The sequence below is a fragment of the Nicotiana tomentosiformis genome, chromosome 1 (genome assembly GCF_000390325.3).
Source record: "Nicotiana tomentosiformis chromosome 1, ASM39032v3, whole genome shotgun sequence".
In the NCBI taxonomy this organism is placed as follows: domain Eukaryota; kingdom Viridiplantae; phylum Streptophyta; class Magnoliopsida; order Solanales; family Solanaceae; genus Nicotiana; species Nicotiana tomentosiformis.
The window spans coordinates 98,501,833-98,573,921 of NC_090812.1; the positions used below are offsets into that span (position 1 = coordinate 98,501,833).

General features: G+C 36.8%; 3 protein-coding genes, 1 long non-coding RNA gene and 1 pseudogene across 4 annotated transcripts; 3 read left to right on the forward strand and 2 right to left on the reverse strand.

Moving 5' to 3' along the window:
- The first annotated feature begins 2,579 nt into the window (after positions 1-2,579).
- On the forward strand, positions 2,580-4,792 carry LOC104121546 (probable indole-3-pyruvate monooxygenase YUCCA10). The gene is made up of 4 exons (XM_009633560.4): positions 2,580-3,296; positions 3,586-3,828; positions 3,972-4,097; positions 4,404-4,792. The coding sequence occupies exons 1-4, from the start codon at positions 2,673-2,675 to the stop codon at positions 4,566-4,568; spliced, it is 1,158 nt and encodes a 385-aa protein (XP_009631855.1). The 5' UTR covers positions 2,580-2,672; the 3' UTR covers positions 4,569-4,792.
- A 16,334-nt stretch (positions 4,793-21,126) lies between these two features.
- Positions 21,127-45,835, reverse strand: LOC104121548 (protease Do-like 2, chloroplastic). Its single transcript, XM_009633561.4, has 21 exons — positions 45,523-45,835; positions 42,639-42,818; positions 42,022-42,072; positions 41,227-41,300; positions 40,888-40,951; positions 39,631-39,675; positions 38,081-38,188; positions 37,427-37,504; positions 31,782-31,848; positions 31,157-31,215; positions 30,469-30,568; positions 26,793-26,872; positions 25,327-25,383; positions 23,422-23,525; positions 22,925-23,012; positions 22,753-22,838; positions 22,606-22,630; positions 22,449-22,520; positions 22,107-22,157; positions 21,923-21,983; positions 21,127-21,837 (listed from the first exon to the last, which is right to left on the reverse strand). The coding sequence occupies exons 1-21, from the start codon at positions 45,712-45,714 to the stop codon at positions 21,590-21,592; spliced, it is 1,890 nt and encodes a 629-aa protein (XP_009631856.1). The 5' UTR covers positions 45,715-45,835; the 3' UTR covers positions 21,127-21,589.
- Positions 26,841-30,384, reverse strand: LOC104121547 (large ribosomal subunit protein eL42-like; annotated as a pseudogene).
- Positions 45,836-49,642: 3,807 nt separating the features above from the next.
- LOC138907412 (uncharacterized) lies at positions 49,643-50,232 on the forward strand. Its single transcript, XM_070198011.1, has 2 exons — positions 49,643-49,849; positions 49,993-50,232. Exons 1-2 carry the CDS (start codon positions 49,643-49,645, stop codon positions 50,230-50,232), a joined length of 447 nt encoding a protein of 148 aa, XP_070054112.1.
- A 9,908-nt stretch (positions 50,233-60,140) lies between these two features.
- Positions 60,141-62,536, forward strand: LOC138900781 (uncharacterized). Its single transcript, XR_011412049.1, has 2 exons — positions 60,141-60,960; positions 62,300-62,536. It is a non-coding gene; the product is annotated as an uncharacterized lncRNA (long non-coding RNA).
- The last annotated feature ends 9,553 nt before the right edge of the window (positions 62,537-72,089 follow it).

Genomic DNA, 72,089 nt, shown 5'->3' on the forward strand with positions numbered 1-72,089 from the left:
ACTATACATATCGATATACATAGAGATTCACTGATTACGTTTCAGCCATCCATTGATTCTAAAATTATTGGAATTATCCATACATATTTCTGCCGGGATAAGAGTTTTTTCCTTTATGTTTGGTGAAAATCATATGTTATACTATATTCCAATAATAGATATATGTGTTATGATACAAGTCCACGTATACCTGATTTGACTGTGATTTCACATCAAGAGTATTTTGTTCTAAGTTCTTATTTTGAACTTGCAAGCAATGACAGACAACTAGCAAGTTGAATATGCTACAACTTAGGAGTATTATTTAAAGTATCAACAACTACTTGAATATGCTACAGTTATATTATTTAAAGTATCAAATCAACTTTCTGCCTCAAGAAAAGAACCCAAAAAAGTAAGGAAAAAATATTTTAAAAGAGGTATTTATATGGGATCGACTTGTTTTGTCGATTGCAAACTGATTTGGAATGTAACTTTCTATTTTATACTTTGCCCTTCACGAAAATAACTAATCGTCCTTTATAAAAAAAACTTCTGTTCACGATCTTAGGTTATTTTCTTCATTTTTTAATGTTTGATATTCAAGTAATGTTGGATAAATTTGAAGTATTCCTATCTAATCCAGTCAAACGCAACTCATACAAAGGCAAATTACAAACAAATTAAGATTTAGACATTTTTATCACACATTTTTTGTCTTTTAATTAGACTTGCATCCACTAAAATAATAATTTCCCCGAAAAGTTTGATATAAAATCTTTTCAAGTTAAAAGATTTTGAGGGGAAAAAAAACAACGTAATTAAAAAGGGGAGAAAATAGGAGTGCAACAGAAAACATATCAAACAAGCAAAAGTAATTACCAAACGTAAAAAATAAAAATAAAAAATGTTATCTTGATTATTTCTGCTAACCCAGAGCCAGAAACCGAAAGGTTGAAAGTGTACCAGACATTGGATAAATTTTATCCTACGTAATCCAAAGGATCCTTCTATTATAGTTAACTTGTCCTAACTTTGGCACAACTAGCTCTAATTATGCAGCCTAAAATCATTAGGAGAGAGATGTGTTTGGTATTGAAAATGTTTTCGTACTTATGCTTCCTTTTTATGATTCAATTTTGATGAATTCTTATGGTAAATTGAACATGAATAAATACAACTGTCTGATAATAAACTCTACAAATATATTTTCATCAAGATAGAGTCGAGAGAAAAACATAGTATTATTATACACTTCAATTAAAATTAAATATAGAGTAAAAGATTGAGGTGATTGAGTTATGTATTAGAATCAAATAGGCATAAATGTAAATTTGGAAAACAAAATTTTAAATTCCAAAACCAAAAGACACTTGAAAATATAAGCGCTCTTTTTTCTCTAACATGAAAAGAAGAATCGAAGTAGAAATTTTAGAATTTCTTGCCATTGTTGCAATAAAACCTGGCAAGAAATTGTTTAATAATGGTGCAGATAGTTTAATGCATAATATATATATATATATATATATATATATATATATATATATATATATATATGAACTGTTTGACTAAACTCATACTAGTAATTTAATTGAAAATTGCAACCTTAAAAAAAAGAATCAATGGACTTTTGTCAACTTCCTATGATATAGAGAACCAGAACAACTAGTAAAAGTCCGAGGTTAAGGCTTTTTTTTTTTTAACAACCATACTATATGATTTAATCTGAATATTATGGTCAAAGCTCAATATGGTAGGCAATCAAAATCTTAAAGGTAATTTTTATGCTTTAATTACTTTTTAATGGAGAAAGTAAATAATTATAAATCACTATAGCAAACATTTTCTATAATAACATTTACTATAAGTGATATTATCTTAGGTGAGTGGTTATGCCATAAATCTTTGCAAAATTAGTTGATATTTCAGATTACGGGTATATATCATTCATGAGCATAAAAAACATTTATTAACATTCTTTCTATAGTAAATCAACTTAAACTAAGCAATAACAAAAAGAAGAGAATTTAACTTCTTTGGATATTGATAACGTAACGACTTAAGTTATATGTATTGACAGTTAAAAATTTTATTTCATACCATTAATTCGGTTTACCATGTAATAGCATATTGTTACTCCATTTTTCAGATTTCCATATAAGATTTACTATGAATACGCACCTATTATTTGAATCAATTTAATAGTATAGTGTAAAAAATCTACTATAATTACAGTGCATAAAATTTAAGTTTATTTTTATGCTAACTGTTCATAAAAAAAAAAGTAAGATTAATAATCGGAAAATAAAACTACTATGTTATCTAGTGTTATAAATATAATATGTTAAAATGATAGTGCAAAAGTATATCATACTATGAAAAATGTTTACTACTATAAGTTTTTTGAGAATACAAAAAGACAAAAGAACAGTCATGGTCAAACAATACAATTACAATTAACCCGTAATCTACCAAATTACGTAAGAAAACAAATAAAGGGAAAGAAAAATAAAAGAAGGATTGAAGTCACCATAAATGAGTTAATTACTCAAAAATAGCAAAAATGACTCCTATTGAAAAGTTTGTCAGCTAGTTAACTTCCTTGTATATAAATCCATCATCTTTTCTCTCTAAATCAATCTCAACAACAACCCAACAAATTTTTCTTTCATTTCTGTGTGAATTATTCAGCCATGGCTACAATTCAAGAACCTAAAGTGATTATTGTTGGTGCTGGCCCTGCTGGTTTAGCCACAGCTGCATGTCTTAAAAAAAATTCTATCCCTTACCTTCTTCTTGAAAAAGATGATTGTTATGCTTCTATGTGGAAAAAATATTCCTATGATAGACTTCACCTTCATTTGGATAAACAATTCTGTCAACTTCCTCACATTCCATTTCCCTCTTCTTCTCCTAGTTATATACCCAAAAAAGAGTTCATTCAATACTTGGATGACTATGTTTCCTTTTTTAATATCTCTCCTTTGTACAAAAGAACAGTTGAGTCTGCAGTTTTTGATGAAAAATCCACAAGAAAATGGAATGTTAAGGTTAGAAATGGAAATTCTGGTGATGTGGAGGAGTATTTTAGTAGGTTTCTTGTGGTGGCAACTGGAGAAGCTAGTTATCCTTTTATTCCTCAGGTCCCTGGTTTGGAAAATTTTGCAGGAGAGGCCATTCATACTACTAAATACAAAAATGGAGAGAAGTTTAAGGGTAAAAGTGTTTTGGTTGTTGGTTGTGGGAATTCTGGCATGGAAATTGCACTTGATCTTGCTAACCATGGAGCAAAGACTTCCATTATCGTTCGAAGCCCGGTAAATTAAGACTTCCATTTACTCTTTAATTCTGATAGTTAAGTTTACGCGATCTAATAGTGTTAAAACTCTTTAATTACATTTTATCATTCGTTTATAGAAGTAATAATGGGGTAAAAAAAATATATCCAATCAGTGCTTTTGTAAGATAAATGTTTATGATTGCATTAGCAAGAAGCTATTAATTATGATATGTTAAATTAGGCCAATACAGAAATTAAATCTCTATACTATCAGGTATATAATTTGAAATGTCTCATCTTTTGAATGTCTTGATTCTTTTGAACAGATACACTTAATATCAAGAGAGATGGCATATTTGGGGCTAGTCATGTTATCGAAGTATAGCGTTCCATATAAGTTGGTGGACTTAATAATAGTGATGTTAAGCAAGGTAAAGTATGGAGAAATAAGCAAGTATTATGGGGTGAAAAGGCCAAAAGAGGGACCCTTTGCTTCTAAACTAAAGTATGGTAAGTACCCAGTCTTTGACGTGGGGACACATCAAAAAATCAAGTCTGGTGAAATCCAGGTAATTAATAAGAACAGAACTCTGATGCAAGTAATCGATATGTTTCATGCATATATTTATATAGTTTTCTTTAATTTTTGAAAGCTTTAAAGAAAAGTAAACTTTGACATAATGCAGAAAGTGATAAAATATGATGGTGACAGGTGTTACCTGCAATGACAAGCATAACAGGAGGAAATGATGTTGTGCTTGAGAATGGTAAATCTCTTCCCTTTGATGTTATCGTTTTTGCTACTGGCTTCAAGAGAACTACTCACAACTGGCTTCAGGTATATTTTTTTTTTGTTATATACAGTATTTTGTTTTGAAAACTTTTGTCTTGTCTCAGTTGTCTGTTGTCCTTTTCATCTATTTTCTAGTCTTGCTTTGAAAAATGACAAACGAGTTCAGATGAACTAAGCAGTACAGATTGACTCCACTTCAAATCCCACTTTTAAGATTAATAGTTTAATGTGACAAATAAATAGTTTTATATCTTTTACTGTTATAATGGATAAAGTTTAGTAATCATTTAGATCTGAAATTAATTTGATTGTAAAATGACAAGCATCGAATTGGTATGTTAATTTGTGTAGGGAGATGATTATCTTTTGAATGAAGATGGACTTCCAAAACCAGCATTTCCAGATCACTGGAAGGGGAAGAATGGACTCTACTGTGTGGGGCTATCTAGGAGAGGACTTTATGGGATTGCATTCGATGCCCAAAACATAGCCACAGATATCAACTCTAGCCTCTGAAATTCTTCATTATTTGTTGCCTACTGGGGTTGGTTTTAGAGCCTCTGAAATAATTAATTGGCTTTAATTCCATGTATTAGTATACTAGTATTATGAAGGGGTCGATCGGATGTGATTGTTGGTTAGTTAAATTAAATAAAATATGAGATGTAATCTCTATATGTAATGTGATCAGGAAGATATATTTTTGTCTCTATACATAGAATTTCTTGGTCAGAGGTCAATATGTCAAGTCTTTTAATTTCTTTGTTTATCTCCCGTGCTTCACGTTTACTACTGATGATCCCACAGCAACTTTAGTCGATGAATCAAAACTGAAAATAGATATGCAGTGCTTTCTTGGAAAAACAATCTTAGGGAGCAGCAAATGACAGCTTGACTATTGTGTCCAGCATTCACTTTAAACCCAAGGCTACCCACATAGTGCCACCCTGAGCCAGCTTCATAGGGGAGATAAATTAAGTTCAAATAATAACGTGAAACTAATGTTGAATACATGTGTGAATATTAAGATCTTATTAAGATTAAAATATTTAAATTAAAATATACATTTGAATATTAAGATATATTAAAATATGAATACTAAATAATTTAGACCATTTGTTTTCTCGACATTTGCATGTACAAAGTATGTTTTATTGAAAATTAATAAATATTAAATTTAAATAAAATACTAATTTTGTCTTTTTTGTCAACAAGATATTATATTAAAAATTAGTTAAGGTTGGTTAGACGAGACTGCGGTGTGACTATGTCATTACCCAAAAATAAGAAGTAGTCTATTGCTACATTAGTACTATTACATTCCCCTATTTTCTTTCAAAAATAATTCCTACGATATCTGCTCATAGTATTTCATTGACAAACATCGGAGGAGCTACCAAAAAGTTGTTGCATGTCCCTAGCTGCTTTCCTCCTTCCTTTGCTAACTTGTCAGCCACCCTATTTGTCTCTTTGTAGACATATTTTATTGGTGGATGCCACAATGCTGTTAGCAGTGACCATCATTCATAAACGAAAGCATCATAAATCAAGTGGTCTTTGTTAATGATATGGATTACCTCTGCTAAGTCTAGGTTAATTTCCAAAGGAATGAGACTGTTTGATGTTGTCATCCTCAGACCCTGCATAAAAGTTGTTAGTTCTGTGTGGGTTCTATTAGTGCTAGTAATTTTTCCCATAAACCCCATTACCCAGTCCCCATTGTTGTTCCTTACTACCCATCCCATGCCTCATATTTGTTCTTTTTGGAGGCTTGCACCATCTGTATTCAGCTTATAAGATCTTCTCCTTAGTGGTTGACATTTGAAAACTAATCACATGTTCTGGGCTTTTAGTTGGGCATCCACCAGATAACCTTTCTCCTGTTGTTAAAACAGTTGTTCTTCTTAGTTAGCCAGATTTGCTAAAGGCAGAAGGGAAGCAGTTGCCCCTATTTTAGGTGATTGTTGAATTTCTGTTGGTTTATCTTTTTGAGGATGTAATTCTACTAATTTTGGGCAGTAATAATACTATAAATACAAAAACTATTGTTACTTTGCAATGAGAGGGCCTCCCAGAAGAGTTTGGCATTGTCACAAGTAAGGAAGATGTGGCATATGGTCTCCTCCTCTTTATTACAATAAGAATAAAGAGGGCTTAAGTTAATGCCCCTGGAGTGAAGGTGTTGGCTAGTAGTGAGTCTACCATGGACCACAAGCCATAAGAAGAACTTGATTTTATTAAGTAGTTTCTAGCTCCAGATCCATATGAATTGTTTCCCTGAGTTATTCACATGTTTATGCTTTTGGCCTTCAATAAAGGTGTAGGCAGATTTGGTAGAGAAGGTTCCATTTCAAGTTAGGTTCCAGACCATTTTGTCCATTCTACCGGATTTGGCATGGATGATAGTAGCATGTATGGTGTTCACATCATGATCATGTAATGTGAAGGACGGGTTATTGAGGTTCCATTGACCATTTGGGAGGCGACACCCTTAGATTTTCATTTCCTCTGTTTAGGGGGCCACAGACAAGAGTCCTAAGGGGTTTCATGTTTGGTATCAATCTATCATTATAGAGGTTGATTCTATCCCCTGTATGGACTATCCACATAGTAGCTTTACTGCAAACCATCCACCCATTTCTGACACTCTTCTAGATCCTATAAGCTATGTGTCTAGTAGGATGTCTACTAGTATAGTGTTTATGGAACAGTACTCTAGCCCACAGTGCATTTAGGTTGTTGTACATCCTTCATGCTAGGCCTGCATAGATAGCAAAGTTCCTAAAGTCAGTTCTGTGCACATCAAGGCCCCCTTCCTATTTAAGCGTAGGGATAGTCCTCTACCCTACTAGGTGCAACTTTCTCTTGATGGCAGTGGTGCCCCAGATGAAATTTCTCGGTATCCTATCAATATGGTTGCACACATGGATTGAGAGTTTCATATACTGGATGACATGGCTGGAAATGCTTCCCAAGGAAGACTTAGCTAAAGTGATTCTCCCAGCCATGTTCAGAAATTGAGTTTTCCAGCCTGCTAGCTTAGTTTGTATAATGTCAATGATGAATTGGAAGTCTCTATTGGTAGGACTTTATGAAAAATGGGAAAACTTAGGTTCTTACCAAAGAATTTGCTAGCCTTAATAGATAGGCAACTGGAGAGGCTATCTACTTTATCCTGGTGGCAGTTTGGAGTAAGGCTATCCAATGGGACGGGACGGGACGTCCCGTCCCACTTAATTCTAAACGGGATGGGCCCATGTTAAACGGGACACGGGATGGGACGGGATGGCCATTTCATCCCGTTTGTCCCGTCTCATTTCGTCTCGTCCTGTCCCGTCCAACCTGTCCCGCATCTTTCTTTTTTTTTTGAATTCTAGTCGTTGGGCAACGGCTCCAATTGCTTACTAAATTTTAGAAAACTTTTATTATGCTACAAAATAATTTTTTGGTATATATTATCCTACTGTTACACAAATATTATGGTATATTTGTGGAATTTCTGTTGTATTTAGTAAGTATAAAACTAATCCAACTAATGCACCGGCCATTAATGAAATAATTGAAAATTTTAAAAAGTATTTTTTTTCCTATTCCCCAAGTTTATTTAATTTTTACTATACTCAACCCATCTTTAAAATTAAGAGGTGCAAAGGGACTTGTTCGTAAAATTTATGAGAATTTAGCAATTCAAGAAAATGAACAACCATCTCTCAAAGACTGCCAAGCTAACATATATTCTTATGTTAGAATTTAGATCAATGTTTGATAAATATAAATCTATGGAAACAACAGGTGGTAAAACTGCTCCTTCTACTTCTAAGTCTAGAGTAGAAGTTCTATGGGAAGATATGGATGATATAACAGGTTTTGATTCCTCTATTGATGATGAACTTGATTCTTATCTTAATCAAGGATTGGAAAATATTAATGACGAAGAAGGCAACGAACAACTTTTGGCATGGTGGAGGGAGCGTGGCAAGACTTTTCCAACACTTTCAATAATGGCCCGAGATATCCTTGCTATTCAAGCATCATCAGTAGCATCGGAGAGTGCTTTTAGTGCGGTAAGATTTTAAATCGAAGATCATAGACATTCATTAGCGGAGGACAGCCTAGAGATTTCCATATTATTCAGAGAATGGATTAATTCAGAAAGAAGAAATCTTGGTTTTGAAAAATTAACCACTAGGGAAGAAGAAGAATACAATGAGATACTTAGCACTAGGAGCGATAACGGCATGGAACTCATGGAACATCAATCAACATTGCCAATTCCAGAACAATGTCCGAGAGAAATTATAGATAAGTTACAACGAAGTTATATAGGAGTTTACAAATATTAGTATGATAATTTTTAATTGGCTACTAAGAGGCCTAGTTCAAATAGAACCCTTCCTAGAAGGTGGCTGCGTAGAGCCGTAGATTAGGTGCTCTTCAAAAGAATTATATTTGTATGTGAAATTTAAAAGTTCTATTAATAAAATAAAAGGCTATAAGCGTTGAATTGTTTTATGAATTGTCTTACACTCTTACTTAGTTACTTAATGGCTTGAAATTATATTAAATAAATTATAACTCTATTATAAATTTATAATTACTAGAATATTTCATTACAAGTCTTTTGTTTTAATATTTTATAATTTTTTACTTAGTTTCCTAATTTTTGTTTAATTTTTAAGTTTATTAAATAAGTCAAAAAACTAGTTGTTGCAAACTTTAAAAACTTAGTCATAGTCAAAAGAATAGTCGTTGCCAAACTCAATGCTTAAATTTTTTTTTTTTTAAAACGGCACTTAAGGCCTGCGAACCCGTCCCGTCCTGTCCCATCCCATTTGTTAGCGGGACGGGATGGGCCTACCATCCGTCCCATTTGTTAGCGGGATGGGATGGGCCTACCGTTTTGTCCCATTTGTCTCGTCCCGTCCCGTCCCGCCACCGTCCCGGCTAAATGTCATCCCGTCCCGTCCCGTCCCGTTAATTTTGTCCCGTCCCGTTGGACAGTCATAGTTTGGAGAGAATATAACTTTGGATTTGAGGGTGTTGACCTTTTGCTCTGAGTTACAACTGAACTCATTCAGAGTGTCCATTATAGTTGCACAGTTTTTAGTGTTGGGTCTTGCAAACAGAGTCAAGTCATCAGCAAAGAAGAGGTGGGAGATTTTGGGCCCTGAGTTGCTGATTTTGATGGGGAACTGACGAGCTAAAAATACAACACAAAATTGACTTACTTGCATTGTTAGGTTGTTCATGGCTTCATCATCTTGTGTAAATCTCTCTAACGGCTTATTTATGAACTTATACATAAGCTCTTCCAAACTATCATTCTCCCCTTGAGGTGGTTGTCTCACTTCACTTCCATTCAAGTTATAATAAGGGTATTCATCCCAACCAGAGTCAAGATTGTGCCCATATGAATCCACATACCTTTACGGACTAGAAACAGAGTATGAACCATAGGAAGAATACATATCTGCTTGACAGTCAACCCATAGATAATTTTCACCGCATTTAAAATACATAGCAGACCGCTGATAATATTCAGCTGCTAACTCTTCAACTGTTTTGTTAGGCTGGTTGTACTACATCTTCACAGCATTTAGAGTTTAATATCTATGGTATCTTCTCCAACCTTTTAGGTACTACAAAATAAATCTTGAAAAGAAGTTAACTAATAAAGAAAATAAAATAGAAAAGAAAAGAGAAAAGAAAAACTAAAACATAATTCCTGAATTAGCACTACAAACTATTTCAAAAACTTTTGATTGCCAATCCCCGGCGTATAAACTTAGGCTCGCTAGTCGAATATAGTATAGAAAATATCGTATCCACAAGGATTGGATTTAAATAGTGTTTTCATAGCTTCTAGTTTAATTGCTATCCAAGATGATCGCCAATTTAGATTTGTGTGATTAAAACTAAAATTAATTAAAAGTCTAAACTATTGGCTAATGACAATCGCAACAAAAGTAAGAAAAGACGATATCAATAGGAGAAAATAGGGGTTCATTGGATAGGTGTAAGATACTTGTTCGGGAATTAACTCTAGTCGATTCACTCCTAAGTTTCAAGTGATGCTCTCGATTTCACTCTATTATGTTCAAACGTTCAGTAGAAACTCCTCTCTCGATTAAGTCTCAACCTTACGATATTAACTACGTTAAACTTGGTGAAGATATGCAAGAATTCGTAGTAGATTGATCCTTAGGAGAACCTTTTTCAATTATCCTCCTAACTAAGTCTAAACATTAATTCAACTAGCCTATTTCGATTACTAACAAGAATCAATGAATTCAACCAATAAGATAATACAAAATATCATAAATTATGCCTCTTTCTATTACATAAACATGTGAATATATATGCAACAATAAAAATTTCCAAAACGATTCAATACATAAAAACTAGAATTAATATCCACAAACAATTCTCAAAAACACCAAATCCATCAATCCCTAAGGAAGAATTACTCCATAGATATATAGAAATTCATCACAATTAAGTTTAAGTCAAAGAAAAACATAAAACATTCAAACCCTTTTCTTGAGTGAGGATGAATAGTGAAATTCTTGTGCTCTTGCTTCTCTCTCTTCTCTTTAGCTTCCTTATGTCTAAATTATGTCAAAAGTTCTCAAAATACCATTTTTCTATGTATATATACCAAGTAGGGTCGGGCCCAAATAAATACATCTTCTCCTATGCAAAAAAAGATACTTATCTGGAGTTGGACGTGCGCGGCCGCGCACCTGGAAGTGTACCCGCGCACTTGGTCACGCACTTTTCACATTGTTTTGCCCTATATGCGCGGCCAGTACGCGGCTGCGCACTTTTCTCCCTATTTTGTTGGAAATTCGAAAACACATAGAACATGAACGTCGTAGCCCATTGAATTAGCTTTCCAACAATATATTGTGTAGCCCAAACGGAGTTCCGAGCGAAAGGTTATGTGTATTTTACTAGACATTGTGCAATATGCCTGCTCGATTCTTCGTTTCGTTCCACTATCATCCGTTGATCCCCGAACACGATCCCGGCTTAATTACTTGGGATTTTACTCATACTTCAAAGCTCCAAATTACTTGAATTCATTTCATAACATCTACATAGCTCGGAACCACTTCTACAAGGCTTAAAAGACACAATTTGTGCAAAACACTAGCGATTAAAGCTCAAACTCAACTAAAGTGCAGTAAATTGGAATGTAATAATCGACTAAAACATGAGATTATAGCCTACCATCAACACCCCACACTTAAACCATTGCTCGTCCTCGAGCAATCAAACCACACTTTATATAGCCACAACCTTACTAAACAACTCTCCTAACTCACCACACCAAAAATATTTAAAATAGACTAAGCACAATAGTGTAACATCTTTACCTCAAGATTTGACTCACAATTACCACGCATTATTCACAACTCACTCACTTACTCTAACATAGAGGTCAATAACATTACCTTTCCTTCATGAATCATGTGCCCTCATACAACAATAGAGAGTAGTTCCACACACAATCAAAATTAAGAACAATCAGGAACTCAAGATAGAAAGAATTCACTCACTCTCAGAAACAACATTCATATGGCACAAAAGATGAACCATAGGCTTGTCCGTAGTGTACTACTCTACTAATTGAGCTCATTCAATCAAGGATCAAGTAGGGCTTTTAGCTGGTTGTAATGTAGGTTGCGGGACGGGTAGGATATATTTAGATATAAGAGTTACTACACCTCCCTAAGCACTTTAATACATACATTTCATTGTTCAAACCCCATACTTATGTCAAACCATACTCCACCTTGACATCAACATGCATTAACTCTCCAAATTATTTAAGCACTATTACATCAAGAGTTATCACTTATCAATGAATCTCGTTCACAACAATACAACTACTTTTTTATTTTTTATTTTCAATTCAAGTAGCTCTTATTTTTTTCAATTCATTGCACCTTTTTCCGTATTTCAATAGTTCCACTCAAAAGCCAAACCAACCACTCCACACTTCAACTTTTACAAAGTTCATAACAATTTCAAGTGCTCACGAGAGGTAATTGGTTCAACTAGATGATCAATTCAGATAACTGGGTAAGGCTTGTAATGTGGTTGCCAAAGAAATAGGATTATAGGCTCAATGGGGTTAACTACGATTACATAACAATTTGGTGGGTAAACCCATATATCTGGCTCAATAAAGAAACGCATATATCACTTCCAAGACTGAATAAAACTACTATGTCGCTTCGCAAACACACGAGGCAAGTTCTAGACAACAAATTCAATGCACATAATCATACAAACCTCACACACACATGGCACATAACTCACTCAGGGTTGGACTCATCAAGGCACTCTAGTCAAAGCAGTTAAGCAAAGTTAAGATCATACAGTTTAAGGTACTTATACAAGAGTCAAAAACAGAGCCTAAGCGTCACAACTAAAGCACTTACTATTCTCAAGTCATGATCAAGTCAAGATATATTGCTTCCATTTCAAATCATAGCACAAGGTTATCCTACTTCTAAAAACAAAAATCTAACTACACCCGGTTCAAACAAAACCCTTGGAAAAGAACCGCGGCACAAAGAAAACCCAAGGGATAATTAATACACTAACTACAAAAGAAAATCTTTTTGCATTTTTCTTTCGACTTAATTCACTCAAGAAAACCGTCGAATGATATCCATCGTCGGGAAAAATCAAAAAATTTAAAAAATTTATGGTTTTTTTTTTTACTTTTTCTCACTCTAACTACTTAAAAGCACAAAACTAAAACTAGCACATATACATACAACATACAAATATCCCCACCCCACACTTTAAGTTGTGGCATGTACCCATGACACACAATTAAAAAGCATAAGGTAAAAGAGGAAACTTCCCTGAACTTTCTTCTTTTCCGAGAACTTATGAACTCCACCCCTAATTCTGAGTTCATTCCTCATTTTCGCTCCTTGGGATTCTTTATGGAGATCATTAAACCCAATTCTTCTAAGGATGCCTGCAAGACCCGCTCTTTTCTTTCTTTCTTGTCCTCATCTTGAGCGGTGAATTGCCCGTTCATGATGATCTTTCACTTGTTTCTGCATTCTTTCACATGATCAATCTATACATATTCCTGTAAATCCCCAAAAACAAAATCTATATGATCAAGGTTAGAATAAGAAAACAAAGAAGAAAGGTCAAGTGAATATTCCTCTGGTATGTCCAACATTATTTGTTTCTCATTCTCTTCTACCAAATTTTGCAAATGTGGAAAGATGGATGGGGGTTTGAACTCTTCTTCCATTTCTTCACACTCAACCACGGCCTTATTTTCAATCATCTCAGTTGAATCAGAGTCATCTTAAATAGTGAAAACCTCTCTTTGTGGATGCTCGTCCTCTTGGGTAGGCTCATTCTCACATGGTATCTCCTCCATATATTCACCATCACAACGCAAAGAGCTTTCTGAAAGTGTACTTATTATTTGACTTACTTGCATTGTTAGGTTGTTCATGGCTTCATCATCTTGTGTAAATATCTTTACCGGCTTATTTATGAACTTATACACAAGCTCTTCCAAACTATCATTCTCCACTTGATGTGGTTGTCTCACTTCACTTCCATTCAAGTTATAATAAGGGTATTCATCCCAACCAGAGTCAATATTGTTCCCATATGAATATTCATACCTGTACGGACTAGAAACAGAGTGAGACTGTTCAAAATACGAACCATAAGAAGAATACATATCTGCTTGACAGTCAACCCATAGATAATTTTCACCGCATTTAAAACACATAGCAAACCGCTGATAATATTCAGCTGCTAACTCTTCAACTATTTTCTTAGGCTGGTTGTACTCCATCTTCACAGTATTTAGAGTTCAATATCTACAGTATCTTCTCCAACTTTTTAGGTACTACAAAACAAATCTTGAAAAGAAGTTAACTAATAAAGAAAATAAAATAGAAAAAAAAGAGAAAAAAAACTAAAACCTAATTCCTGAATTAGCACTACAAACTATATCAAAAACTGTTGATTGCTAATCCCCGGCAACGGCGCCAAAATTTGACGAGCGCAAAACCGGCGTATAAACTTAGGCTTGCAAGTCGAATATAGTATAGGAAATATCGTATCCACAAGGATTGGGTTTAAACAGTGTTTTCGTAGCTTCTAGTTTAATTGCTATCCAAGATGATCGCTAATTTATATTTGTGTGATTAAAACTAAAAGTCTAAAGTATTGACTAATGACAATCGCAACAAAAGTAAGAAAAGACGATATCAAACGGAGAAAATAGGGTTTGATTGGATAGGTGTAAGATACTTGTTCGTTAATTAACTCTAGTCGATTCACTCCTAAGGTTCAAGTGATTCTCTCGAATTCACTCTATTATGTTCAAACATTCAGTAGAAACTCCTCTCTCGATTAAGTCTCAACCTTACGATATGAACTAAGTTAATCTTGGTGAAGATATGCAAGAATTCAAAGTTGATTGATTCTTAGGAGAACCTCTTTCGATTATCTTCCTAACTAGGTTTAAACATTAATTCAGCTAGCCTCTTTCGATTACTAACAAGAATCAATGAATTCAACCAATAAGATAATACAAAATATCATAAATTATGCCTCTTTCGATTACATAAATATGTGAATATATATGCAACAATAAAAATACCCAAAACGATTCAATACATAAAAACTAGAGTTAATATCTACAAATAATTCTCAAAACACCAAATCCATCAATCCCTAAGGAAGAATTACTCCATGGATATGGAGAAATTCATCACAATTAATTTTAAGTCAAAGGAAAACATAAAACATCCAAACCCTTGTCTTGAGTGAGGATGAATGGTGAAATCCTTGTGCTCTTGCTTTTCCCCCTTCTCTTTAGCTTCCTTAGGTCTAAATTATGTCAAAAGTTCTCAAAATACCATTTTTCTATGTATATATACCAAGTAGGGTCGGTCTCAAACAAATACACCTTCTCTTATGCGAAAAAGGACACTTTTCCGGAGTTGAACGTGCGTGGCCGCGCACCTGGAAGTGTGGTCGCGCACTTTTCACACTGTTCTGCCCCATATGCGTGGTCAGTACGCGGCCGTGCACTTGTCGCGCACTTTTCAACCTGTTCTGTTGGGAATTTGAAAACACGTAGAACATGAACGTCGTAGCCCTTTGGATTAGATTTCTAGCAATATATTGTGGAGTCCAAACGGAGTTTCGAGCTAAAGGTTATGTGCATATTACTAGACACTGCACAATATGTCTGCTCGATTCTTCGTTTCGTTCCATTATCATCCGTTGATCCCCGAACACGATCCCGGCTTAATTCCTTGGGCTTTTACTCAGACTTTAAAGCTCCAAATCACTTGAATTCATTCCATAATATCTACATAACTCGGAATCACTCCTACAAGGCATAAAAGACACAATTAGTGCAAAATAATAGCAAGCTCAAACTCAACTAAAGTGCAGTAAATTAGAATGTAATAATCGACTAAAATATGAGATTATAGACTACCATCAGGAACCAGTTACTAGATTGGACTTGTGCCTCAATGCTCCTAGAGAGCCTTTCCATACACATGATGAAGATGTATGGAGACATTGGGTCTCCCTGCCTGATGCCCCTACTTGGGAAAAAAGTCAGTCTTTCCCCCATTAACCAAGACAGAGATAGAGCTGGAGTCTACATAAGAAAGGATCAGCTTGTTCATGTTATCTGAGAAGCCAAAAGAGACTACAGTATCCCTAATGAAAGACCATTCCAATCTATCAAAGGCCTTTTTCAGATCAATTTTGAGGATCATGTTGGCATTTTTTCCTTTCATTTTCTTGAAATGGCTGATATATTTCTGCACTATGATGGCATTGTCACTGGCCCTCCTATTGGATAGGAAGCTAGCTTGGCTTGGACCAATAATGGATGGCAGAATAGGCTTGATTCTATTTACAATAATTTTGATTATCAGTTTGTACATTGTATTGCAGAGCCATATATGTCTGAAGTTCTTAAGGATTGTTGCATTTGCACACTTAAGAATCAGGCAAAGGTAAGTTATATTAATGGCAGGGTTCATCTCATGATTCTGGAATATTTTCTTACAATAATTGATGGCCTTATCTCTTAGTACATTCCAGTATTTTTTATAGAACATAGGGTGGAGTCCATCAGAGCTAGGTGCTTTAATGGGTTTGAAAGAGAACATAGCACTCTTGATTTTATTAATCATTAGGGGAGTATTAAGGTTAGTCTGATCAGTTAAAGAAAGTGTGTGTGGGGTTTAGATTATGTTCTGCTAGCCTATGGGTGATGTGGAGTGGTATGTGGTGTAGAGGGTGGAATAGAACTGGTAGAAGGCATCATTAATGCCTTTTTGGTCCTGTATCCAATTCCCTACCTCATCCTGTAAGGTTAGGATCATGTTTCTCCTTCTTCTATTGAGAGTGAAGGTATGGAAGAACCTAGTGTTTGCATCCGGTTTCATAAGCCAGTTGATCATAGATTTTATTTTCCAGAAATCCTCTTTACTTCTCAGAATGGATGAATACTCCTCTAAAAGCTTGGCTTTTAGGTTTTGGAGGAATGAACTAAAGGGGTAAGCTCTAGATTTTTGGATGCCTCCTAGCCTAGCCAGAATGTGTTTCTTGTTATGGAAGATGTCGCCAAAAGTTGCTCTATTCCAGATAAGCACTTATGATTGAAACTGGGTAGTTGCCACCTCTAAGTTACTATTCCCATCATAAGCCTGTTGAACTACATTTGGAGAAGAAGAGGTGGCTACACCACATAGGTTTAAACCTAAATGGTTTGGCTAAGTTGTGGGTGGAGTTATGCCACAATCTAATCATCATGGGGCAATGATCAGAGTGGGTTCTAGCAAGGTAGCTAACAGTACTACCAGGGTAGTCCTGAATCCAATCTTCATTAGCAAAACATCTATCTAGTCTCTCTGGATTAGTTGGCTCTTATTTCTATATCTCATATTGGTCCAAGTATACTTACTACTTTTAAACCCCAAGTCAATTAGTTAATAATGGTTAATACAGTGCCAGAAGAGGTTGGCTCTAGGAGCAGAGATGCAATTGCCCCTTGCTTATCCCTGACCTTGAGGACTTCATTAAAGTCACCTCTCACTAATCAGCTTCCCTTATAACTCTCAATAATTGATCTTAGTTGTTCCCAAAGGTTTCTCTTAATGGCATAGGTGTTACTAGCATAAATAGCAGTAAAAAGCCAAGGACTAGAAGAAGGAGTTACCTTGACCATGACATTGATGCACTGAGGAGTGGTATAGACCTAATCAATCTTCAGGATATCATCCTTCCACATAATGACAATAACCCTTGATAGGCCCACCCCTGGGTTCTGGATTTAGCCTGAGAAATCTAGCTCCTGAATTAGATGTTTGTGCTCAGTCATCCTGGTCTCAAGAAGGCCAAATATGGTTGGCTTGTGCAACTTCACTATTTCAGCATAATGCCTCCTAAATTCCCAATGTTAGCCCCCCTAGCATTCCAGATTATGAAATTTATTAACAATCTGGGTTGGGGTGGTGTCTTCCTTTTCAGGCATTTGTCCTTCCCTTTCGAGGGTGGGCTCTCCTAGTTCTCCTTCATAGTTGGGATTAGCATTACAGTTGAGTCTCATGGGCCTTGTTCTAAGGCTAGACTTAGACTTATCCCGCATATTACCATGCTCCTTGGGAACACTACGATAAGCATTTCTCCCCCTAGCCCTCTGAACTCTATTAACTTCTCCTGTTGCAGGAGTAATGCCTTTATTTTAGGGACCCCTAATTTTTCTATCAATGACTCAAGCTCCGTGTTTGATACCTCTAAGTGTTCGTGGATTTTTTTTACCCTGCCACCTGGGGTGTCAGTGTTGAAGGGTAAGTGTCCATGATGGATTCCATGGGGAGAACAACGGTCTTGGAATCGATTCCCTTAGTGACACAAGTGGGAAAGATGGTGTGACATATCTTATTCATCAATAGACTGAGCTTGTTGATTGACTTTGTTTGTTGGCTCAGTGCTACCTAGGCTTACATCGGGGTTGCTATCCATAGTTGATGGCCAAAGTTCAGCATCGCATGATTCAAACGTGCAGTGACTATTGTGGCCAGGTAGTGGGGATTTTTTATGATGACTCTGATTGGCATTGCTCCGATTGTGAAGCTAAGTGGGAAGGATGTTCCTTGAAGTGTCATCTCCAACTATGAGGTTGGGAAATGGTCCAGAGGCAGTGGTTCAAATGTGACAAGGAGAGGCACTGGTTCCTCCTCTTGGTCCTAAGCTTATGCATTTTCACTCTATTGGATGGGGTTGCTTGATATTGTTTTCAGTGGGTGGGTTTACAAAATGATTTACCATTTTTGAAAATCCACAGCTGGATCTTAAGGCATCCGTCCCCTCAGTTGGTTTCCGCGCAAGGAATCTCCCATCATTTGATGTCTTTCGGAGGCGATGGCGTCTGTCAAATTATCTTAGGGGAAATGATGAGGGTGAATTGGGGGTGTAGGAGTTTGGGTGCAGAGCAACTCACTTAGAGGGAATGGTTTTTTGCCCTCCTTGCCGAGTTTGGTAGTGTTTGTAGTTGAGTTGGTTTCCGGCATGGTCCCCACAGATTGACTTTTATTGGGTTGATTTGGTACCATATTGGGAATAAAATTTGGTATGTTAGACTTACCCCATCCTCATGCGTTTATTTGATCTTGGGAGATGTGAGTGTCTGGATTCCTGTGGGTGTTAGAAGTATATGTGTGTGGCATGTGATTTTTGGTAGACCTATGTTGGGGCACGTACTAGGGCATGTGGTGGGCTGGTGATAGAGTGTGTGGGATACTCATTAGCGGCCTATGTGATTGGTCAGGCGCCCCACTTAGGCTTTGCTGACTTCTTATTGACGGGCTAGCGCAAATAAGCCCAAAAGCGTGGTGTTGGAGTGTCGGGCATGATCACTTGGCCCTACCCAATTTTTGACCCTTTGGCCCCCTCCCTATAACATCCCAGCTCACTAGTGATATTGTCCACTTTGGGTCTAGGCCCTCACGGGTTTAAAATGCGTCAATAGAGTCTAAGGCATGTCTAATTATATACCCAGGATCTCTCCCGTATTTTGTCGATGTGGGATTCGCCTAGGGTGTGAAATACACCCCTCCTTATAGACTCAGCGTCCTCATTGAGGTTTGCCCCACCACAGTTCAAGGTTGCACGCGGAGTGGCTCTGATACTATATGTAACAGCCCAGCTCACTAGTGATATTGTCCTCTTTGGGCCTGTCACGGCCCAAGCCCATGGCACGTATTGTTCGCTTTGGGCCTAGGCTCGCACAGATTTATCCTTTTTGGGCTACGCCACCTCGAGCCCCAAAAGCGCGATTGGCCATGTGAACTTAAATCATGCATTATATAGCTCTTCAATTTCCTCTCCCATTCTGATGTGGGATTTGCCTAAGGTGACATGTGCACCCCTTCTTCAGAAGCTTGCCAGCCTAGAAGCCTACCAGTCCTGCTTGACCTGCCCTCTTGTCACACCCTAGGCGAATCCCACATCAACAAAACATGGGAGAGATATTGGGTATATAAGGAGACATGCCTTAGACTCTAGTGACGCGTTTTGAACCCGTGAGGGCCTAGGCCCAAAGTAGACAATATCACTAGTGGGCTGGGCTGTTACACTACCCATAGTTTCCAAGTACGGCGAACTTACCTGAATTCGGCGTATAGGTCTTGTTCTCCGTTCCATTGTCTTTTGCATCTAGGTGTTTCTGCTTTTGACCCTCCAATCCTTTCCCTTGCCGCCTGCTCCTCCGTGGTAATTCCACTGTCTTCCAGTCTTGTTCGCTCGGTGCTTTGTGTCTCTCCGTTGAGCTTTCTGACTGTGGTCATGCTGTTGTTTGCAATGGGCATTTCTTGAATATGTGGTCAATTCTCCCACACCCCTTGCACAATATGCCTTCTCCCTGATATACAATAGGTTGTTTGTGATCCCCAATTATTACGGATGTTCGGAGCGGTACCTCAATAGGCACTTGAATACAGATCCGTGCATATCTGCCTCTTAGAGTGGCAGAGGTATACATATCTATCTTTAGGAGTTTGCCTATCTTTTTTTCCACTTTTTCTAGGATTTCTTTATCATAGAATTCAGTGGGTAACTGCGGTAGCCGTATCCATATGACTCTGGTTTGTATTCGGGTGTTCGCCGACACGAAGGTCCTCTGTGCAATGCACTGGTCATGTTTTTCTTCTTCACGAATTTAACTATGAAGAAGTCCCAACCCATGTCTATGAGAATTAGTTGTTCGGTTGGGGTTCATAGCTGCTGTAATTTGGTCTTTATGAGATGGTGTGGGATTTTTCTTCCAAAGACCTTAATGATGACTGAGAACCTCCATGGGTGGTAAATTCGGAGTTTTTGCTCTTAGGACAGAACAATTGGCTCTGTACTATCTTCTAGAGGAAAAGTTTCGAGCTTTGTTCATGCTTGGTGGTATTGGGGGTGATACACGCTTGACTTCGTTAGGTATTTTTTCGATAGGATTTCCTTGAAAGTATTTTTTTGAGTTGTTTCGACTTCCATCGGAGAAGCGTTAATGTTCGGTGGATAAGGGAATTTCAGTAATGGTGGGGTAATTGGGTCATGTGCAGGAGGTGGGGATGAGGCCATTTTAGGGGGTGAGTTTAATAATTTTAGTGATTGGTTAGAGTTTCTCTCTCTAACACCGAAGAAGGTCTTAAATAAAATACTAATTAATCTAATATTACATCAATAAAATATTAAAAAATAAGTTTATATGGTGATGGCTATGAAGGCTAACAGTGGTGATTGTAGATGCTGGCAGGCGGTGATAGGTGGTGGCTGTAAATAATGGCTAGTGAAGATGGTGGCCGACAATAGTGGTTGATGGTGGTAATTGGTGGTGCTGATAATTGTGGTTGGCAATATATGCGATGACTAATTGAGATCTGAATGATTATGATTCGTACTTTTTTTTAAAAAAAGAACTTGATAGCTGAGGTCAAAATGATTAAAATACAGGCCATCATTAAGTACAAAAATTTCTTACTTAGGATGATGGTTTATATGTAAATAGAAAGGGTCAGCTCCTTTATTAATTGTTGTAAAAATTGAATCGTGTCAATTACAAAACGAAAAAATAAATAAAGAGAAGCATGTTCCCTAAGGGAGACTACATCCTACCCGTGAAACAAAAAAACTCAAAAATGCTCCATGCCTAATCTATAGTACAACATTTCCACCCACAGGCTAATTTCAATTGGAGGACATTTTTTGCTGTTTCCTCCATTTGTACTGGAAAATGATTATCCACTTTTGTGGCCAATCTTGCAATAGCTTTGACAAAAAGGACAGCACTAAAGCCCTAATACACAGATTCTTCATGGACAAAATATTGCCTGGTCATCTGTGTCTTTTTTCCGGTGAAGTATCAAGGAACAAATAGCTGTCAAAGTAGACCATTGAAATGATATATAAGAAGATGGCTCCAGGTGAGAAGCTAAACTTAACTTCATAGGTCATGATCAAGCCCAAAGAAGCCCCTCGTAGCCGAATTCTGAATTAGAAACTGGACTATCACCAAACTCGTGTTGATCGGTTGCTTCATCTGGTCTGATGGAATCAATATATGGTTCCAAAAGATCGGATGATCTTTCAGCTGGAATACCATAGTCTTTAAGAATACTAGCTGACGCAGATACGGCTGCTTCCCTTTCCAGAACAACCAGGAAGTTGTCCTCAAACTCGAGAACTAGATATTTATCCTTGCAAGCTGCATGAATAAACATATATGACCATTCATAACTGCTCAGGTTAAAGTAACAAAAGCTCAAATGATTATCTGTACCAACACTTACAATCCACTAGATGAGCCAAATGGTGAATGTTCCTAATTCGAGTACCATTCAACTTCAAGATCTGCCAAAAGAATGTTATTTGAGCAAGAAATATAAATGACTAATGGAACTTAGATGTACAAACCAATTATTCTTGTTTCAACTTGGGAAGGATTATAGAATCAAAGTAGAACAAATAACTTGCCTGCTCATTGCTTATATCCTCGTATCCAATATTCACTTCATTTGCCAAGACCTGTAAGTAAAATAACGATTAACAACATAACATTCCTTACTTGGCCTTAACCCGTCAGCATCATAAAAGAGGTGGCATTGGGTAACCTAGTGAACTACATTACAACCTATTTACCCATTTTTTTCACTTCAATGACATAATACTTTTCCCGGAAGTTTACGGTCCCTAGTTCCTGTGCTCCCAGTTCTGGCTAGGGCTGGGTGTGTTCAAACTTTCAAGTCCAATATGGAAAACAGCAAGTGGCTCGGGGCTGCAGATTGATTGTCAAAGTGAAATTTTCTCTTTACATACCTGTGATAGTACAACAATCTGTTCTCCGTCGAACTTTGCCAGAGAGTATCGAGCCTTTGTCAATAGTTTTAGCTGACAAAATTCAAAGAAAACAGTTAAGTCAATCACAGTAGAATGTTTGCAATCTTATGAGCAATCACCCATTTGTGAGACTCACCCCTATGCTATCTTCACATTCTTCCCTGGCAAACAAAGATGAACAAATTGATTTCAGTCTGAGAATTGGTGCACCAGAATCTACTCAATGAGATAAGAGAATGCTAGGCCCATTAAGAAAATACAAGGATATCTTTAGTAATCTTACCCTATTAAGGGTTCGGATAGTGGTGTAAACACCAAGCCGGCAACTATTAGGTATGAAGGCTGACCGCATTCTATGTGATAAGGAACCTTCAGAAGAGAGCAACTGATTTAAATCAATTATACTGAGATTATATGATGGCGTCGACAAAGAAACAAAGGGCCAGCAAACATACCAAATGCACACGTGGCTTCAAAACTGCTTGAACTTTCATGAATTCCCCATCTCTAATAATACCAAGCTCGGCTACATCACCAGTGAACCTGAAGAGGACTAAACCTTTGTGTAACATATAAACAGGAATATGTGCAAACTTTACAATAAGGGGGTAATATGGCTAGGGAGCATGAGGGAATTCAAATTTGATGCTAAGGATTTAGTGGATTAAGTCATCAAGAAAATAGAATAATTTACTAGTTAACCCTGATTGTAGTATAAGACGATAATGATCCCACTAGCCAAAGAAAAATCAAATGAAGAAAATTTTTGATGCAAAAAACAAGGAAACATCCAAAGTAGTTTCTTGTAAATTTGGCATTACCGCTTAAGAAGCAGTTCCAAACTTAGTCAATCAAACTGAAAATGAAGTGACTAATTTTTGTCAACACTGTATTGCTTTTGGGATTATGCTTAAATGCAAATCTACTTTCTCTGGAAGTAACTAAGCTTTACTTTTGACTGATGAGATAGCGAAATGCAATGCGTGCACTTGATCGAAATGGCACTGTCCCTTCACACCCGATATGGACACCATCAAAGCTAACAATCACGTCTCCCTGAAAAAGATGAACCAAGTATTATCCAACCTCGTGACATTACCAAAATAACATCCTAATGATATCGGAAAAACTAACCCTACCAAAGAGACAGGTATACCAATGCGAAATAGGTGGACTAACTAAAAATGATCAAAGATACACTACACTCTTCTTTCCCAAGTCATTAAACTGGTCCCATCACTCATTCTCAGAGCTTGATCTTCATTTTTCCCATGAGGAGATCCCTTATGAGGTGTAGAAACACATTTATTGAATCCCTGAACGCGGAATGGATACTTATGTCCATCAATTATTTTCATAGATTCATCTTCACTTTTACATGAAGGATCAATTATGAGTTGCAGAAATCACATCTCTAGTGCTTAATCAATGTTGTAAAAATGAATGACATGAATACAAATGGTACAACTGGGTCCCTAATCCATATTAGTTGTTATTGATTGTAATTACAGTAAAACTACGAATAGTGGAATTAGGAAGTCGTATCAAACAATAAGTGTAATTAGAAATGGTGTCCCATTATCAATGGGATTAGAATCCCATAAATCATAATATATTAGGAGTTTGTGAATAAAGCAACCCTGTATTGTAGCGGAGAGACAATCTCCCATGTATTCTAAAACTTTCTACTCATTCATCTAAGTGATTTTCTACATTGTATTAAGACTTAGCACGGAGAAACTTTTCTCTTTTAGCATCTTAGAATTCTCGACTAAGTCTAGGCCAGGCATCTTCAAATCATATCTGTCCTCTTTGAAATCTCGGACCAATATCCCAACACAGTAGACAGGTAATAGTTTCTAGAATTCATAAAATTCACTCCAGCAAGGCCGCAACTGTCCAAACCCTTCAGCGGCTATTTTGATACCTATCCTCACATCTCCTGTGACCGTACAATTACTAAGAGAAGGAAGTTAGGTTGCAAAATTACTATTCTTGGTGTAGTGCAATCTAATTGTGGTCCATGAAAAAGAATTACTGACCATTTAATTAGACTATTCAAGAGATTTCAGCAAATAAAAAGCTTGTGTAGGAGAGAGTTGATGCTCAGTAATCTAGTCTCTCATGAAAGCACTAGACCCAAAGCCAGTTCCTTTTGGTCTCTTAAGACTTGCCAATTTGTTCTTAGTGTCAGGGTAAACCTTTGTATAATAGCCGTCTCAGTAGAATTTATCATGTTCTTGATGAATTGACAAGATTTGAAGAAATCGGATCTAAACATGGAAACTCATATCAGAAAAGGCTGAAATTTTATCTACTGATGCATATTATTACCGACTCTCCAAAATAATTGGCACAACAAGATAAGTTTTGCATGGTGTTCTTTCTCTCTAACTTAGATCCGCCTATGAAACACTCGTCGACAGATCCTTGGTTGTGATATGATTCACAGATTCGTACAGTAAACAATATCGGCCAGCATGCTTCTCCAGATCTCCTCCACCACCCCATCTTAGGAATATTTTATCTAGTAAACTCCTTAAAGGCTGATTCACCCTTAGCCTCGTAGACCTCGTAATTGGTTTGAGGCTTTTATTATAAGCTATTACTTTCAGCGAGCTTCTCATGAAATACAATTCTATTTTACGCTTCTCAGCTACGCACTAATTCTGACTCCCATTAAAAACATTTCTTATGTTCATGGTCCTGCCAACCCATTAACGGTTATAAGCTTTGAGAACATTAATAAGTAAAACAGAATGCACGAGTACGCTCAAATGTCTTAGAACATAATCATGCATAACAGCAAAATCTCTAGAAGTCAAAAGGTTAATGAACAATTACAAATGGATGGTACCTCTTTTAAGACATTGCTAACATCAGAAGTAGGCTCAACTTTCCGCACGAGTACGCCCTGCAAATCAATTACCAAGCATGTATTAAACAAGGATATCTAGAGATTATTGATTAACCTTTCCATACAGATACTATCAGCAAACACTATGCTTGAATGTCTCGAGCACATTATCGGCTCAGGCATTTTCAATTGACAAATGCAAAATAGGTTTCCTTTCTGATAAGGCATAAATTAGAATTATCTAAGTTGATAAAAGCGCTCAGATGACAGGTTATACCACCTAATTACGTGATTGACCAAATTGAAGGAGTACACACAATTAGAGACTTGAATGCTCATAACAGATTCTTCCACAAGATCCAGCAACATCGCAGAAGAGGATATCATTGATGTTACTCAATAAGGGAATTTCCACTCGAAACGGATTATTTATGTGTTGAAAGATGTCAGCCTGGAGCCTTTACTCAGCTCAATCCCTACCCAGTAAAACTCACTTTTCCCAAGATAGAAACCAAATGACACTTATTCTATTTTCTTTAACTCACTTTTCACATGTTTTAAATGATAACTTCTTTTTGGTTGAAAAGGTAGGGAATTTTATTTATGAGTACCACAAGGTATAAAGAGAGTACATCAGAAATGACTTCCTTCTCCTAGATATTGGAGGAGTGCAATAGATCTGACAGTGAAACTATAGATACAACAATTTTCTTACACCGCAAAAAAACTATTCAAACATCTAGATTAAAAATAAGATATTTGCCACTTTTCCAGAAACACATCTATTTTTTCTCTCTAGCCAGGTGTTCAAAAAATGCAACTAGGTACTGCATTCCAGTAGAGACTGCTTTCCTTATCTGATGACTGACTGTACCAACTGATTACTTTGTTTAATTATTCCTGGCATGACCCATTGATTCCCAAAGATATCAATAAACATAGACCAAATCTGCTTGGTGAAATTACAATGGAACAGTAATTGGAGATGGCAGTGTTTTTAACTGATAACTGGCTCTGTATAATTGGAGATGGCAGTGTTTTATTTAATTATCCACCTTTCCTCTTATATTTAAGGCCATAAACAAAGATTCTGTCCTGATTTTCTGAATTCTATCCACAACAAGCCCTTTCTCTCTCTCTGTAGAACTTTAGCCACTGGATCCTTCCCCTTCTCTCACTATTCATGTTGTTGCAGTACCCATTCTCTGTCTAGTAGTAACAAAGTTGTTTGAGGACTTCCACAACTGGGAAACAAGAACAAACAAACAGCTAAATTAAAAAGAAAAAAAGGGTTTCATTTTTGTTCAAATATGGGAATTCGATCTCTCCTCCCTTCCCCTCCCCCACAAAAAGACAATGACCAATAAAAGAATAAGTAAGGAACTCCACAAAGAAAGACATCTGTTATAAAGTGCTTATTCAACTCATAAGGACTTCTTTATATATATATAGCTACAAAACCAAACCTCATTCGAAGGCACTTTCAAGCAGGCACGAAGTGCTGGACTCTCCAATTTTTGCAACAATACTCCAAGGCAAGGAAAACCTGAAATCACAATACTGTTAGATAAGCTGTTGAAAACCTACAGGAACAAAAGAAGCCTTCAAATCAAATCATATGGAGCATTGGTAGTTCTGTAACGCATAAAGGATGGGACCATGGAATTTCGCACACAACTAATTGCCAAATTACTATGCAGTATTTTTTTTATATTATTGAAGTGTGAGACCATCATATCTAAAAACTTAAGCTGTTTGAGATAGAAAACTTTAATTTACTTAATTATATCACCAACATGCCCCCTCACGTGAAGGCCTGATTTCTTTTTATGGGCCGAACACGTGGAAATTCTTTTTGACAGTGAGTGGCGGTAAACTAGAAACCAAGACCCCTGTGTACTTTAATACCATGTTGAAGTGTGTAACCTCATCTAAAGCTTAAACTGTTAGAGAGAGCACACCTTTATATACTTAATAATGTCTTCAACATTGATAAATGAATTTACTCTGAAATAATAGAGATAAAAAATAGGCACCACATGAACAAATGAGTGGTTTACAGTAAAAAAATAAAAATCGACAAATTAGTAACTAGAATTGAATGGACCAATAAATTTTTGAAAGTTACAGGTTAAAACTTCAACCTATGTTTGACATAATTACTAAAATAGCAATGCAATTAGTAGGAACCATTAGAACTAGCAATGATAAAGTAATACTAGTGCCTATATTGCTTGAGGGCTCACACACCATTACATGATAGACCAATTTACGGATTAAGGGCAACAAACGTAATAAAGGAAGTCATTTTTGAATAAGGATGCATTGGGAAACGATAATGGCGCGGCTTGCCCTCATGCCCTCCCACCCCCTTCTCTCTAGGAATTGATTCTCACTGTGACCCTTTATCTATTCACATTATTTTTAAGTACTTCCTCTGTTCTGAAAATGACGAAAGCGTTTGGAGTAGGAGGGTCAAATCATATAATTTTCGTGTGCATTGGAACAAAAAACTTCTGTCTTTTTACTCCTCTATCCCATTTTGTGGCATTGTTTGACTGACCAAGGAGTATAAAAAAGAACTTTTAAAACTTGTGGTCTAAAACAAGTCATAGACATGTGTAGCTATAAATCATCTCATTAAGGGTAAAATGAGAATTTTAAATTCAAATTGTTTCTAAATATAGAAAAGTATCTTTTTTTTGACAGACTAAATAGAAAAGTTTGCCACATATATTGAGACTCAGGGAGTAGAAGAAAATTTAAACACTAAGAAACTAGATGGAGAAGAATTGCGAATCGCAACCAGTTATAACTATAAAAATTTAAAAATATAGAACATCTTAGTAAAAGAAAAAAACTTTTTGCTTGCACAAACTGTAATAGTGCCAACTTTTAACATTCTTTAGCAAAAAAACTTCACACACACCCTTATTATCTTTTAGAATCAAAGAAGCATCAGCATTTTCTGCCAGAAGAGTCCATGGCGCAGAAGTGAAATGCTTTGGTCCTCTCATTTGCAACCTACCCATTATGACAGGCTGACAATATGCAGAAAGATTCTAGATACTCACGTAAGAGTAGAGCAGCTGCAGTAGCAACTGACAAGTTGGTTAAGTTTCAAAATAAATTTATGTTCAAAGTTTAGAATTGGGCTTTTTTATAACATGCAACTCGAAAGTGTTAAGGGGCATCACTCAACCTCAAAATGTAGCTGATGAAGTGAGAACTGCCCAAGATCATATAAGGAGACAACATATTCTCTCAACCAACATAGGACACTATAACGCCCACTCCTCCCTTCCCTTCACCCTCAAGACTAGACATCTAGAGCGGGAACATTATAACATGGGAGCCCACAACTGAGTAAACCAAGAATATGGATAGATCTGGCTCCATTACCATACTAAGAAAATGGGCCTTGGCCCTAATTTGATCCCAAAAGCTAGCTCATGCGGTGAGAAATACCAAGACCCTAAGAAGACAACAAACCATTCCTTCAACTCTTTGCTTGCCCAAATTGCAATAGTGTTATATAAAAAGGGATGCGTGAAATACCAACTTTTGAAATTCTTAAGCGAAAACCCTCATAAGCCTACCCTTGCTTATCTTGCAGAACAAAGAAGCATCAGCACTTGCTACCAGAGAAACGTCCATGGCTCATAACTGAAATGCTTTGATCCTCTCATTTGCAACCTACCCATTATGACAGGCTGACAGTACGCACAAAGACACTTGATTCTCACATAAGAGTGGAGCAGCAGCTGCTGCAACCGACAAGTTGATTAAGTTTCAAAATAACCTTATATTTTTTATTTTATTTTTTGAAAGACAAGGAAATTCTAAGTTTAGATCATTAGAAAACAAAATTCCCGACACAGATTTTAATGGTCAAGGCTTTTAAACTATATTGCAGCTGGACAAGTAATACCAATATGTCAGAACAGAAGGCCATCTGCTTGAATTTTCCACTTAAAAGAGAGAAGTTCCCTTTCCCTTCTTATCTCCACCAATCTCAAAGTGCTTACACCGCTTGATTGGGTGCTGGGATACATGTTTGCACCCTTGGCATTGCAACCTTAGCACAATCTTCTTGGTAGTTTTAGCCTTCTTGTGGAAGACAGGTTTTGTCTGTCCACCATAACCAGATTGCTTGCGATCATAATGTCTTTTCCCTTGAGCAGCTAAGCTATCTTTTCCTTTCTTTTATTGAGTAACTTTATGCAGGGTGTGCTTCTTGCATTCCTCCGATTTGCAGTAAGTCTTCTTAGTTTTTGGTTTCACCATTGTGAGAGCTAATGGGGTTTGTTACAGGAAGCACCTTTTGGTCTAACGGCGTCCACAGAACCTTTTTAAAACTGGGATTTTCTGTTCAAGTTTAGAACTGGGATTTTCTGTAACATGCAACTCAAAAGTGTTTACATTTGGCGTAACCCAACCCAAAATGTAGCTCATAAGGTGGAACCGCCCCAGATCGTATAAAGAGACAAAACATTCTCTCAACCAACATGAGACACTATAATACCACCCTCATCCCTCCCCCAGGGACTCTCAGGGCTAGACATCTGGAGCATGAACAATACAACATGGGCATCAACGCTTCAGTAAACCAAGAATATGGATAGGTCTGGCACCAGTACTATATAAAATGAACCTTGGGCCTAATTCAACATTTCAACCCCAAAAGCTAGCTCATGAGGTGAGAAATGCCCAAGACCTTAAGGAGATAATAACTCATTCCCTCAAGCAATGTGAAACACTTCAACAAAGAGTATTTTAAAAACAAAACAACAAGTATAGTCAACATTTGCAGGTTCTGAATAGGTTATCTTTCTTTCCAAATTTAATTGAATTATAGACATTTGGGTTGGATGCTTGTAAAATCCTAATTTCACAGGATTTAAACCCAAGTGTGTCCAATTGAAGGTTCTTTCCTAGTGATTCACCCAGTGGCAAATAGTTGTCATTTGGAAAATCAAAATTCTTGCATACCAAACAGAATAAGATATTGGAAACAAGACAGTGTTTGCAGAGTCCTGGATATTTAGGTAGTTTCCCAACATAGCAGAGTCCTGGATATTTAGGTAGTTTCCCAACATAGAATACCTTAAATTCATATTTTCACAAAAGAGGGAGACTCACCGCTGTACTTCCCGTTCCTTTCATAGTCTTCCAAAAAATGAGACACTACAGTAGTTGGGATGACATAACCAATATTTTCAGTCTCATCTGACCTGTAAACCTAAAAGACTTGTCTTGTCAAAACATATATCTTAAAAGAAAGCACGAACTTTGAAAAGAACTTTTCATAGCATCAATTTGTCATAGTTGAAGAAACCAGCATGATGATAATCATGTTTTGACGGGGAAATGCACAAGGAAAATGATTCACACACTGATCAAAGGGCAGAACATGTTGCTGTTCAGATTCAGGAAATTTGAACTTGTAAAGCAGAAAATATCAAGAAAGGCTTCAAATAAGCAAAAAGTATAAAAAGTAATTTGTGATATTATTGATGAGGTATATCCGTATATGGCTTCGGAGGCAATTACCAATTCCCAATGGTAGTAGTTTTATGGTCTGTCTTGAGGCAAGGTTTCAGGCTAGTTCAAACATGCATTTCCGAACCAATGATGATAACTGTAGCGGTAGAATGAAGAACTAGTGCAATTAAGTAGTCATAATTTATAAACCATTTGAAACTTGAAGAGCAAAAGCTGCATTCCAATTTATAAAGACATTATTTTTTATAGACCAAATGGTAAATCCACAAGAAGCCATAATTTAGTAACCTGACAATAGCAATATCAGATTCTGACAAGAAACTACCTGAAATGCCACCCCTATGCACTCTCCATCGTCATTGAATGCAGGGCCGCCACTATTACCTAAAACAGTTGCTATTAGTAGCAGAAACTAAAGTACAGAGAGAAAGCACAAGCCATGATCCTCGTACAAGCACTTGTACGAAGTCATAAAAAAAAGTTAGATTTTCTTTTCTTTTTTGTTCTGTTTTTTATAAGGTATAAAACAAGTTAGATTTGATAAATGGACCTCGGGCCTAACTCAAACCCAAAAGCTAGCTTATGAGGTGAGGATTGCCCAAGATATAAGAAGACCAAGGACCTCAAATCCCACCGATATGAGACAACGCAACCCCCCCCCCCCCCACACACACTCAGGCCTGCAAACTGGAACGTGGACAACATAAATGGGGGCCCAACATCGGTAATAATAATTGGGATGGGCCTGACTCTAATACCATGATAAATGGACCTTGGGCCTAACTCAACCCCAAAAGCTAGCTTATGAGGTGGGGATTGCCCAAGACCATATAAGAAGACCAAGGACCTCAAATCCCACCAATATGGGACAACTCAACAAGATTAATAGGAGAAATTTATTGGGCATGGTTTTATAAAGCAAGAGCCTCATCATCAATATCCATATTTACCAGGATTTATTGCTGCGTCAATTTGAATGCCAAGCAGCTCAGATGATCCATGAGCATATGATGTGACCTAATGATGAAGACCAATATATGAGTTAGCACTAGTATTCAACATTTAGGAGAACAAATTAGTATAATGTGTTGTTTATCATGAGGAGTAAAAGGGAAGAGCGACTTAATTTCTAACAATTTCCCACATTTCAATATTAACTCAGAAATAAGGAAGTTGTTAAGTATTTTTGGTGATACGTAAAACACCAGAGCCACTGTAAGCTTGATAAACTTTAACTATAACGATAACCATTACAAAGTGGGCAATAGTAAGAAACAAAACAGCGTAAAAGTAAAAGAAAATTCAAAAAGAGAAAAAAACAATTATCACAAAAAAGAATGGATATTCGCCATAGTGCCTAGCTTCCATCAACATGCTAAATTGCTGGACGTCATTGATGGAATGTCATTTTGCCCACTGTCTAGGTAATGCAATAGAGATGTTCCGCAAAATTTAGTTTAGGATGAGGAACCTGATCTATAGTCAACGAACTGCCTTAAAGCATAGGTTCGAATTGTCGATTAGCATGATTCAAGGAGATTTAATTTTGGAGATTGTTGATTAGCATGAATTTAGGAGATTTGACTATATTTAGGAGATCTTATTTTATTTTATTTGATTTGATAGATGGATTGATTGTATATATTTATTTTATTTACTTAATTAGCGTTAGGAGCTTTGTATTAATTCCTTTGCTCATGGGATGTAAACATACACTGAAATATAAAAAACCTTTTCTTCTTCTCAAAATCTACATGGTATCAGAGTCATTGCTGCCTTTTGAGGTGAGTTATCCCCCTCGCAGCATTAGGGTTCCGTTTTTATCAAAGAGGTCGAGTTTTCTCTCTCTCCTGATGGTTGTCCGCAACACAAACTCCTATCGGTCAGTTTTGTTTTTGGAATTTTCTTTTTTATTAGAGTCGCTGGAACATTCCGAACATATCCCTACCAATTTTGATTTTTTCATTCATCGGAGCTAAGGTTCGCTCGAGACAGATATGGTTTCCAGCGAGGCAGATTATTTTTGAGCAATTTTCTTCGGATTTCCTTCTGATTGGGCAGAAATATGGAGACATTCAAGGAGACGGTTTCTGAAGAAATCTTGTCTTCAAATGAAATTCAGTTTCTCCGTCGCCTCCTAGCCAAACTTGACTCCGCTAATGTTGCCACATTCAATCATGTTCAATCAGGTACTGCCTTTGCTGCTCACCTTAATTCTTGGATTGTTAGATTCTGGTGCAAATAGACATATGACAGGCTCTTCTAAAGGCATTCAAAACTATTCTCCGTGTCTCAAAGGAGATAATGTTAAAATAGTCAATGGTTCTTTAACACCTATCTCTGGAATATGTTATGTCGTTTGTACTCCTAATATTAAACTATCATCCGTGCTCCATGTCCCTGAGTTCCCTGTCAATCTTTTATTTATTAGTGCCATCACCAAGGCTCTAAATTGTAAAATCGAATTCTTTCCTGGTCATTGTATTTTTTAGGATCTTCAAACAGAGAAAAGGATTGGCAGTGGTAGATTGCGTGATGACTTGTATATATTATATGGAATTCAAAACTCTGGTCAAGCATTTTTTGGGGAAAATAAGGATGTCAACCAAGAAATAACACAGCGGCATAGACGGTTAGGACACCCATCATTCTTTGTTTTGAAAAAGTTATATCCCAATTTGTTTTCAAGGACTCGATTTGAATCTTTGTTCTGTGATGCGTGTGAATATGCCAAGCATACTAGAAACTTAACCTGTGAGTGATAATAGAAGCACAACTCCGTTTATGACTATTCATTCTGATCTATGGGGTCCTGCCCAAACTGTTTCTCTATCTAGTAGTCGATGGTTTGTTACTTTCATTGATTGTTGCACTAGGATGACTTGGGTATATTTGTTAAAAGCCAAAAGTGAAGTTTTCTCTTGTTTTCAGTCATTTCATAAGATTATTTGTACTCAGTTTGATGCCAAAAACAAAAAAACTTGAGAACTGATAATGGCAGCGAATACATGGATAAAAGATTTGGTGCTTATTTGGAGTCCAATGGGATAGTCCATCAGACTAGTTGTCCTTACACTAGTGCACAAAATGGGGTCATTGAAAGAAAAAATAGGCATCTGTTAGAAGTAGCAAGGTCTCTTATGTTCACCATGCATCTATCAAAACCTTACTAGGGGGATGCTATTCCGGCGGCTGCCTATCTTATCAACCGAATGCCACTTAAACCCCTCAATTTTCAAAGTCCTTTGGAAGCTTTAAAAGGTAAGAATGAATATATTGTTCCTCCAAAGGTGTTTGGGTGTGTTTGCTTTGTCCACACTAGAATTCTGGGAAACTTGATCCTAGAGCTATAAAGTAGGGGTGGGCATAAAATCCGAAAAATCGAATTCCGAACCGGACCGAATTAATTCGGTATTTCGGTTTCGGTTTTTTCGGTATTTCGGTTCAATTCGGTACTAAATTTTCGGTATTTCGGTATAACGGTACGGTCCTCGGTAATAGGATCTTGACAATTCGGTATACCGAAATACCGAATTTTTAAAGATCATGTAGGACCTATACACTACCCAGCCCAAGTGCCAGACCCAATATTTTAATTCTCTAGGAGCCCAACCCAATAAGACTACCCAGGCCCCAGTTAGGCAGTTACCCTAGTTTCATACTTTCAGTCTTTCACTCTCACTTGGAATTGGTAATTAGAAACCTAAGAGATCGGCTAACCGGCCACGGCTGTGACCTGTGAGAGAACTCCGAGAAGTGAGAATTGAGAAACAATCTTCAATCTTCAACTCTTCAAGACTTCAACAGGTTCATAACTTTTACCCACATGTTGAAACAATCTCTTGAGAGAGAAATTTTTACCCACTTTTACCCACATGTTTTCTGCTTATTCTCAGTTCATTCATTTCAAGATTTATTCTCCTTGTTTGAATTTCATTAGCACTAGTTTGAAAAGTTTGTTAAATTATGTAACGGGTGTTTCATTTTATATGACACTGTCTCATTCATACATTGTTTTTTAATTTAGAATTTTTTTTTAATTCTGCTGCTACTATTAATTCAAAAATTAATTTTGTTCTCATTCTGTTGTTACTGTTAATTCTGCTACTGCTACTGTTATTTCTGCTACTGTTAATGTTGCTACTGTTAATTCTGCTACTGTTAATGCTGCTACTGTTGCATATACTTTCTGCCAAAAGATTACATTAAACTTGGCCATTTTCAGAGAAAAAATTTGCAGCCTATTAATGCTGCTACTGTCGCATGTTTGTTGAATAGTGGATTAAGACATTAAGCCACAAGAATGTGAGTTGGCTCCAAATGCTAGCATTAGAAAATGCATCATCTCTATTTACTTCTTTCTGAAGAAATGGCTGTTCAATTTCATTGTATTTCTTGGATGAACAGTTAGACAGTGCATTGAAACATAGGAGAATTGTCACTCGTTAGTGTTGCTTATTTAGCGAATATTAAACCGAAACCGTACCGAACCAAAATAATAAATACCGAACCGTACCGAAATATTTTGGTACGGTATTTGGTATACACAATTGATAATCCGAATACCGAAATACCGAACCGAAATTCTCAAATACCGAACCGAAATACCGAATGTCCACCCCTACTATAAAGTGTGTTTTGAGTGGGTATTCTCCGACACAGAAAAGTTACAAATGTTATCATTCACTCAGACTTATGGAGTGGATTATCAAAAGACATTTGCCCATGTTGCAAAGATGAACACTATTAGAATTCTTTTGTCTTGTGCAACTAATCTTGATTGGGACTTGCAACAGTTTGATGTGAATAATGCATTTCTTCATGGAGACTTAGAAGAAGAGGTGTATATAGAGATTCCTCCTGGATTTGATACTGTACAGAGTCAAGGAAAGGTATGCAGATTGAAGAAAGCTTTGTACGGACTGAAGCAATCCCCTAGAGCTTGGTTTGGCAGATTCAGCAATGCAATGAACTCCTTCGGTTACCAACAAAGCAATGTTGATCACACCCTCTTCATAAGACATCAAACGGGTAAACTCACTCTTCTCATAGTTTATGTTGATGACATAGTAATGACAGGGGATGACAAAGAGGAGATGGCCCGATTGAATAAGTTGTTGGCACATGAATTTGAGATCAAGGATCTAGGAAAATTGCAGTACTTCTTGGGAATTGAGGTTGCTAGATCCAAAAGAAGAATCTTTATTTCTCAAAGGAAGTATATTCTGGATCTCTTGAAAGAAACTGGTATGACAGGTTGCAGACCCGCAGAATCTCCCATTGAAAGCAATCACAGGTTACAAAGCGGAGTTGGAGAGTCAGTTGATAAGGAGAGATATCAGAAGTTAGTTGGAACTCATTTATCTCTCCCACACTAGACCAGACATAGCCTATTCAGTTAGCTTAGTGAGTCAGTTCATGCATAATCCCCAAAATCCTCATATGAAAGTTGTCTTTCACATTTTGCGGTATCTGAAGTCTGCTCCAGAGAAGGTTTATTTTTCTCCAAACATGATCACCTCCGAATAGAAGCCTTTACAAATGCGGATTGGGCTGGATCTCTAGATAACAGAAGATCTACATCCGGTTATTGTACGCTCGTATGAGGAAACTTGGTTACTTGGTGAAGCAAGAAGCAAAGTGTAGTTGCTAGATCAAGTGCGGAGGCAGAATATAGAGCTATGGCCCAGGGTGTTTGCGAACTACTTTGGCTACAAAAGCTACTACAGGAACTGAGACTGTCTGAAAAGGGAAAACATTCCTTGTACTGTGACAATAAGGATGCCATCAGTAAGCTCATAATCCAGTCCAGCATGACCGAACAAAGCATGTGGAAACTGATCGGCACTTCATCAAAGAAAAAGTTACAACTTGTGTCTTAAGTTTGTTTCATGTGCCATCGGAAAAACAACTAGCTGATGTGTTTACCAAAGGTTACAACAAGCGAACTTTCCATACTTTGAGTTGCAAGTTGGACATGTGCGACATCTTTGCACCAACTTGAGGAGGAGCGTTGATTAGCATGATTCAAGGAGATTTGATTTAGGAGATTGTTGATTAGCATGATTTCAGGAAATTTGATTATATTTAGGAGATCCGATTTTATTTATTTGACAGCTGGATTGATTGCACAGATTTATTTTATTTCCTTAATTAGCATTAGGAGCTTTGTATAAATTCCCTGACTCATTGGATGTAAACATACACAAAAATATAAGAAGCCTTTTCTTCTTCTCAAAATCTATACTAATTTTGGAAGTAGAAGCAACAATATGCAAGGTATCTCTTTATTGCTTCTATACCATGTCAGTAATAAGCATTTGTGAAATTCATGTATTATCTATGGAGGTTCCTAAGTTAATATTTCACAGTTCTTCTAACTGTAGCAAACTGTTACTCTTCAATATCAATGTGATAAGAGAAAGAGCAATCATAACATGTTAATCCAAATGGTGTGACCAGAAAATGAGAATGAGCAGCACAGGCGAATGGAGCAATACGGACTTTTAATGAAGATGAAGACATTCAGTCACTGCCTGGTAGCATAGATAAATTGATGCAACATTAAACTGAAATCCAAACAACATAAACAGACCTCAATTCTTGATACCACCCCTTTGGTCACAGAAATAGTATCTCCTCCAAGCGGATAACCTACAACAGTTACAGCATCCTGCAAGTCAGAAATAACTTCCAGCTTAAGAATTATACCTATGTAAATTGCAACAGAACTGGACAGATTTAAATTTGGGTATTAAAAAAAAAGTCAAGATTTCAACTGAGCTTCAATTGAAAATGGTTCAGCAAACTTCAAATGATAAAGTTATATATCCATATGGCTATTAGAGGTTTTCACTCTCTGTGAGCCACAAATTAGCTATTCACAAAAATTAAGCAAGTTTTTTTAGCAAAGATTTCCTAAATTTCATGTAGATTTACTATTATTACTCCTCATACAATAATTACATCCAAAGAAAAGCTAACCATCAACTATTATTTCTACAATTGAAGCCTAACATTATACCAAGCTGCTGGCATAAATAAGACATACCAGAACCACTAATATCAGAACCAATCTCAACCTTATGATAGAGTATCGGCAAATCCAAGATATATTCCTCCAAAATCAAGTTTGATTGGAAAACATTGTATATGACAAAATTAACATAAATGAGAAAGCAAATATTCCAAAAATACATGCATATATTTGGCAGCAGAACTTATCTGAACTGATGAATGTGAGACGCACCTGCAGATGAGGCAAGTGTCCAAAGCGGAGGGGTTCAGCTCCTTCCCAGAAGTCCTTACTTTCAACAGATAGCAAGGCTATATCACACTCCACTCCTCTAGCCAGAACCTGCATTTAACAGACGATGAAACTAAGCGTCAAAATCCAATGACATTTTAGCTTGACACCACTTTTTGGTAAAGAGCCTTTTGACACCACTTTTCACCTAAGAACACTTATCTTTCCGATAGATCAGGCCTAAATGTAATCATCTCTCACTCAGCTTCTGGTTTTCAGCATAAAATAAGAAATCTTGTTAAAAATATTCCAGGAACCAAAAATCAATTACGTTATAGCACTTTTGACACTGACTCTCGTCTATAAAAACCAACTTTTCAAACGATCAGGCCCCTATACTCACCTAGCCTATTATTCTCAACATCAAAAAAGAGATCTTATTAAAGAATAGCATCCCTTTGTTCAATTTATAGTCTAACATTTAGCAGGCATCACCAAAATGCATCGTCTTAAAGTATTTGCCGGTTGTCAAGACTCCAGATTCAATTTATTATTTAGCCTTACAAAAGAAAAGAAAAAAAAATGGAAGGGATCTATTTAGTTTACCTATCAATTGTTTAAAATCGGAAACTTTTCAGGAGCTCCCAGTGCGGATGGTATTTGCATACGCACATATGCAGAGGGACAGAATGAGAACAGTCGAAATAATGAATGGAACCACCGATAACTAGAGGACTGTAGTTCTTGTCTTCTTTAAATAAGAAATCGCACAAGACGCAGGTCAAACCAAAACTTCTAAGAAATAGTTAGCATACCCTACTGGATTTGGTGAAGTCAACATCTTTCAGTTGCACCTAATAGGCACGGACTCAACTCAGACACCTTGACCACACCATAATGTGTACACTCAAATAATAGACAAGTAAGTTTAGCCTGTACCTAATCCGCATTGAAAAGAGTAAAACGTATCTATTTGATACCTATTTTTGGGTCCAGTATGACTAAGTTAAAGAATAAAACTGTCTTTATTGTGTCAGATTATAAATATACCAAACCCTGGAACTGCACCACTTCATCTAGGCATTGATAAAAATAAAAATCAATTGCTTTTGAAGCTAATTTCTTAATTGAAGTTCCACAATTATTTGAGCGAAAAAAGAAGAAGCCAACTTCTTATTCTCTAGTAACATCTTATTTCAATAAGCATAAAATTTCCATCTTATAAATTTAATCATAATACCAAATGCAATTACTGCTCTTTGAAGGAATTAGCTGAAAGCTCCAACCTTATGTTCCAACAGACATATAACATGCATTGTCAACTAACTACTAACCCAAGGGCCCGTGGTAAAGCTGCTAAGTGGGTTGTGTCACATTTCCTCTTACCAGACCCCAGGTAGAATGTTTTGGTTTAGATCAGCAAGCAGTTGGGCTGGGTGAATATCTACGTCTACCTCACCCAAGTTTGCATCCTTAAGCTACCACATAAAAAAAGATTTACAAGAAGACTCCCAGGTAATATAGGCATTGATAAATCACCATGAAAAGCATACCTTGGCAACATACTTAGTGTCATCTCCCCTTCTCTTCACTTTAACCTGCCACCAAAAAGATACTCATCTAAAAGTGCATTTTTTTATATGCATATACTAGAAAGTTTAATAACGATGTGGGTAAGAAAACCTTCTAAACATGCAAGAGGTCTCAGGTCTCCACCATTTATGACTAGCAAGTCAGAAGCCATGTATACACTTGAGAATAGTGAATAACAAAAGTAGGGCTTAAGAATGGACCTTGATGATACGTCCATCAGTTGTCAAAAACAATATGGATGGAGTAAATTGCAAAAAGGGATGGACTTTCACGTGGTGATGTGGATTAGGTGGGATATTTTTTTCCCTGGGTTAGATAACCCAAACGTGACCTCTTTAAGTTTTTTTAAAGCCAACCTACAGTTCTCTAAGACTTTGCACAGTGCCATCCAAATCGTTTAGAATTTCTCTTTGCCATCAAGTTTAGAGATTATTGCCCTTTGCTATGCCAATCATTTTTCTGGCGGAAAGGAAGTCATCCACATCTGGAGACATGAGCCTCTATTTTTTATGTCAAGTTGTTTCGCATTTGAGTAGTCCTAACACCCCTATCGCTGTAATTAGAGGGAGAAGTGCACGGAAATTTTCATTACCATGCTTTTAGATTCCCTTTCCAGCAAGTTTTTGACAAAAAAATGTTGCCGAGGATGAAAAGCTGCAACAAAGTTCAAAAAAACTAGAAAAGAAGTGTGACTATAAAATTTGTGGAAGGCACAGTGCAAAGCCTAAAAAGTAAAGAAGACAAATCGCGGAGTTACTTTTTCACTTCTACATCTTCTGCACTTTTTCTTTTTTATAACAAATCAAAAGTTTGCTTCCTTCACGGATTCACCTTTAACAGAAAAAAGAAATAAAGTGCATGTTAACCTTTTTCCAAAAACGCAGTCTAATCCTAAAGTCAAGCCTTGATCTGTGGACCGTGGTTATGGATGACCGAGATATTCCCTCCTCTCAGAAAAAGAAATATTAACCACACTTCGGTTTACATAACAAAACAGAATTACAATTATCATTTACTGGTCCTGATATACAATTCACATGTCACCATTTGCTCTAGTTTAAGAGCTTTCTATTATTTCATGAAAAATGTTTTCTAGAAAAATTCATAGCAGGCATTATAATATAAAAAAATCATATTCTAAAAAAACCAGATATACACATAGAAGACTCAGTTAATAAGAAGATTGCCAATATAGCAAAGCAAAACTGCAAAAATACCTGGGTATGATGTTCAACACAATGTGCATTTGTCAAGAGTTTCCCATCACCAATCATGAAAGCACTGAACAGATCAAACAACAGTCAGAATCGTAGACACTCCCACCCCCTGTCCTAAAAGATGTAACACACACACACACACACAACATTGAATTATCAAACAGAACAACAATTCCTCATAAGTAATTACACATTATGGAACCGAATTCATTCCACGTCTCCTAATGAGAATCAAACGCCATTAAGCCCAATCGAGAACAACTTTTTGCAGGAAATTTTCCTTTTTCTCACAACTTTTAACGGAAATAATAAATTAGAGCGAAAGCTGGAAATGCATGCCTTCCTGTACTTGCAAATTGTCTTTGTTTCTGCCATGGGAGGGAATAATCTGGAGCGGTGTGTGTACAGTAAACCTACAGATAAGCATAATGGAAAAGGAAAAAGTTAGTCCATTACATTTTAAATTTATCATGCATTCCGGGAAATGATTAAATCCAACTGCACATGCAGATATATGTGAAACGACTATTCATACTGTTGATATAGCTACTGATGCTAAAAAGAAAATTGACTGCCATTCATTGTTTATGGAGGTCTATGTCATTTTATGTCTCATCTTAATATTAGGGTTTTTTAGACCCTAATACTAAAATATTGAAATCAACTTATGTCAAATGGAAGAGCCAACCAAGCATACAAAAAATGCACCAACAGTTTTTTTTAGGCTAGCATAAAATATTTAAGATCAGATTATGTGGTTTTCTATTTGGATACAACAATATACGGCTTAAGACATCAGATAATCGGGAATTTAGTCTCAACTCTAAACACAGCAGTGAAGATATCATTAAGCAAGGATGAGCTGAGATCAACAATTTGTTACAGGTTTAGTAGTAAGGGTCAGTATAGAATGTTGGTAGGAGCTAAAGGTTATACCTGGTAGGAGCTAAGAAAAAATACTTGGTAGGAGCTAAAGGTTCAATCCTCCACAAGTAATAATCGTAGAAAGAGAAAGTACAGATACAAATTCAGTCAAACAATTAGTAAATTAAAAAGAAATCTCGAGCTTCAAAGATGAGGCCTCCAAACGAAATGAGCATAATAAAAATATTGCCATGTTAACCACATATTTACCTTCACAACAGCATTCAGAAAAGTTGCATCTTCAATGATACCAGTTTCTACCTGGAAAAGAAAGCAACTTGGATAGAGTGGTGTAGAACAGAAAGACAACATGGAACTTCGTTTTGGGAAATGATAAAGAAGAAAGGACTTATAAGCACCAAACTAATATAATTCAATGAGTAAAACCATTAAGGATCATATAAACGGGTGAATGGAAGCTAACATGGAGATAACACAAAAGTATCAAAGTACACGCGAACTTTGATTGTCCATGAGAACAGCCTTATATCTAGCAAAACCAATCTCGAGAATATTGTTGTTGTTTTCAAGCACGGCAAAGTACAGTGAAAAGGTGACACAAACATAGAAAAGTAGAAGAAAATGTATATTGCATCTCAACCAGGCTAATTAATGACTCTTATGGACATATCAAGAACATCACTGTGTGATTAAAACTACGGCAGAACCAAGATATGTGAAAAATAATAAGGCTTTTCAGGTTCTCAACTCCCCCTCCCTCAGTGACCCAGCTTTTTTCCTTTTTATTTATAGCTCTCATGAATGAGAAAGAAAGCAAGCCACCTCGACAGCACAAACAGAGGAAGTAATATTACTGTCTTTCATACCTGCTGCTCCTTTGACTCAAATACAGCTCCCTTTCCTGCTCCTTTCCTCTGCTGACCAGATGATTTAAATGCAGTTGATTGAGATCGCCCTGCTTCGTTTTTACTGCTTCTACCATCTTTATTTGCTAAATGCCTTTCGTCTTTTGATCTCCATGGGAAGTTCTGTTTACCAACTGCTTTCTGAATCCATCCTTTGCTTGTTAAATAAAATCTTTACTCATGAACAAAAAGAAAAATACCTTTTTCCTAAGTTAGGACAAAGTAACATGACAAGCTGCACGGCCACGAGTACTGAAAAACACGAACTCATAAGAGCAATTCAGGCTATATGAATCATCAAACTTACGAGGGATTCAAGCACAAGCTAACAACAACAAAAGCTTTTGCTGCGTGTTTCCTTCACCAAAACTTTCTTTCACTAATTCACTAGTTATATCTTTTTCATCAAGTGACAACAGAACAAACAAAAAAAAATTTGAATTCCAACTTCTCTAAAATAGTGTTATAGGAAGTTGCCAAAAGCAGAAGATATAATAGCCTTTGAAGAATACAAGAGAGCTAAGGGAGAAGCTAAGAAGGCTATTAGTAAAGCCCGAGGGGAAGCTCTAGGTGGCTTGTTCCAAAAGTTAGGGACACGAGAAGGGGAGAAAGAATTTAAACTAGCACGACTGAGAGAGAAGAAGGGTAAGGATTTAAACCAGGTGAAGTGTATTAGAGACGATTCTCAACAAGTGTTGGCATGAGATAACGAGATCAAAGAGAGATGGAGAGGCGATTTTGCTCAATTGTTCAACTCAGATCAAGAGAATAACATTTTAGATCACTATATGTGTGTGTATGATAGAAACTTTAACTACACTCGTAGAATTAGGACGATAGAGGTAAAGAATACCACGAAAAATATGAGGATTAGAAAAGCTTGTAGTTCAGATCGTATCCCTATAAAGGTTTGGATGTGTCTTGGAGAGGTTGGAGTAGAATGGCTCATCACGCTATTCGATGCTATACTAAGAAGTGGTAGGATGCCTGATGAGTGGAGGAAGAGTACCTTTATGCCAATCTACAAGAACAAAAGAGATTCAAAGTTGTGCAAACTATCATGGCATTAAACACATGAATCATATGATGAAACTCTAGGAAATAGTGATGGATCGTAGATTTAGGAACACGAGAAGAGTGACAGAGAACCAGTTTGGATTTATGTCCGGTAGATCTATAACAAAGGCATATTTTTTTTTAAGACGATTGATGGAAACATATTGCAAAAGGAAGAAAGATCTACACATGGTATTCATTGACCTAGAGAAAGCATATGATAGAGTACCACGAAAGGTCCTTTGATGGGTGATGGAGAAGAAAGGAATTCATATTAAATATATAAATGCCATAAAGGACATGTATGAAGGAACCCTCACTAGTGAGAAAACAACAGTAGGAGATAAGAGGAGTTTCTTATAATAGTGGGTTTACACTAGGGGTCGGCATTGAACCACAACTTGTTTATCCATTGATGAGCTAACCAACACAATACAAGATGAAGTCCCATGAGGTATGTCATTTGCTGATGATATTGAATTAATTGATGAAATTAGCGAGGGTGTCAACCAAAAGCTTGAACTATGACCGGCCATCCTTGTTCATAGTGGTCGGGGAGTTTTCTCCAAACTACTGGTCAGGAGTTTAAGGATGGTAAACGGTCTCAAAACAAAAAGACTAAATACAATGTAAGTTTAGGCAGCATCAGAAGAATGGAGTTGAGGTGAGACTAGATGGGATTTCGATGCCAAAATGCAACAATTTAGATATCTAGGATCGTTGTTTCAAGAGAATGAAATAATAGATGAAGATGCTACTCATATGATTAAAATCGAAATGATGAAACGCAAAAGTACTACAGGGATGTTATGTGATAAAAGGATGCCTAAGAAAGTGAAAGGTAAGTTCTATCGAACAGCTATAAGACCTAGAAAGTTATATGGTAGTGAATGTTAGGCTTCTAACTATACAAAAACGAATACCAAAATGGATGTTCGATCATAAAAGATTAGATAAGATTAAGTGACTACATATGCATTAAGGATAAACGACAGAAGATCGCTTAAGATGGTTTGATCATGCCCTGCATCGACCTACATATGCACCAGTCTGTAGGTGTGAAACTATAGTGAGTGAAGGAGTTAAAAGAGAACAGGGTAGACCTAAGATCACATGGAATGAAGTTGTCTCGAAAGACCTACAAATTCTTTGAATCAATGCAGACTTAAAGATATAGCATAACGAAAGAAAAAGATCCATATAGGTGATATCTACTAGTTGGGAATAGATTTTAGACTTGTCAGAACTTCTACTTTATTTTATTTGGTATGATGATGATATCACTTGAGCTAAATGAATAAGTGAGGACAACTATAGCTGACCCCAACTTGTTCGAGATTGAGACATAGTTAGTGTTGTTGCAACTTCTCTAGTTGTCTTCTATCTCTTTGTCAGCTATTGTTCTTTACATCTTGGCTAATGGAAATCATGCATGAACATATCTGTATCATATCCACTGCTTATATCTTTCTACCATCTACTGCCAAGAAAAAACATAGCAATACAAGCATTCATGTGTGCATTTTACAAACATAATAAAATCCAGTAAACCCAAAATCTTAAATTCATTGGTCATTTTTGCACTTACCTCAAGGGGTATAATTACTGATTCAAGACTTATACTAACCAGGAAATTATTAACACAAACCAATACGTCGGCATTTTCTAAAAGTAAACAGTTCAGAATTCAAAAACGCAATAAAAAGACCTTTTTTATTAAGATTAAAGAATAAAGCCAATGCTTAACTGGAAATTAATTAAAGACAAGAAATTGGGCTTGGTAATGTACCTCTGAGGTGGAATTCTTGAGACCCTTCTTTGGATCTTGATTCTGATGTACAGCTTTAGGAATAAATAAAGAAGAAGAAGAAGAAGAAGAAGAAGAAGAAAAGGGTCTTATGGGTGTTGAGAAGCGGTAGGACGTTAGAGAGTATAGTGAAGTGCCGGCAGAGAACCAGCACGTTGCAGCTGCAGCTGCCATATTTATGTACTAAGAAGACGTAGCAAATGCAATGAGAAGACTAATTGGCTATAGTGTTAAAGAAAGGAACTTGGACTGTTTTCCTTATCCACAAAGTCGTCCTGGTAAATATTCACACCTTTTTGGGTTTTGGCGCCTCCTCTCTCTTGTGACCGGGTCCCCCAAAACAAATCAATTAGCTACTTAAATAATAGGTTTAAGGTATTTTTTCGTTTCTACGGGCTATTTGAAACTTTATTATCAAAAATGTCAAGTTTTTCGTATTTACCCGACCTAAATACGCTTTAGCTACAAAAGATATACATTTGTTTAAACTATAATCCTTTCTGCGATAGTCTTCCTTATTTAGACGTGTAATTTTGGGATCGCTTATATTTCAATTAGAGATTTTACTGATGCAATCATCGCATCATAATCAAGGCAACATATTTGTATAATCCTTCTATTATGCATATTTTCTTTGGTTATTATCGCACCATAATCAAGGCAACATATCTGTATTATCCTTCTATTCTCTGATTTTCTCTAGTTTCCTCTGGTTTTCCACAAACAAAGGTTTTGAAGGAAACAATTACAAACAATTAGCTACAATTGAATTAAATTTCGCGACATAATGTCAAAATTAGCGATTATGCTTCAGCTCAACGGTCAGTGGGATAGTGTTGGGAGATACAAAGATTTTGATGTTGACGGAATTGTAGTCAATAGAGATTCAAATTATAGTCAATTGAATTCCGCAATTGCAGAGCATCTAATGATCGATACCTCCGCAAAAATTATCGAAATCAAATACACTGTCAATAAACGTTGTCCTCCAATGGAAATTTGAAACGATATGGGAGTTTGAGTGTATATGGAGACGAAAAAGGAAAACAAAAACTTAGGAATGTATCTATTGTGTATAATAATGCGTGATTTCGATTTGGAATGCAGTATGTCGAATGCGAGCACAATTGCAGGTTTGCTCTATTTTTCCAGTGCTAATGTTTTTTCCAATTTCAAGTGTTTTACAGTTTTACTACAAATTATCTACAATAATACTACATAACAAATGTAGTTCAACTGTTATGTCCCTACAAGTTTTCTGTCAAATACTAAATACTTGAATATACAGAGGTTTGAATTACTATACTTTTAATTGAGTGCGGGTACTTCTGATTATCGTAATACTAACGTGGTACAATTGTCAAGCAATTGTAACACAATTGGAGAAGTATCAGGAACAGTGAAGTTGATTGATATGCAAACATCTCCGACAATTGTGGAATATGAAAGTATCATCATAACAGAACATACTCATAAGGGTGAAAAGTGCATGTTTTGAGTGTGTTAATTCTTGTGTGAATTGCGGGAGTTCACATCGCTTTTGAAGTAAAAATATGTTCATTACATGTTTATTATATGTAGGAACAAACTTGCGCGGAAAAGGATCAAATGGGGGGAAATTGGTGAAAAGGAGCTGAAGAGAAAAGTCTCGGACAGCGAAGCGAGGGTCACTTCGCCAAACCGGGACCGGAGCAGAAGAAATCAGAAAAGTCCCGGACAGCGAAGCGAGGGTCACTTCGCCAGACCGGGACCGGAGCAGAAAAATATCACCTTTTCCAATTCGAATCAGGAAAAGTCAATTTCGGCCCAAATAAACCCTAAACCATATAAATATGAGAGTTAATCACTTTTTAAAAGAGAGAAGACCCTGGGGAGGCAAGAATACACTTGGAAGCAGAGAGAATCCATAACAGAGTTCGAAAACCGTGGAATTCATCTTGAGTTCTTCTTTTTCCCTTCTATTATTGATTTTTATATATTCTTGGAAATTAATTGAGATTGCTACCATGACTATGTGTGGCTAAACTCGTTCATTCTAGGGTTATGGTTTTACATGAATGTTGATATTTGAATATTGATTTGATGATTTAATTTATCATGTTAGGTTGTTTATTCATATCATGAGCCTAATTATTTTACTGCCTAGCTAACAGTAAAATACTATATATGAATCTTGAGTTGAACTTGAAAGAGGTAATTCTTGATTGCAATAGGATTGAATAGAGTGCGCTCTTGAACCTAATAATTGGGGAATTGATTTGCGAATACGGATAGAGATATACCTATTTGTCGTGCTTAGTCAATTGTGCAAAAGATTATTAGTGCGTTCTTTTTATCTCTAATCTCATAGAAATATAGGGTTTAGAATAAATTGAATAGGCGAGTAGAAGTTGTCGAATTTCTACGAGTATTATTGTCTTTGCAGATTAATAACCCAGATAAATTAATAAGTTAAGTTAATTGAAGAATTCGACAAGATTGTTACATAACCATAACCTTGGAATATTATTTCTCATTGAATTAAACCTTTCGTGCTAAGTGTGCTAGTTAATTAGTTATTATCTTAATCATAATTTTAATTAGTAGAATTAACAAAAAAAATCACCATGAAATTGTTCTTGACTCGATAAATTAGAAATTGCTTGATTTAGTTGATAATTGATCACAAGTCCTCGTGAGAACGATACTCTACTCACACTTTATTACTTGATTGACCGCGTATACTTGCGTGTGCGATTTAGGAAAATACATACGCCAAATGTAATTGAAGTAGGCCAAGTTTACCAAGACAAGCAAACAATTGTCAGTGCAATGAAGCATTATTTTGTCATTAATAAGTTTCAATTTAGGGTGAGAAGGTCTAGTGCAAGAAGGTAGGAATATTTTATTTGTCAAATTCATACTGTGCATAAGTTGTAGTTTTTTTGTATATAAATTATATATAAATTTCTTAAGACAAGTTGTTGTGCATAAACAACCTCGTATTTTGTAGCTACAATTTACATAATATTTTTTGAATTATTTTTATTCTGTAGCTACTGTCTCGTATGTGTTGGGGACAATTGTACGTGGCACTTCAAGTCCACCAGCATAAGTGAATCAACATTGTTCAAGGTTCGAAAATTTAACAGCTTGCACATATGATCTATATGGAAAACACATATATACAATGCAAACCTACTGCCATGGTAGTTGGCAGCATGGTGATGCCAAAATATGCGGATCCTAAGACAATATACACACCAAAAGACATACAAACTGACATGTTGTCGGATCATAGTGTGAACTTAACATACATGCAAGCTTGGAGAGCAGAGGAAAAGGCTTTGGAATTTTTGAGAGGCCATCCTGCTTATTCCTATAGTCGTTTGCCGAGTTATTTGTATATTATGGAGAAGACTTATCCGGGTCGGTAATGAAATTGCAGAAGATTAAAGATAATTATTTCTTGTATATATTTGTTGCACTTAGTACGTCCATCAAGGGTTGGGAGCATTGTAGGCCAGTTGTAGTAGTTGATGACACCTTCTTGAAGTCGGCATATAGGGGAATCATGTTAACAGCTAGCATAATGGATGCAGCATGTAATGTAGATTAATTGTAAAAATATTGTTATAAAGTTATTTTTGAGATAGTATTTTTTATATTTTCAAGTTTTATTACAAAAATTGCATTTTTTTTTTGCTACCTATGTGATAGGTAGCATATTACCACTAGCATATGTCATTGTTAATTCAGAAAATAACGCATCGTGAAGGTATTTTTTGAGCAATTCAAACATGCATACGGTGAAAAATCAAATACGTGTGTTGTTTCGGACCGGAATGAGAGTATCTTGAAGGAAACATCTATTGTTTATACCGGCATGCCACATTATGCCTGCATGTGTCATATTTGGACAAATGTAAGGTCAAAGTTCAAGAAGGGTCATTTAAAGTTAAGCGAACTGTACTTTATCACGACATTATCATACACGCTTGATGAATTTAATGAAAGAATGTCAAAGATTGAAGAGATCGACACACGTGTTAAAGCATACATATACGATATTGGCTATCACATATGATCTCGGGTATATGCTACGGTGAACAGAACATGGACGATGACATCAAATATTGCAGAGTCATTGAATGCGGTAACCAAAGATGCAAGAGAGCTGCCCGCGGTAGAACTATTAGAGTACATGAGTACTCTTCTTGAATGTTGGACTAATGAAAAGTTATTGAATGCAAATGGTACGTTCACATACCTTGGGAAAAAATACAACAAAGAGTTGGAGGACAATAGGACATTATCACAGAAGATGAGAGTAGGTTATAGCCAATAACATCAAATCATTGATTCCATCAAACTAAATATACAGTGTTAATTGTATAAATATTGTTGTATAATTGTAGTTATTTTATTTTGTATATGTTGCTGACAACTTGTGTGCTTGTAATAAAATTATAGGAGAGGGCTTCAACAGATTACATCCATAATGTGATAGATAGTGTGAAGCGCTTCATTGTTTGCCTTCAAAACAAGAGATGTAGTTGTGGACAATTCCAAATCGATGAACTTCCTTATCCACATGCTTTGGTGGCTTTGAGGCACATGAACGAGCCTTATGAAAACTATTATTCTCCTTCTTACACGAGGGAGAGCCTTATGCAGACTTATGAAATACTAGTAGACCCGCTACCTAGTTAAAGCAAATCGAATGTGCCACAACATATAGCCGAAGAAGTTGTAAAGCCACCTACCGGGAAAAGGCAGTTGGGGAGACCTCAAAAATAAAGATACAAACCATATGATGAAGTAAATGCAAAGAAGTACAAAGTTTCATGTGGCAACTGCGGACTAGAAGGGCATAACAAAATATCTTGTAGGAATGCCCCCAAAAGAAAATAAAAATCAATACAGTTTAAAGTTTTTTTTTACTAAGTAGTGTTGATGGTAATCTGCTCTTTAAGACATATGAAGAACATTTGTTCTATTCTGGAGAATTATAGTTGTGGTGTAATTGTGTTGCTAATTTTAATAAAAGCTGTCTCATATAATGAATGTTTGCTAAACAGATTTCAACTCTTAATACAATTAGTTTGTAGTTGTTTTGTTCAAATACTGGGTTTATTTATTACTTTTCAGCCTTTCCTAATAACACTGCTAAAATTGAATAGATTATATATTTTTGTATAGTAGTTGTAGACATAATTATAGTTATGCTGTAAATAAATTATATAGTACCAATATCGAGATCAAGTACTAACAACTTTCAACCAAAAAAATCCACATATGTTTTCTATTCTAAGTAGTAGAATTCTGGACAAAATAATAAAATAAAAGGTAAAACAACTGTAGCACAAATCTGCTACAAATAAATTCTACCTGACTTGCTCTTAATAAATAATTTGTCTATAATTTTACTACAATCCAGCTACAACTAAACATTTTAACTACAATTTTTCTACTGAAAAAGGCAACTAATTCTTCTTTTTTTCGGACTTATGTTCTCTCGTTCACAGCTAGTGCACCTTATCCTCTTGCTAATCTGTCAGTCACCTCACTTTCACTAATTGCACCAAGCTCTTGCTTTTTCCTAGCATAATCCCAAAGGAGCCCTCCACAGTGTCTACAGTATTAATCAATATCAAAAAGGTCTTCCTTCGAAATCGATAGCTCTCCAATGCTGACATATTCTGCAAATGCTGCCACGTATACACCACAATCACTACAAAAAATAATAGGGAAAAAGATTCAGCATTCAATGTAAAATATAATTGGTTAAATAGATAAAAAGAAACGTAGCACATACAGTGATCCTTCTTTTTGCTGGGGTATCTCACCGACCAATCACTAAATGTTAAGAGGGTCAGTAACATCTTTTTCAATGTATGCCTTTATGTTCTTGTAGTTGATGTCTGGACGCTTGCATAGAAGTCGGTGCATGAAAAGTAGAGGGGGATCATAATAGCAAACTTGTCGATAACATATTCAACAAATTTGTGATTTCGTGAAGAGACCAAATAATCATAAACATATAGAACCCTATCGGTAATGTCAAACACAACCAACAACCAATGAAATTTCTCCATAATGTTTATGTCACGACCCAAAATCCCACCACAGGCGTCGTGATGGCACTTAGTCTCTAATACTAGGTAAGTCGATTACAATTTCATTTCGAGCCTCTTTTTTTTTTAAAACATATAATTTAATACAAGTGTCAAAACTAAAAGCAGAAACAAATATAAAAAAAAACCTCCCAAGATTGGTAATACTGAATCACGAACTCTAACTGAATACATGCAATGATCTTAAGGATCGAGTATACAATACTGTTCGAATATGAGTGACAATATAATAAAAATGGAAAGACTCCAAGGGACTGCGACAACCAATCAGCTCTACTTTGAATCCTTGTGATCAACACACTAACTCTGTCCGAGTCCGATATCTCCAATACCTGGCTCTGCACAAAAATATGCAAAAGTGTAATATGAGTACACCACAGTCGGTACCCAATAAGTATCAAGACTAACCTCGGTGGAGTAGTGACGAGGTACAGTCAAGAAACTCACTAGTCTAATAACCTGTGCAACATAGCATACAAAATATAATAGAACCATATAGCATAACAGCAACAATAATCCACTAGTGACATAAACAACAAGGCAGCAAGAACACCATAAATATTGCTCACACGAATAATAAAGACAAATACAATCAATTAATCAAGTCTTTCAAAATATACGTCTTTTATCTATTAATTTTTCAAATAAAAATCTTTAGAATGTAATCCTTTCAATTAAATATATCCCGAATATACTTCCTTCAAATAAATATCTCACGAATGTAAATCTTTCAAATAAATATCTCCCAATATAACTCTTCAAATAAATATCTTTCGAATATAATTCTTTTAAATAAAACTTTTTGAATATAATTCTCTCAAATAAAAACCTTTCGAATATAATTCTTTTAAATAAAACCTTTCGAATATAATTCTTTTCAATAAACACATTTCGAATATAATTCTTTTAAGTAAAACCTTTCGAATATAATTCTTTCAAATAAAAACCTTTCGAATATAGTTCCTTTCAGGTAAAATCCTTCGGATATAATTCCTTTCAAGTAAAATCTTTCGAATACGATTTCCTTCAAGTAAAATCATAGGTTGACACGTCACTTCAGAATTCTAAAAATCTCGGGTCTCAACCCACCTTCATATCTCACAGCACCTCGTACTCATATTTCTATCCCAACCATACAGTCAATTCACAAGATAGAAGACATAATAATTTAATGAAATGACTGACGAGTGAACGACGGGAAATTTTACAGAAAAGTAACAGCATAGCAAATAGAGGTAAACAACAGGGACACTCCTGAGGTATCGCCTCGTAAACCCAAATGTAAATGCTCAACAAGGGGATCTCTCGAGGTACCGCCTCGTAGTCCCAAAATAAATATGCAAGATAGGGGGATCTCCCGAGGTACCGCCTCGTAGTTCCAAAGTAAATATGCAAAAAAGGGGGATCTCCCGAGGTACCGCCTCGTAGTCCCAAAGTAAATATGCAAGACAGGGGGATCTCCCAAAGTATCGCCTCGTAGTCCCAAAGTAAACATGCAAAAGCAAAAGATGGAAGAATAAATCAGCAAGAACAACCTCTTCTCAAATCCAAATTTCTGATAAATATATTAACGTCTCCATTTAAACTTATTTAATAATTATTTGCAGATGGAAAATCCAAAATGTAAATATTTCCAGAAAATGGCAACTTAACCAGCACACAGAATCCACATAAGGATCAAAATATCAATCACACCAAATTATCATATAAAACAAATTCGACAAACAAAGAACGAGGCATGACAAATAAGGATTTAATAAGTGCCAGCAAATTTCCAATTTAATACTTAAGAATTCCTACGACTTTAAACCAATACAATTTGTACATATAAGCCCGAGTACGTACTTGTCACCTCGCATACATGGCTTTCACATTACACAAATGGCACATACGACTCAATGCCTAAGGGGTAATTTCCCCACTCAAGATTAGGCAAGATACTTACCTCTTTGAAGTTAGGTCGATATTCCAAAATAGCCTTCTTGCTTGAATTGGCCTCCAGACAGCTGAAATCTATCCAAATTATTTGTATAACTTCATTAAAATTCATCGAAAATAATTATGGATAATAAAACGTTGACTTAAAAATTCATATTAAAAAGTCAACCAAAAGTCAACGCGGGGAGCGCCTCTCGAAATACGACAGAATATTTACGAAATCCGAACACCTATTCTGATACGAGTTATCAATTTTATCGAATTCTAATAACAAATCATCCTCCAAATCTTTAATTTACGTTTTTGAAAAGTTTTACAAAAATCCCAATTTCCTCCATTAAAACTCGAATTAAACGATGAATATAACCATTGATTCATGGAATATAATCACTTTCGGATATAGAGCACTTAACCCAAACAAGCTGGTGAAAAAGTCCATCCCAAATCGCCCAAAATCGAGCTCCAAAAATCCAAAAAGAGAATGGAAAAATGACCAACTTCAATCCTTATGTTTCTGCCCAGTTTCGCACATGCAAACAAATTTCACGCTTCCGCGTGCTCGCTTTTGCAAGACAAACCCCGCTTCTGCGAATGCACTGGCCAGCAGCCCCTCTCGCACCTGCGGACTCATTTCCGCTTCTGTGCAATCGCAGGTGCAATGCAACTTGCGCATCAGCGAAGCCAACCGCTTATGCGTTCCAGGCACCGCATCTGCGGTGTCGCATGTGCGCAGTTGCTTTCGCTTCTGTGGAAAAATGACAGCCCTGCTCCTTGTCGCTTCTGCAATGATAACCTTGCTTCTGCGAGGTTGCTTCTACGATGAAGCTTCCGCAGAAGCAAGAACACCACCAAATCCAAAAATCCACCAGTTCCAAATGTCCAGATATCCAATCCGTTAGCCTTCCGAAATCCACCAGAGGCCCTCGGGACCTTAACCAAATATACCAACATGTACCAAACTACAATACGAACTTAGTCGAGGCCTCAAACCACATCAAATAATGCCGAATTTACGAATCGCGCCTCAAATCAAATTATGAGTTTTCAAATCTTCCAACTTCTATAATTTACGCCGAAACGTATCAAATTAATCCGGAATGACTTCAAATTTTGCACACAAGTCATAAATGACGTAATGTAGTTGTTCCAATTTCTAGAATCAAAATCTGACCTCGTTATCAACCAATCGACTTATGGTTGAATTTATGAATATTTCAAGAATTTTATTTTTCCAACTTTTCGCCGAAATGTGCCGAATGATCCTACGGACTTCCAAATCTAAATCCGGACATATGCCTAAGTCCGAAATCACCATACGAAACTATTGAAACTATCAAAATCCCATTATGGAGTCGTTTGCTCAAAAATCAAACTCCGATTAACTCTCTTTATTTAAGCTTCAAAAATAAGAATTGTTCTTTCAAAACCAAACTCGACCACACACGCGGGTCATAATACATATTATGAAGTTGATCGGGACCTTAAGTCGCTGAACAAAATGTTAATTCTCAAAACAACTAGTCGAGTCATTACAGTTTATGGGTATAATCACAAAATCAACTTTGTCCCATGCAATATTTGCAAGTAACCAGTACCCCACTATGTATTCTGATACGACGTCTTGGGATTTGACAACAAGATTCTTATCGGCAGGAGCATTAATGTACCTCTCATAAATTTGTTCAATTCTAGTCTTGAACATACAGTCAGTGGTTGTAAACCGTGTTTTGTTTTCTAGACCATACTTTCCTCTCTTCCTCAAAATAGTATAAAATAACATCAATGTGCTGCAAAAAACAGATTTTATTATTTCTCAATGCTTCATACAATTTAACTATAATTTTCAAATAAAATATCTATAGATTTCTAAAATAACAGAATACTACAGCTAATCATTAAATTCTGCCAGGGTGTGTGTATACTGTGTTGTTAATGACTTACCCGGGATGTGCCAAAGTATAAAACCGATCTTTTTTATCAACTTTCTCCACTCCAAGATCAAACCACGGCTTGATCTGGTTATCTTTTAAAGTACAAGGCACCTTCCTCATATTTAAAGACATAACAAGTACAATTATTATGTAGTTTTAGTTGGAAATCCATAAATTGTATGCACTTGATAATATGAAAAAATTGTATAATCGAACCTCTTTAAACCGTGTCGGTACCTAAATATAATCACTTATTGAATTCTTCAAACAAGTCAGGATCAACATCGTCGCCAATAACCCCAGTAAATGGATGCTTGATGTTGAAAATTGGAGGAGGTCCAACAGAAGTGCTTCCCCCATAACTGAAATAAGGGAGAAATTGGGATATGGCATGCTTTCCAGGAACCCTTGTTCTTCCCTAATGCACAGGGGTTATTTCATCTTCATTTACCTCGCCGAACTTAACAATCTGTGAGAATTTTTCTAGCAGCTCAAAATTATCCAGTGTTACTGCCCTTTTTCCAGACCTGGAGTCATTGTCCAAATCACCTACATTGATGTAGTCGGCTGCTTCACCTACAAAATTTAAATAAAAGAACAACATTGTATGTTGGTTGCATTAGTTCTTTTGGGAAAACTGAAACTTATATGAAAGTTGTTGTTTTTTTTCCCTACAATTATATTGTAACATATAATACCACTGAAATCTTCACTGCAATCGTCTCCTTGTTGTATAACATTTGCTTATTGAATGGGAGATTTCAAATGCATAGTCTTCTTCTCCTCATTTAAATGCTCTCCTTGTATGCCAACTTTTGCATCATGTTTTGGAGAGTCCACATGCATAGTTTCCTTCTCTGTTACAATAAATATGTACAACTTAATAAAATTATAGATCATTTGTAATAAACAGAAACAACACTATAGATAAATTGTAGTTTAATTGTAGTTAATTTGTTGAGATGCTATCATGTAGCTAAGATGTAATTTGTATTATGAAATATGTTGATAAAATGTACTAAATCATACCTGCAATTTATTCCTCCAATGCCCCTTGAAATTGGGAAGACAAGTCAACACATATAGGAACATTCTCCTCATTTTGAATGTCAGACATGTGTCATATACCTAAGACAACAATTGAAAATATAATGTAGATTATTTATTGGTAATTTAGGCTATATGTAGATATGATGTAGGTTATTTGTCATCAAATTGTATTAAAATTGTTAAAATACATGTTTTACTGTTGCTGCCCAACACTAGTTTAGCACTACTGCCCGGATTCTGTTGTTTGTTCTTTTCTTTGTAATGCTCATCATTTTTCGTAGAACTGTCAGTAAACTATAATGGGAATTTATTAGGCTATATACTTTATGAATGCTAATATAAACATAAACATGGTAAAAATTATTGTCCAAAGTGAATATATTTCTTAGCATCAATGTTCGTATCTTGTTGACTTTTTATTGCTTGTAACACACACTTGATGGAATCATCGAGTAGCAGTCGAATGCTACCTAGTTCTTGAAAAACCTAAAGAACAAAAAATGGTTATAATGTATCTGACAAATAGAGGCTTATATATATATATATATATATATATATATATATATGCTAATATAAACATAAACATGGTAAAAATTATTGTCCAAAATGAATATATTTCTTAGCATCAATGTTCGTATCTTGTTGACTTTTTATTGCTTGTAACACACACTTGATGGAATTATCGAGTAGCAGTCGAATGCTACCTAGTTCTTGAAAAACCTAAAGAACAAAAAATGGTTATAATGTATATGACAAATAGAGGCTTATATATATATATATATATATATATAGGTATACCTCTTTCTTGAACAATCCAAGGTCTGAACCGACCTACGTATTAAAATAGAAAGAGTTAAAGAAATAATTTGCATAACATAAATTAAAGAAACCATTTAGGATTATCTTAAGATGTTACCTTATCAACATATTTTCTTGAATTTTTTTATTGTTTCACAATATTTTTCTTGTCATCTATTCCCATTGCATGTATATGTCCAAATGGAGATGGAGCATTTGTTGGATGCTCGACCTTTGTTTCAGCTTCTTCAAGGATGTATTCAACTTTGTCTGGCAAAGTTATTTTTCTCAGGCTTCAAGCATGTTGGTGAACTGACTGAAAAAAAATAAATATGAGGGACCTAGTCATCATATGTATAAAATGTGTAGATAATTTGTATTATATTGTTTGTCCAGAAGTGAAAAATATTTACCTTGATCCATGATTGTTTGATCATTCTCTGTTCCAATGCAGAAATTCATATCTTGTCCTTACTAGTTGTCCAGTTAAGTATGTGGGAGATCGAATTACCAACCCTTGTACCTATATCAGTGTTGACTATAGAGCAACACTTATACAACCAGATTTGCATAGCGAGTGAAAAACCTCGAATGAGATAAAAATGCACATAAGGTTTGAGCTTATGCCTAACAGACTGAAGCAATTGTGTATAAGCTTCGATACCCCATGCGAAATTCGCATACAGCCCCGAATCTGCCAAATAGAACTTAAAATTATCTATCAAACCATTATCTTTCTATGAAGGACAGAGGACAAATTCTATTAGATAGAGAATACATAGCTTGACTGCATCCTCATCATTCACCCAACTACATCTGGTTATAATTTGTTTCAAGTATGACTTCTCAACTTTTTCCTTATTCGGAAAATAGCTCCTTATTGTTTTACTGTCATACTTAGTTGTGTAACCAAAGTTTGTTACTTATGTAAAACATCTAAGGCCAGTGATAAGGGCAAACTTCCTCAACCCAAAGTTCAGCCTCTCACCCTTTATCTGTACTGTAAAAAAATGAGAACCGAATGCGTTTAATTCATACTTCATGAGAAGGTGAATTACCTGATTTTGGATACATATTTTGGGCAGGGAAAGAAAATGCCCAAAATATGTCTTTTAAACAACTTTAACCCATTTTTAGACAATAACACCTTGATTTGGCGAGGAACAGTATGGTCGGATAATGTATGGAGCCTAGTGATGCCATAATCAACATCATGTGGTGTAAACAATGTTCGATTATGTACCAAAAGAAACAGTAAGTTAATAAAACTTGTTTAAAGACCAAAAACCAAAATAATCACAATTCTACTACACTTTATCTATAATCATAAAGACATTAATACATTGCATACAAGTAAGTTACAAAATTAGTAAACATATATAACAACTAACTACATTGAAGCTACAAATGCACTGATAAAATTATGTTTAGAGCAAGAAATTAGAAACTAACTACTAGACATAATATATATAATTCGTTTACAGAAAATAAAACTAACATCTACAAATAGAGCAAATAATAACCAATAAAATTAACTAAATCATGTAGTATATTCCCTAACAAAATGATTTCGAATAATATACAAGAAATCTATAATTTTCAGTAAAATGTAGAAAAGTTGATAACCAACAACAAATATACACAATATAGATAAAATTTCTACAAATACAGAAAAAAATAAAAAATATGTATAGTCATGAGAATGAGAACAGGTTTTGTAACTAAAAAAAGAACCAAAATTATAACTACTAAAATTTTACCTTCTCCAATAATTATTGGGGTATGATTTTAGGAGATTTTTGCACCATCTTCTTTTTTGAAGGTTTGACAGTAGGAGAAACTTTTTTTTTTTTTGCAAGTTTCGGGATAACATATTCTTCGACGAAATCATCATCACGAGCAATCTCTTTGCCCTTCTGCTTTACTGATTTAGCAGATGTAGAAGCTTCACCAGCATCCCTGTCATGCTTGAGTTTTGTTCGAGCTTCTGTCGTAGCATCAGGAGGGGAAAACATGGACTTTGTCTCTGGTTTTGCATGTGTCTGTAACGACCCGACCGGTCGTTTCGAGTATTTGCACTTCTCTCGGTAGTTTGAGGGCATGAGTAGCCCCGTATGATGTATTAAGACTTATGTGAATCGTCGGTTTTGGTTTTCAGGTTATTCGGAATCGATTTGGAAAAATGAATTTCATGATTTAAGCTTTAAGATGAAAGAGTTGGCCAAGTTTGAATTTTGTGAATTTGACCCCGGAATAGAGTTTTGAGGATTTCGTTAGGTCCGGATAGTGATTTTGGACTTGGGCGTATGGCCGGATTTGCATTTGGATATTTCTAGAAGGATTCAGCACTAATCGGCGAAAGTTAGAAATTTGAAGGTTTGGAAAGTTCATAAGCTTAATCGAGAGTTGATTTGGATGATATAGAGTTCGGATTATGGTTTCGGGAATTTGAATAGCTTTGTTATGTCATTTAAGACTTGTGTGCAAAATTTAGTTTCATTCCGGGTTGATTTGATATGTTTCAGCGCGAGTTTTGGAAGTTGAAAGTTTAAAGTTCATTCTAGTTCGAATTGAGGTGCGATTCGTCGTTTCAATGTTGTTATGTGTGATTTGAGGCCTTGAATAGTTCTGTATTATGTTATGGGACTTGTTGGCATATTTGGACGGGGTCCCGAGTGGCCCGAATGAGTTTCGGACGAGGTTCAGATCATTTTCATTTCATGTTGCATTGTTGAAGGCATGCTGGTTCTGGTGCTTCCGCATCTACGGAAGAATAGACGCAGATGCAGACAATTGGTCGCAGAAGCGAGGGAGAGCTTGGTAAGGAAAATCGCAGAAGCGAAAATTGGGGCGTATCTGTGGCCCCGCAGAAGCGATGGTCTTGGGCGCAGAAGCGAGATGGAGCACAGACGCGCGTTTGACTTCGCGCATGCGGTTGCGCAGAAGCGGATGGAGACCTGCAGGTGCGAGGGGTCGACTGGCTAGTGGAGTCGCAGAAGCGAAGTTCGTGTCACAGAAGCAGCTCTTGTGTCCGCAGAAGCGGAAATGACTGGGCATAAGCTTTAAATCGAGGGTTTGGTTGTTTTGTTCATATTTTGAGATGTGGGACTCAGATTGAGGCAATTTTGGAGGCAAATTTCATCACAAGGATTGGGGTAAGTATTTTAAACTCGGTTTTGATTATATTTCGAGATTTTATCTCCATATTTGGAAATTGGATTATGAGTTTTAAAGAAAAAATTGGGGGGTTTTGTCTAAAACTTCATAAAGTGAATTTTTGGAGTTTTAAACGTCGATTCAGAGTCGAATTTGAGTAAAACTAGTATGGTTGAACTCATAATTGAATGAGTTATCGGATTTTATAAGTTTCATCGGGTTTCGAGGTGCGAGTCCAGATTGGATTTTGGGTCGATTTCAGGTTTTTGATTAAGATTCGACCTTTATCATTTGGAATTGTTTCCTTGGGATTTATTTGATGTATTTGAGTTGCCTTTGGCTAATTTTGAGACGTTCGAAGGTTGGTACACGTGGGATGGCATTGAGGAGCATTGTTTGGCTTGCTCGGTATTGGATTTGGCTTGTTCGAGGTAAGTAACACTTCTAAACTTAGTGCTGAGGGTATGAAACCCCGAATTTCGTATTATGTGTTTGCTGTTGAGGTGATTCACATGTTAGGTGACGGGCGTGTGGGCGTGCACCATGTAAATCGTGACTCCATTATTTTTGTGGTACTGTGTAGTTACATGAGCTTACCTATAACCATAAAATCTTTACGTACTAAAGCTATTGAGTCGTGATCTATGTTAGAAACCATGACTAGGCTACATGCTTATTCTTTTGGGACCCACTGGGGTCATTACTGTTGTTGAGTTATTTGCTTACATTGCAGTTTCATACTCAGTCATGTGCATTCATTGCATATCATATCTCAGTCTCTGTTGTTATTTATTGATACATCATATCATTATTTTGGGCTAGTTTCATGACATTGTGAGCCCGAGAGACTGGAGAGGTTGATGACTGAGTGAGGCCGAGGGCCTGATTTTGAGATATTTATACTATAGCATGTGAGTTGTCCGTGTGGATCTAGATATTGATATTATAGCACATGAGTTGTCCATGCAGATTTTAGCGCTTGGGCTAAAGGAGCCCCTCCGGAGTCTGCACACACCCCAGTGAGCATAGTTTGATTTATATTGAGGGATGGACCTTCCCTGGATATGGATCTTGTCCGAATCTTTTATACATGGGGATGGATCTTCCCCACGGGCTAGATTAGCCCTACCCAGTACTAAGTGACTGATGGCCAGTTGATGTATATATTTCGGGATGGATCTTCCCTGGGCTGAATTGGCCATGCACAGTACTGAGTGATTGAGCATGATGAGTGAAAAGTGTGAGATTGAGTACTTTGAGAGTGTGAGTACATGATTTCATCTGTGAGATACATTGCATTTGACATGCACACTTGATATACAAGCATAGAGATGCATTTATCCTCATGTTGTACGACATTACGTCATTCATGATTTCGCATGCATAGTGACATGTAGGCATAGAGATGTACTTTTCTCATGCTATCTGAAAAAAATGAAACATCTTAAGTATTGTTGAAAAGTTTTGGGAAAAATCACAGTTTTACAAACCTACTCATATTTTGTTGATTTCGGCAAAGGATTTAAGTTTTACTGTATACTTGAAAAGAAGCATTTATTTTCCAGAATTTTATACGAGCTGAGCATTTATTTACTGAGTTATTTCTTGCACCATATTTACTATATTGTTATTAACTGTTGCTGGTTATTAGAGTTGGACTCTGACCATTGTCCCAGCTCGTCACTACCTTCAACCTAAGGTTACGTTTGTTACTTATTGAGTATATGGGGTTGGTTGTACTCATACTACACTTCTGCACCTTGCGTACAGATGTTGGATGTTGATGTTGCTGTGATCGACGGGAGCTGGATTTGAAGACGTACCGAGTTCCGGTTGTAGCTGCCTCTTGTTTATGGTAGCCTTAGTTTTATAAAAATATGTTTATATGTACATTTCGAATAGATAATGTATTTATTTCATACCAACTTTGTCAATTCTAATCTTAGAAGCTAATGATTTGTACTACCAGTCCTTGGAGAATGTATAAAACTTAGATATTTTCTTTCACTTAATTGTCTTATTAAATTTTATTAGAATTGGATAGTTGTTAATTGGCTTACCTAACAGGTTGGGTTAGGTGCCATCACGACTAGTTGGATTTTGGGTCGTGACAGTGACGATTTCACTACTTTTTTGGGTGAATCCTGTGATAAAACACCCAAATTAAAAGTAGGAATATCACCAACATTAGCTTTTTTTAGGGCTAATCTCCGGAACTCCTTTCTTCTTCATTGTAAGGGAAGGGAAATTTTAAGCTGTTACTGATTTCGTAGGATTTTGAGCGAGAATTCAGAAAGATTGAGAGAGATTATAAAAGTTTTTTTGAACAAAAATGGAAGAGAGCGTTAATAGAGGGAGAGAGTACATAATCGCAGGGGTATGGACAGAGAAACATGGGGGGAATGAGTTATGTACGTTAGCGAGATTATAGGAGTTAATTAATTCTCATTAAATTTTTAAAATGTATATAGTTGGTAAATTATATATGCCTATGTAATTAAATTGAAACTTGAGTAGGGAGGGTAATAAAGTTTCAAATAGTGTATAGGAAGGTAAAAATGTCTAGGTTTAATACTTAAATGGACACCTGGACTTGTCCCGATTTTTAAAGTCGGCCCTCTTAACTTTTATTTTTTCTATTTAAACACCTCCAGTTGAGGGGATGACTATTGATAAATATTTCTAACTGTTGATTTTTAGCTAAAAGTATCTCTTATCTATGAGAGTAGGTTCATTTTTATCCTTCAAATATGTATATATGAGCATCTTTAATCCTTTATATTTGCTAAAGTAAAGTATCTTTGGTCTAACTAACTTAATGGAGCTAAAAACTAACGGTGCCTACTTGCTACTCATATATTGCAGTTAAAAAATCAAAGTTCTTTCGTAAAAATCTAAACACATTAATATTCCTAGCAAAACCCAACAGTAAAAAACTAAATCCCTGCCTGATTATTTCACGACCCTATTCTCCCTCCGTAAGATATCATGACTACACCTAGTCTCTACGACTAGGTAAGCCTAACAATTGCGGAAAGAATGCCTAAGAATTTGTCAAACTGTTTCTATACATCAATAACTAGAAGAAATAAAGGAGGAACAACATGAAAGGGATGAGGGGACTCCGAGGTCTGCGGATAGAGGCATATATACCTTGAAGTCTCCAGAGCAGCAACAAGTACGCAGCTAATAGCGGGGCTGGTAGGAGGGACCTGGATCTGCACACGAAACATTTGCAGAAGATAGCATGGGTACACCACAACGGTACTCATTAAGTGCCAAGTCTAACCTCAATAGAGTAGTGACGAGGTCATGTCAGGGCCCTACCGGAATATAATAATTTTTAAGGTAGAAAGATATAGTAGTGTAATAAGAGACTGGAAATGTAACAAAGAGAAACTACAGAAAACAGCGGCACAACATATAGGGATAGAGCATTGTATAACTACACATGCTGGTATAACTCAATTAAGATGTAACAGGTTACTACTCAGTAAAAACTAAATTTTTCAACAATTAGCCCGTGTACGCACTCGTCACCTTGCGTACACGACGCTCACATATCACAGAAGTATCACAACAGTACCAAATCGTAAAGGGATTCCCCCCAAACAAGGTTAGGCAAGCCACTTACCTCGAACCAAGCTCAATAAATCAATAAAAATGCCTTTTCACGACTTTCTGACTTTGAATGGACCAAATCTAGCCAAAAGCAATTACACACCATAAATATAACTATAAGAAAATAGTCTAATTAATGAATCCAAGGCTTTAGCAAAAAATTAGAAAATCGCCCCAAAAAGTCGACCGGGCTCACGTTTCGGAATCAGGTAAAAGTCACAAAATATGAACACCCATTCAACCACGAGTTCACTCGTACCAAAATTACTCAAATACGATACCAAAATCTCGATCAAAACCCAAAAATTTGGTTGAAGAACTTTCCCACTTTTTTTCCAATTTTCTCAACCCAAAACCTTAACTAAAAGATGAAATTAACGATAGATTAGTGGAATAAATGAGTTAAGAATCATTACCCAATAGCTTCCTCTGAAAATCCCTCAAATTATCGCCTAAATCCGAGCTATCAAAGTCCCAAAGTGAAATTGAGATCAAACCCTCGTAATTTCCTACTTTCTACCCAGTGATCTCGCACCTGCGGACCCATAGTTGCACCTGCGACGCAGCACCTGCGAAAATTCAATCGCAGGTGCGGACTTGACTTACACATTTAGGTCCACTTCTGAGATCAAATGGCCGAACCTACGAGTGCGCGCCTGCAAACAAATGTCCGCTTCTGCGGATTCCCTTCCAGTTCACTCTCCGCATCTGGGGAACATCAAGCACATATGCGGGTTCGCAGATGCGGCAATTCCCTCGCACCTGCGACCCCTGGCCATTTCCTCAATCCCGCTTCTGCGCTTGGCCTCTCGCACGTGTGTGTCCGCACCTACGGCCAACCCCACTGTAGGTGCGATGACACCAGAAGCTGTGATGCTTCAGTAATACACCCAAGTCAAATTCTAATCCGCTAACCACTCGGAATCCACTCGAGGCCCCCGGGACCTCAACCAAATATACTAACAAGTCCTAAAACACCATACGAACTTAGCCGAGCCCTCAAATCACATCAAACAATAACAAAAACATGAATCACACCCCAATTCAAGCTTAATGAACTTTGAAACTTCAAACTTCTACAACCGATGCCGAAACCTATCAAATCACGTCTGATTGACCTCAAATTTTGCACACAAGTCATATTCAACATTACAGACCTATTCTAACTTCCGGAATTGGAATCCGACCCCGATATCAAAAAGTTCACTTCCTGTCAAACTTCCCAAAAATTCAACTTTCGCCATTTCAAGCCTAATTCAGCTACAGACCTTCAATTCACAATTCGGACACGCTCCTAAGTCCAAAATCACCCAACTAAGCTAACGAAACTGACGAAACTCCATTCTTGAGTCGTATTCACACAGTTCCAACTACAGTCAAATTCTTAGAACTTAAGCCTCCATCTTAGGGACTAAGTATCCCAATTCACTCTGAAACCAAAACCAAAACCTCCCGGCAAGTCACATAAGTATAAAATGATACAGGGAAAGCAATGATTAGGGGATCGAGGTTATTACTCTCAAAATGACCGTCTGGGTCGTTACATCCTCCCTCTCTTAAAACAATCGTTCGTCCTCAAACGAGCATAGAGACATACTTGAAGTGGTGAAAATATGAGGATAACAGCTGCACATATCATGCTCAGTCTCCCAAGTCGCTTCCTGGACTAGCTGACCCCTACCTTTTCTAAAGCAATGTTCTTTGACCTCAGTTTTCACACATGCATGTCCAAAATAGCCACCAGCTCCTCAAAATAAGATAAATCCTTGTCCAAATAGACTGAGCTAAAATCTAACACATGCGACAGATCGCAGTGATACTTCCGGAGCATAGAAACATGGAATAATGGATGAACTCTTGCTAGACTGGGAGGCAAGGCAAGCTCATAAGAAACCTCCCTAACTCTCTACAACACCTCGAATGGGCCAATAAACCTCGGGCTCAGCTTGCCCTTCTTCCCGAACCTCATAACACCCATCATGGGCGAAACCCGAAGCAAGACTCGCTCTCCAACCATGAATGCAACATCGCAAACCTTCCAATCCGCATAACTCTTCTGTCTGGACTGGCCTGTGCGAAGTCGATCCGAAATCACCTTAACCTTCTCCAAAGCATCTTGAACCAAGTCTGCACCCAATAGCTTGTCCTTGCCCGAGTCGAATTAACCCACTGGAGACCGACACTGCCTACCATATAGAGCCTCATACGGTGTCATCTGAATGCTTGACTGGTAACTGTTGTTGTAGGCAAACTCCCTTAGTGGCAAGAACTAATCCCAAGAATCCCCAAACTCAATCACACTACCTGTCCGTCTGAGGGTGAAATATTGTGCTCAACTCAACCCGAGTACCCAACTCATGTTGTACGACTCTCCAGAACCACGATGTAAACTGCGTACCCCTGTCAGAGATGATAGATACCGCCATGCCATGAAGTCTAACAATCCCGCGAATATAAACTCGATCCAACTACTCGGAAGAACAAGTAGTCATCACAAGAATTAAATGAGCCAACTTGGTCAACCTATCCACAATCACCCAAACAAACATCAAACTTTCTCTGAGTCCATGGAAGCCCAACAACGAAATCCATAGTGATCCGCTCCCATTTCCACTCTGAAATATCTAGCTTCTAAAGCAATCCACCCGGTCGCTGATGCTCATACTTCACCTGCTGGCAATTATACATCGAGCTACATACTCCACGATGTCCTTCTTCATTCTCCTCCACCAAAAATGTTGCCTCAAGTCCTAATACATCTTTGCGGCACCCAGATGAATGGAGTACCGCGAGCTGTGAGCCTCTTGGAGAATCAATTCATGAAACCCATCTACATTGGGCACACATAGCATGCCTTGAATCCTCAATGCACCATCATCTCCAATAGTGACCTCCTTAGCATCACCATGCTGAACCGTATCCTTAAGGAAAAGTAGATGGGGGTCATCATACTGACGCTCCCTCATAATATCATAAAGAGATGACTGAGAAACCACATAAGCCAAAACTCGACTCGGCTCAGAAATATCCAATCTAACAAACTGGTTGGCCAAGGCCTGAACATCCAATGCCAATGGCCTCTGTGCTGCTAGTAGATATTCTAGGCTCCCCAAACTCTCTGCCCTGCGACTCAAGGCATCTGCCACAACATTGGCCTTCCTGGGATGGTATAGAATAGTGATATCATAATCCTTAAGCAGCTCTAACTACCTCCGCTGACGCAAGTTAAGATCTTTCTGTTTGAAGAGATGTTGTAGACTCCAGTAATCGGTGTAGATATCACAAGGAACACCGTACAAATAATGCCGCCAAATCTTCAAGGAATAAACAATAACTGCTAACTCAAGGTCGTGGACATGATAGTTCTTTTCATGCACCTTCAACTGTCTAAACGCATAGGCAATCACCCTACCGTCCTGTATCAACACCGGGCCGAGACCAATCTGCGACACATCACAATATACAGTATAAGACCCCAAACCTGTAGGCAATACCAATACTGGGGCTGTAGTTAAAGCTGTCTTGAGCTTTTGAAAGCTCTCCTCACACTCCTCTGTCCACCTGAACGTAGCACCCTTCTGGGTCAATTTAGTCATAAGTGCAGCAATAGAAGAGAAGCCCTCTACAAAATCGGTAATAATACCCCGCTAAGCTAAGAAAACTCTGGATCTCCGTAGCTGAGTACGGTCTGGACCAACCCTGCACTACCTCAATCTTCTTCGGATCTACCTTGATCCCTTTGCACGAAACTATATGACCTAAGAATGCTACTGAATCTAGCCAGAATTCACACTTCGAAAATTTTGCATATAACTTCTTTTCTCTCAAAGTCTGAAGCACAATCCTCAGGTGCTGCTCATGATCTTCTCAACTACGGGAGTACACCAGAATGTTGTCAATAAACACAATGATGAATGAGTTAAGATAGGGTCGGAATACAATGTGCATCAAGTGCATGAATGCTGCTGGGGCATTGGTCAACCTAAATGACATCACAAGGAACTCGTAGTGACCATACCGAGTCCTGAAAGCAGTCTTCGGGATGTGTAGCTCCCGAATCTTCAATTGATGATAGCCTAAACGCAAGTCAATCTTGGAAAACACTCTGGCACCCTGTAACTGATCAAATAGGTCATCAATACGAGGCAATGGATACTTGTTCTTCACTGTAACTTTGTTCAACTGGCGATAATCAATGCACATACACATGAACCATCCTTAATATTCACAAACAAGACTGGGGCAACCCAAGGTGACACATTGGGCCGAATGAAGCCCTTAACAAGCAATTCCCGTAACTGTTCCTTCAAATCCTTCAACTCAGGAGGAGCCATACAATATGGAGGAATAGAGATGGGCAGAGTGCCCTACAACAAATCAATACCAAAGTCGATATCCCTCTAGGGCGGCATGCTTGGAAGATTAGCTAGAAAAATATCGGGATAATCCCTCACTACTAGAACAAACTCAATCGTAGGGGTATCAATACTGACATCTCACCTAGTCTCTACGACTAGGTAAGCCTAACAATTGCGGAAAAATCGAAAATAAAGACAGAATTAACAACTAATGTTTATGAGATAACTATATAACGGAAAAATGCCACTCAGCATGTTAAAGTATCCAACAGCTCGAGTATAACAATATTCTCAAAATTCGGTAAACACAAGTCACAAGCTCTAATAATTTGTCTAATTGTTTCTATAAATCAGTAACTAGAAGAAATAAAGGAGGAACAACATGAAAGGGATAGAGGGGGACTCCGAGGTCTGTGGATGCTGGCAAATATACCTTGAAGTCTCCGGAGCAGCAACAAGTACGCAACTAATAGCGGGGCTGGTAGGAGGTACCTGGATCTGCACACGAAACATGTGCAGAAGAGTAGCATGAGTACACCACAACGGTACCCAGTAAGTGCCAAGCCTAACCTCGGTAGAGTAGTGACGAGGTCAGGCCAGGGCCCTACTGGAATATAATAATTTAAGGCAAAAAAATATAATAGTGTAATAAGAGACTGGAAATGTAACAAGGAGAAACTACAGAAAATAACATCACAACACATAGGGATAAACAACAGGGGCGCTCCCGAGATATCGTCTCGTAGTCCCAAAAGTAAATGCTCAATAGGGGATCTCCCGAGATACTATCTCGTAGTCCCAAAAGTAAATATATAAGGGGATCTTCCGATGTACCGCCTTGTAGTCCCAAAAATAAACACACAGCTCAAAACCGATTGGAACAACAATAAACAGCAAGAACTCTACAGTTTAAGACTGATACAAATCAAGGAAAATAGAAATTCAACAAAGCATGCTGCTCCGATTTCAAATAAGCATTTAAGACACGTAGACATGCGATATTAGGCTAAACAGGATAACTACACATGCTGGTATAACTCAATTAAGACGTAACAGGTTACTACTCAGTAAAAATAGATTTTTCAACAATTAGCCCGTGTATGCACTCGTCACCTCGCGTACACGGTGCTCACATATCACAGAAGTATCACAACAGTACCAAATCCTAAGAGGATTTTCCCCACACAAGGTTAGGCAAGCCACTCACCTCGAACCAAGCTCAATCAATCAGTAAGAATGTCTTTTCCACGACTTTCCGTTTTTGAATGCCCAAATCTAGCCAAAAGCAATTACATACCATAAATATAACTATAAGAAACTAGTCTAATTAATGAATTCAAGGCTTTAGCAAGAAATTAGAAAATCGTCCCCAAAAGCCGACTCGGGCCCACGTCTCAGAATCGGATAAAAGTCACAAAATACGAACACCCATTCAACCATGAGTTCACTCGTACCAAAATTACTCAAATCCGATACCAAAATCTCGATCAAAACCTAAAAATTTGGTTAAAGAACTTTCCCACTTTTTTCCAATTTTCTCAACCCAAAACCTTAATTAAAAGTTGAAATTAACTATAGATTAGTAGAATATAACCATAAATGAGTTAAGAATCATTACCCAATAGCTTCCTTTGAAAATCCCTCAAATTATCGTCTAAATCCGAACTCTCAAAGTCCCAAAGTAAAAATGAGATCAAACCCTTATAATTTCCCATTTTCTGCCCAGTGATCTCGCACTTGAGGACCCATAGTCGCACCTGCGACGCCACACCTGTGGAAATTCCATCGCAGGTGTGGACTTGACTTATACACCTGGGTCCGCTTTTGCGATCAAATGGCCGCACATGCGAGTGTGCGCCTACGAACAAATGTCCGCAGAACCGCTTCTGCGGACTCCCCTTCCAGCTCACTCTCACTTCCGGCAATTCCCTCGCACCTGCGACCCCTGGCCACTTCCTCAATCCCGCTTCTACGCTTGGCCTCTCCCACGTGCATGTCCACACCTGCACCCAACCCCACCGCTGGTGCGATGACACCAGAAGCTGTGATGCTTTAACAATACACCCAAGTCAAATTTTAGTCCGCTAACTATCCAAAATCTACCCGAGGCCCCCGGGACCTCAACCAAATGTACCAACAAGTCATAAAATACCATACGAACTTAGTCTAGCCCTCAAATCACATCAAATGACAACAAAAATACGAATCACACCCCAATTCAAGCTTAATAAACTTTGAAACTTCAAACTTCTACAACCGATGCCGAAACCTATCAAATCACGTCCGATTAACCTCAAATTTTGCAACAAGTCATATTCGACATTACCGACCTACTCCAACTTTCGGAATCGCAATCCGACTCCGATATCAAAAAGTCCACTTCCGGTCAAACTTCCTAAAAATTCAACTTTCGCCATGTTAAGCCTAATTCAGTTACAGACTTCCAATTCATAATCCGGACATGCTCCTAAGTCCAAAATTACCCAATGGAGTTAACAGAACCGACGAACTCCATTTCGAAGTCGTCTTCACACAGTTCTAACTACGGTCAAATTCCTAAAACTTAAGCTTCCATCTTAGGGACTAAGTATCCCAATTTACTCTGAAACCAAAAACAAAACCTCTCGGCAAGTCACATAAGCATAAAATGACACAGAGAAAGTGGTGATTATGGGATTGGGGCTATTACTCTCAAAACAACTGGTCGGGTCGTTACAGATTCCCCAGTTTTTCAGCGAAAAAGCAAATTGGATTTCTGATTGCATTTTCTGCTCAAAGGTCTTAATTCTCTTGCCTTGTCGAATTCTCTATTTATGTAGAACCAAAAAAATTCCACAAAAATTGAATCTTTTAAAGCCACAAAAATTAAATCTGTTTATCTTCATTTGAGCTCTATAATTTTGAAACCAAAACTTGACTTGCCTAGTCTCCAAGGAAAGGCTTTTGCTCAACTCCAACTTTTGTTTCTCATAAGGATGAGGCAACTTCGGAGGGAATGGGGATGAGTTTGGATTTTTATTGCTTAATTTGATCTTTTAACGGTCATATGTGAGCAACAATGGTAGGCACCGTTAGTTTTTAGCTCTGTTAGGTTACTTAGACCAAAGGTGCTCCATTTTAGCAAATGAATTAAAATTGCTCACACGTATATTTGAAGGGAAAAAAAGAACATGCCCTCATAAATAAGAGACAATTTTTGCTAAAAACTATAATCTCGTCCACATGAGATACTAAACGTTAGCCTATATAATACTTCTTATTAATTATTAAGTAATTAATAATTCAAGTATATTATCTTTCTATAATAATTATATTTATGCTATAACAATTATAATTATATTTATAATTATTCTTATTACTACTACGGTTGGTATTATTAATACCGACATCACTATTATTTTCAATCAAGTACTTTTGTTAATCTCTACGTGGGAGGTCAAAAGTACTTTTTTCTACCAAAAAAGTACTTTTAAAAAAATTTGAGTTGTTTGGCCAAGACAAAGAAGTACTTTTGGCGAGCAACAAAAGTAATTTTTCTGCTTTTGGGAAGAAGCAAAAAATTCTAGCTTCTTCCAAGAAGT

Bases quoted from the DNA above. Each gene is read 5' to 3' on its own strand.
- LOC104121546 (XM_009633560.4), top strand. From the start codon at position 2,673: ATGGCTACAATTCAAGAACCTAAAGTGATTATTGTTGGTGCTGGCCCT. The intron at 3,297-3,585 runs GTAAATTAAGAC...TCTTTTGAACAG, and splicing joins CCATTATCGTTCGAAGCCCG to ATACACTTAATATCAAGAGA. The intron at 4,098-4,403 runs GTATATTTTTTT...TAATTTGTGTAG, and splicing joins CTACTCACAACTGGCTTCAG to GGAGATGATTATCTTTTGAA.
- LOC104121548 (XM_009633561.4), bottom strand. From the start codon at position 45,714: ATGGCAGCTGCAGCTGCAACGTGCTGGTTCTCTGCCGGCACTTCACTA. The intron at 26,873-30,468 runs GTGAGTCTCCCT...TTGTGATTTCAG, and splicing joins AAGGAACGGGAAGTACAGCG to GTTTTCCTTGCCTTGGAGTA. The intron at 22,631-22,752 runs GTAAGATTACTA...TTTGTTTGCCAG, and splicing joins CTATCCGAACCCTTAATAGG to GGAAGAATGTGAAGATAGCA.
- LOC138907412 (XM_070198011.1), top strand. From the start codon at position 49,643: ATGACATCAAATATTGCAGAGTCATTGAATGCGGTAACCAAAGATGCA. The intron at 49,850-49,992 runs GTAGGTTATAGC...ATAAAATTATAG, and splicing joins CATTATCACAGAAGATGAGA to GAGAGGGCTTCAACAGATTA.